This window comes from Ascaphus truei, chromosome 5, assembly GCF_040206685.1.
Source record: "Ascaphus truei isolate aAscTru1 chromosome 5, aAscTru1.hap1, whole genome shotgun sequence".
NCBI lineage: Eukaryota > Metazoa > Chordata > Amphibia > Anura > Ascaphidae > Ascaphus > Ascaphus truei.
Window position 1 is genome coordinate 304,716,958 of NC_134487.1, and position 72,089 is coordinate 304,789,046.

The following is a 72,089-nucleotide window of genomic DNA, read 5'->3' on the forward strand; positions in this document are numbered from 1 at the left end:
CAGGCATTCCGGGGTTCTGCGTACGCTGCGCTGTGAGTGTGACAGGCATTCCGGGGTTCTGCGTACGCTGCGCTGTGAGTGTGACAGGCATTCCGGGGTTCTGCGTACGCTGCACTGAGTGTGACAGGCATTCCGGGGTTCTACGTACGCTGCACTGTGAGTGTGACAGGCATTCCGGGGTTCTGCATACGCAGCGCTGTGCGTGTGACAGGCATTCCGGGGTTCTGCGTACGCTGCACTGAGTGTGACAGGCATTCCGGGGTTCTGCATACGCAGCGCTGTGTGACAGGCATTCCGGTGTTCTGCGTACGCTGCACTGTGAGTGTGACAGGCATTCCGGGGTTCTGCGTACGCTGCACTGTGAGTGTGACAGGCATTCCGGGGTTCTGCGTACACTGCACTGTGAGTGACAGGCATTCCGGGGTTCAGCGTACGCTGCACTGTGCGTGTGACAGGCATTCCGGGGTTCTGCGTACGCTGCACTGTGAGTGTGACAGGCATTCCGGGGTTCTGCGTACGCTGCACTGAGTGTGACAGGCATTCCGGGGTTCTGCGTACGCTGCACTGAGTGTGACAGGCATTCCGGGGTTCTGCGTACGCTGCGCTGTGAGTGTGACAGGCATTCCGGGGTTCTGCGTACGCTGAACTGAGTGTAACAGGCATTCCGGGGTTCTGCGTACGCTGCACTGAGTGTGACAGACATTCCCGGGTTCTGTGTACGCTGCGCTGTGTGACAGGCATTCCCGGGGTTCTGCGTACCTGTGTACGCTGCGCTGAGTGTGACAGGCATTCCGGGGTTCTACGTACGCTGCACTGAGTGTGACAGGCATTCCGGGGTTCTGTGTACGCTTCGCTGTGTGACAGGCATTCCGGGGTTCTGCGTACGCTGCACTGTGAGTGTGACAGGCATTCCGGGGTTCTGCGTACGCTGCACTGTGAGTGTGACAGGCATTCCGGGGTTCTGCGTACGCTGCACTGTGAGTGTGACAGGCATTCTGGGGGTTCTGTGTACGCTGCGCTGTGAGTGTGACAGGCATTCCGGGGTTCTGCGTATGCTGCACTGTGAGTGTGACAGGCATTCCGGGGTTCTACGTACGCTGCACTGAGTGACAGGCATTCCGGGGTTCTGTGTACGCTGCGCTGTGTGACAGGCATTCCGGGGTTCTGCGTATACTGCACTGTGAGTGTGACAGGCATTCCGGGGTTCTGCGTACGCTGCACTGTGAGTGTGACAGGCATTCTGGGGTTCTGTGTACGCTGCGCTGTGAGTGTGACAGGCATTCCGGGGTTCTGCGTATGCTGCACTGTGAGTGTGACAGGCATTCCGGGGTTCTACGTACGCTGCACTGAGTGACAGGCATTCCGGGGTTCTGTGTACGCTGCGCTGTGTGACAGGCATTCCAGGGTTCTGTGTACGCTGCACTGTGAGTGTGACAGGCATTCTGGGGTTCTGTGTAGGCTGCGCTGTGAGTGTGACAGGCATTCCGGGGTTCTACGTACGCTGCACTGTGAGTGTGACAGGCATTCCGGGGTTCTGCGTATGCTGCACTGTGAGTGTGACAGGCATTCCGGGGTTCTACGTACGCTGCACTGAGTGACAGGCATTCCGGGGTTCTGTGTACGCTGCGCTGTGTGACAAGCATTCCAGGGTTCTGCGTACGCTGCACTGTGAGTGTGACAGGCATTCCGGGGTTCTGCATACGCAGCGCTGTGAGTGTGACAGGCATTCCGGGGTTCTGCGTACGCAGCGCTGTGAGTGTGACAGGCATTCCCGGGTTCTGTGTACGCTGCGCTGTGTGACAGGCATTCCGGGGTTCTGCGTACGCTGCGCTGTGAGTGTGACAGGCATTACGGGGTAACTGCGTACGCTGCACTGTGAGTGTGACAGGCATTCCGGGGTTCTGCGTACGCTGCACTGAGTGTGACAGGCATTCTGGAGTTCTGCGTACGCTGCACTGAGTGTGACAGGCATTCCGGGGTTCTGTGTACGCTGCACTGTGTGACAGGCATTCCGGGGTTCTGCGTACGCTGCACTGTGAGTGTGACAGGCATTCCGGGGTTCTGCGTACGCTGCACTGTGAGTGTGACAGGCATTCCGGGGTTCTGCGTACGCTGCACTGTGAGTGTGACAGGTATTCCGGGGTTCTGTGTACGCTGCGCTGTGAGTGTGACAGGCATTCCGGGGTTCTGCGTATGCTGCACTGTGAGTGTGACAGGCATTCCGGGGTTCTACGTACGCTGCACTGAGTGACAGGCATTCCGGGGTTCTGTGTACGCTGCGCTGTGTGACAGGCATTCCGGGGTTCTGCGTACGCTGCACTGTGAGTGTGACAGGCATTCCGGGGTTCTGCATACGCAGCGCTGTGAGTGTGACAGGCATTCCGGGGTTCTGCGTACGCAGCGCTGTGAGTGTGACAGGCATTCCCGGGTTCTGTGTACGCTGCGCTGTGTGACAGGCATTCCGGGGTTCTGCGTATGCTGCGCTGTGTGACAAGCATTCCGGGGTTCTGCGTACGCTGCACTGTGAGTGACAGGCATTCCGGGGTTCTGCGTACGCTGCACTGTGAGTGACAGGCATTCCGGGGTTCTGCGTACGCTGCACTGTGAGTGTGACAGGCATTCCGGGGTTCTGCGTACGCTGCACTGAGTGTGACAGGCATTCCAGGGTTCTGCGTACGCTGCACTGTGAGTGCGACAGGCATTCCGGGGTTCTGCGTACGCTGCACTGAGTGTGACAGGCATTCCGGGGTTCTGCGTACGCTGCACTGAGTTTGACAGGCATTCCGGGGTTCTGCGTACGCTGCGCTGTGAGTGTGACAGGCATTCCGGGGTTCTGCGTACGCTGCGCTGTGAGTGTGACAGGCATTCCGGGGTTCTGCGTACGCTGCACTGAGAGTGTGACAGGCATTCCGGAGTTCTGCGTACGCTGCACTGAGTGTGACAGGCATTCCGGGGTTCTGTGTATGCTGCGCTGTGAGTGTGACAGGCATTCCGGGATTCTGCGTACGCTGCACTGTGAGTGTGACAGGCATTCCGAGGTTCTGCGTACGCTGCACTGAGTGTGACAAGCATTCCCGGGTTCTGTGTACGCTGCGCTGTGTGACAGGCATTCCGGGGTTCTGCGTACGCTGCACTGAGTGTGACAAGCATTCCCGGGTTCTGTGTATGCTGCGCTGTGTGACAGACATTCCGGGATTCTGCGTACGCTGCACTGTGAGTGTGACAGGCATTCCGGGGTTCTGCGTACGCTGCACTGTGAGTGTGACAGGCATTCCGGGGTTCTGCGAACGCTGCACTGAGTGTGACAGGCATTCTGGGGTTCTGCATACGCTGCACTGAGTGTGACAGGCATTCCGGGGTTCTGCGTACGCTGCACTGTGAGTGTGACAGGCATTCCGGGGTTCTGTGTACGCTGCGCTGAGTGTGACAGACATTACAGGGTTTGCATACCTGTGTACGCTGCGCTGTGTGACAGGCATTCCAGGGCTCTGTGTACGCTGCACTGTGAGTGTGACACATTCCCGGGGTTCTGCGTACCTGTGTACGCTGCGCTGAGTGTGACAGGCATTCCGGGGTTCTGCGTACGCTGCGCTGTGAGTGTGACAGGCATTCCGGGGTTCTGCGTACGCTGCGCTGTGAGTGTGACAGGCATTCTGGGGTTCTGCGTACGCTGCACTGAGTGTGACAGGCATTCCGGGGTTCTGCGTACGCTGCACTGTGAGTGTGACAGGCATTCCGGGGTTCTGTGTACGCTGCACTGTGAGTGTGACAGGCATTCCGGGGTTCTGTGTACGCTGCGCTGTGAGTGTGACAGGCATTTCGGGGTTCTGCATACGCTGCACTGTGAGTGTGACAGGCATTCCGGGGTTCTGAATACGCTGCACTGTGAGTGTGACAAGCATTCCGGGGTTCTGCATACGCTGCACTGTGAGTGTGACAGGCATTCCAGGGTTCTATGTACGCTGCGCTGTGAGTGTGACAGGCATTCCGGGGTTCTGCATACGCTGCACTGTGAGTGTGACAGGCATTCCAGGGTTCTATGTACGCTGCGCTGTGAGTGTGACAGGCATTCCGGGGTTCTGCGTACGCTGCGCTGTGAGTGTGACAGGCATTCCGGGGTTCTGCGTACGCTGCGCTGTGAGTGTGACAGGCATTCCGGGGTTCTGCGTACGCTGCACTGAGTGTGACAGGCATTCCGGGGTTCTACGTACGCTGCACTGTGAGTGTGACAGGCATTCCGGGGTTCTGCATACGCAGCGCTGTGCGTGTGACAGGCATTCCCGGGGTTCTGTGTACGCAGCGCTGTGAGTGTGACAGGCATTCCGGGGTTCTGCGTACGCTGCACTGAGTGTGACAGGCATTCCGGGGTTCTGCATACGCAGCGCTGTGTGACAGGCATTCCGGTGTTCTGCGTACGCTGCACTGTGAGTGTGACAGGCATTCCGGGGTTCTGCGTACGCTGCACTGTGAGTGTGACAGGCATTCCGGGGTTCTGCGTACACTGCACTGTGAGTGACAGGCATTCCGGGGTTCAGCGTACGCTGCACTGTGCGTGTGACAGGCATTCCGGGGTTCTGCGTACGCTGCACTGTGAGTGTGACAGGCATTCCGGGGTTCTGCGTACGCTGCACTGAGTGTGACAGGCATTCCGGGGTTCTGCGTACGCTGCACTGAGTGTGACAGGCATTCCGGGGTTCTGCGTACGCTGCGCTGTGAGTGTGACAGGCATTCCGGGGTTCTGCGTACGCTGAACTGAGTGTAACAGGCATTCCGGGGTTCTGCGTACGCTGCACTGAGTGTGACAGACATTCCCGGGTTCTGTGTACGCTGCGCTGTGTGACAGGCATTCCCGGGGTTCTGCGTACCTGTGTACGCTGCGCTGAGTGTGACAGGCATTCCGGGGTTCTACGTACGCTGCACTGAGTGTGACAGGCATTCCGGGGTTCTGTGTACGCTTCGCTGTGTGACAGGCATTCCGGGGTTCTGCGTACGCTGCACTGTGAGTGTGACAGGCATTCCGGGGTTCTGCGTACGCTGCACTGTGAGTGTGACAGGCATTCCGGGGTTCTGCGTACGCTGCACTGTGAGTGTGACAGGCATTCTGGGGGTTCTGTGTACGCTGCGCTGTGAGTGTGACAGGCATTCCGGGGTTCTGCGTATGCTGCACTGTGAGTGTGACAGGCATTCCGGGGTTCTACGTACGCTGCACTGAGTGACAGGCATTCCGGGGTTCTGTGTACGCTGCGCTGTGTGACAGGCATTCCGGGGTTCTGCGTATACTGCACTGTGAGTGTGACAGGCATTCCGGGGTTCTGCGTACGCTGCACTGTGAGTGTGACAGGCATTCTGGGGTTCTGTGTACGCTGCGCTGTGAGTGTGACAGGCATTCCGGGGTTCTGCGTATGCTGCACTGTGAGTGTGACAGGCATTCCGGGGTTCTACGTACGCTGCACTGAGTGACAGGCATTCCGGGGTTCTGTGTACGCTGCGCTGTGTGACAGGCATTCCAGGGTTCTGTGTACGCTGCACTGTGAGTGTGACAGGCATTCTGGGGTTCTGTGTAGGCTGCGCTGTGAGTGTGACAGGCATTCCGGGGTTCTACGTACGCTGCACTGTGAGTGTGACAGGCATTCCGGGGTTCTGCGTATGCTGCACTGTGAGTGTGACAGGCATTCCGGGGTTCTACGTACGCTGCACTGAGTGACAGGCATTCCGGGGTTCTGTGTACGCTGCGCTGTGTGACAGGCATTCCAGGGTTCTGCGTACGCTGCACTGTGAGTGTGACAGGCATTCCGGGGTTCTGCATACGCAGCGCTGTGAGTGTGACAGGCATTCCGGGGTTCTGCGTACGCAGCGCTGTGAGTGTGACAGGCATTCCCGGGTTCTGTGTACGCTGCGCTGTGTGACAGGCATTCCGGGGTTCTGCGTACGCTGCGCTGTGAGTGTGACAGGCATTACGGGGTAACTGCGTACGCTGCACTGTGAGTGTGACAGGCATTCCGGGGTTCTGCGTACGCTGCACTGAGTGTGACAGGCATTCTGGAGTTCTGCGTACGCTGCACTGAGTGTGACAGGCATTCCGGGGTTCTGTGTACGCTGCACTGTGTGACAGGCATTCCGGGGTTCTGCGTACGCTGCACTGTGAGTGTGACAGGCATTCCGGGGTTCTGCGTACGCTGCACTGTGAGTGTGACAGGCATTCCGGGGTTCTGCGTACGCTGCACTGTGAGTGTGACAGGTATTCCGGGGTTCTGTGTACGCTGCGCTGTGAGTGTGACAGGCATTCCGGGGTTCTGCGTATGCTGCACTGTGAGTGTGACAGGCATTCCGGGGTTCTACGTACGCTGCACTGAGTGACAGGCATTCCGGGGTTCTGTGTACGCTGCGCTGTGTGACAGGCATTCCGGGGTTCTGCGTACGCTGCACTGTGAGTGTGACAGGCATTCCGGGGTTCTGCATACGCAGCGCTGTGAGTGTGACAGGCATTCCGGGGTTCTGCGTACGCAGCGCTGTGAGTGTGACAGGCATTCCCGGGTTCTGTGTACGCTGCGCTGTGTGACAGGCATTCCGGGGTTCTGCGTATGCTGCGCTGTGTGACAAGCATTCCGGGGTTCTGCGTACGCTGCACTGTGAGTGACAGGCATTCCGGGGTTCTGCGTACGCTGCACTGTGAGTGACAGGCATTCCGGGGTTCTGCGTACGCTGCACTGTGAGTGTGACAGGCATTCCGGGGTTCTGCGTACGCTGCACTGAGTGTGACAGGCATTCCAGGGTTCTGCGTACGCTGCACTGTGAGTGCGACAGGCATTCCGGGGTTCTGCGTACGCTGCACTGAGTGTGACAGGCATTCCGGGGTTCTGCGTACGCTGCACTGAGTTTGACAGGCATTCCGGGGTTCTGCGTACGCTGCGCTGTGAGTGTGTCAGGCATTCCGGGGTTCTGCGTACGCTGCGCTGTGAGTGTGACAGGCATTCCGGGGTTCTGCGTACGCTGCACTGAGAGTGTGACAGGCATTCCGGAGTTCTGCGTACGCTGCACTGAGTGTGACAGGCATTCCGGGGTTCTGTGTATGCTGCGCTGTGAGTGTGACAGGCATTCCGGGATTCTGCGTACGCTGCACTGTGAGTGTGACAGGCATTCCGAGGTTCTGCGTACGCTGCACTGAGTGTGACAAGCATTCCCGGGTTCTGTGTACGCTGCGCTGTGTGACAGGCATTCCGGGGTTCTGCGTACGCTGCACTGAGTGTGACAAGCATTCCCGGGTTCTGTGTATGCTGCGCTGTGTGACAGACATTCCGGGATTCTGCGTACGCTGCACTGTGAGTGTGACAGGCATTCCGGGGTTCTGCGTACGCTGCACTGTGAGTGTGACAGGCATTCCGGGGTTCTGCGAACGCTGCACTGAGTGTGACAGGCATTCTGGGGTTCTGCATACGCTGCACTGAGTGTGACAGGCATTCCGGGGTTCTGCGTACGCTGCACTGTGAGTGTGACAGGCATTCCGGGGTTCTGTGTACGCTGCGCTGAGTGTGACAGACATTACAGGGTTTGCATACCTGTGTACGCTGCGCTGTGTGACAGGCATTCCAGGGCTCTGTGTACGCTGCACTGTGAGTGTGACACATTCCCGGGGTTCTGCGTACCTGTGTACGCTGCGCTGAGTGTGACAGGCATTCCGGGGTTCTGCGTACGCTGCGCTGTGAGTGTGACAGGCATTCCGGGGTTCTGCGTACGCTGCGCTGTGAGTGTGACAGGCATTCCGGGGTTCTGCGTACGCTGCACTGAGAGTGTGACAGGCATTCCGGAGTTCTGCGTACGCTGCACTGAGTGTGACAGGCATTCCGGGGTTCTGTGTATGCTGCGCTGTGAGTGTGACAGGCATTCCGGGATTCTGCGTACGCTGCACTGTGAGTGTGACAGGCATTCCGAGGTTCTGCGTACGCTGCACTGAGTGTGACAAGCATTCCCGGGTTCTGTGTACGCTGCGCTGTGTGACAGGCATTCCGGGGTTCTGCGTACGCTGCACTGTGAGTGTGACAGGCATTCCGGGGTTCTGCGTACGCTGCACTGTGAGTGTGACAGGCATTCCGGGGTTCTGCGTACGCTGCACTGTGAGTGTGACAGGCATTCCGGGGTTCTGCGAACGCTGCACTGAGTGTGACAGGCATTCTGGGGTTCTGCATACGCTGCACTGAGTGTGACAGGCATTCCGGGGTTCTGTGTACGCTGCACTGTGAGTGTGACAGGCATTCCAGGGTTCTGCGTACGCTGCACTGAGTGTGACAAGCATTCCCGGGTTCTGTGTATGCTGCGCTGTGTGACAGACATTCCGGGATTCTGCGTACGCTGCACTGTGAGTGTGACAGGCATTCCGGGGTTCTGCGTACGCTGCACTGTGAGTGTGACAGGCATTCCGGGGTTCTGCGTACGCTGCACTGTGAGTGTGACAGGCATTCCGGGGTTCTGCGTACGCTGCACTGTGAGTGTGACAGGCATTCCGGGGTTCTGCGTACGCTGCACTGTGAGTGTGACAGGCATTCCGGGGTTCTGCGAACGCTGCACTGAGTGTGACAGGCATTCTGGGGTTCTGCATACGCTGCACTGAGTGTGACAGGCATTCCGGGGTTCTGCGTACGCTGCACTGTGAGTGTGACAGGCATTCCGGGGTTCTGTGTACGCTGCGCTGAGTGTGACAGACATTACAGGGTTTGCATACCTGTGTACGCTGCGCTGTGTGACAGGCATTCCAGGGCTCTGTGTACGCTGCACTGTGAGTGTGACACATTCCCGGGGTTCTGCGTACCTGTGTACGCTGCGCTGAGTGTGACAGGCATTCCGGGGTTCTGCGTACCAGTGTACGCTGCACTGAGTGTCACATTCCCGGGGCTCTGTGTACCTGTGTACGCTGCGCTGTGTATTGTGATTTCAAGTGAATTAAGGCGCAAACTCAAATAATGTGAACAATTATAAGTGCAACTAATTAGTGCAATAAACCATATGTGCCAAATAGAATTCAAGTAAATTATAACCCTGCTCAAACCCTCTAGTGGGACCTGTTTCACGGGTTCCAAAAAGTCTGATTTGATCTCATACAATCCAGGAGGAGCATATAAGGGAAAATAGAAAAGAAGAAAACAGTGCAAATTTAAGTGTAGATGTATTAACAATGGGTGGGATATTGATTGAAGTCTTGGCTCTAATGGTGTTCCTACTTACAAGATGATAGAGATAAAAAAAGCCTTTTGCAGATTGGGCTGCAGCCCCCGTGGTGATATTGGTGTGTGGACCTCCCTCCAGGCTCGTCCCCTCAATAGGGCGGAACAGTATGCAAAGGAATGGGAAAAGCACTATATAGCGCGATCATGTGGGTAAAGTACTTTATATAAAACAAATATAAAATGTGCACTTACAATGTGCTAGATAAAAACAGGCATGTTACACAATCATAGTGTGTTGTGGATTAGTCGCCGCTCTCACCGCCTTCCCCTGGATCATCCAAGTGTCCTCCGTCTGCAGTATTAGATCGCAGCTTCCCTGTCAGCTTTGCGTCCTGGTAGGCGTCTGACGTCACGGCTCTGAGGTGCGGCAAGAACTACGGGTCCTCCACTGGTTCAAGAATCTTCACTCTACGCGTTTCGCCCAGCCCACAAATCGTGACTGCTTCCGGCTTCGAAGCCTTTTCCCATTCCTTTGCATACTGTTCCGCCTTTTTTTATCTCTATCATCTTGTAAGTAGGAACACCATTAGAGCCAAGACTTCAATCAATATCCCACCCATTGTTAATACATCTACACTTAAATTTGAAAAATATGTTGTATAGTGCTCAATAGAAAACAGCAAAAAACATAATGAATCCTGAAACAATGGAATTAACCCAATAATGAAAGTAACCAATGATTCCGAAAGATGTAAACTGGTGAACTATGATCCCACAAAGCACTGTAGTAAGGATTAAATAATCGTTAACACCTGCCGGTGACCAGTACAATAAACATCTCTTTGAATGGAATAAACTTAGTGAACAAAGTCCAATAATGTAGTGGATAAACTGGAATAGACTCACATAGATGATCCACGATTGACAGCAAGTCCTAGTGTAGCCAGTAGTCCACGGGTTAACTGTGCCTCCGTCTGTAGGTAGATACAATGAACAAAAAAAGAAGGAAAAACGGAGCACTATATCCAAAGCTGGCTGAGCCAGAATGAAAAACAAGGATGCGTTCCCATGATAAGGTGAGAAAGGACTTTGGTTAGTCCGAAACGCATTGGTGTGGTTGGTTTTTTGTTCTTTATCCATTAAATAAGCTTTAATTTTTATCATGGGAACGCATCCTTGTTTTTCATTCTGACTCAGCCAGCTTTGGATATAGTGCTCCGTTTTTCCTTTTTTTGTTCATTACACTTAAATTTGCGCCGTTTTCTTCTTTTCTATTTTCCCTTATATACGCTGCGCTGTGTGACAGGCATTCCGGGGTTCTGCGTACCTGTATATGGTGCGCAGTGTGACAGGCATTCCCAGGGTTCTGCGTACCTGTATATGGTGCGCAGTGTGACAGGCATTCCGGGGTTCTGCGTACCTGTATATGGTGCGCAGTGTGACAGGCATTCCCAGGGTTCTGCGTACCTGTATATGCTGCGCTGTGTGACAGGCATTCCCAGGGTTCTGCGTACCGTTGTACACTGCACTGAGTGTGACAGACATTCCCGGGGTTCTGCGTACCTGTGTACACTGCACTGAGTGTGACAGACATTCCCAGGGTTCTGCGTACCTGTGTACGCTGCGCCGTGTGACAGACATTCCCGGGGTTCTGCGTACCTGTGTACGCTGCGCCGTGTGACAGACATTCCCGGGGTTCTGCGTACCTGTGTACACTGCACTGAGTGTGACAGACATTCCCAGGGTTCTGCGTACCTGTGTACGCTGCGCCGTGTGACAGGCATTCCCAGGGTTCTGCGTACCGATGTACACTGCACTGAGTGTGACAGACATTCCCGGGGTTCTGCGTACCTGTGTACACTGCACTGAGTGTGACAGACATTCCCAGGGTTCTGCGTACCTGTGTACACTGCACTGAGTGTGACAGACATTCCCGGGGTTCTGCGTACCTGTGTACACTGCACTGAGTGTGACAGACATTCCCGGGGTTCTGCGTACCTGTGTACGCTGCGCCGTGTGACAGACATTCCCGGGGTTCTGCGTACCTGTGTACGCTGCGCCGTGTGACAGACATTCCCGGGGTTCTGCGTACCTGTGTACACTGCACTGAGTGTGACAGACATTCCCAGGGTTCTGCGTACCTGTGTACGCTGCGCTGTGTGACATGCATTCCCGGGGTTCTGCGTACCTGTGTACGCTGCGCCGTGTGACAGGCATTCCCGGGGTTCTGCGTACCTGTGTACGCTGCGCTGTGTGACAGGCATTCCCGGGGTTCTGCGTACCTGTGTACGCTGCGCCTCTGCGGATGTGGTGCGCCTGATTTGTACGATCGCTGGTTTGTGTAGCGGTTAACACCTTGAGACATTTTTCAGTAAAAGTACACCAGGTTGTATAGAACCGGGAGGAACGGGCCCGATGTTGGGGTTATCCCTGAAACTTTGCCCCCTTTTTGTAAATTGACCCTTGTTTTCCCTTTTCCCCACTGGGGTGCTTGGTTATTCTTTATCATTATACCCCCTTTTATGTACTGCTCCTATACACCAGCTGTACGTTTTTGTTATTCCTATTTCCCTATAGTCAGTACTGTGGAGCTCACAGAGAAGTATCCCGATTCAGGGGTGCGCAAACTGGGGGGGGCACAATGGTTGCAGAGTCCCCTCGCTCTTCCCTAAAGCATTTAAATTAAATGCCGGGGGAGCACAAGGCCTCTGTAACTTCACTTACCCTGTCTCCGGCGACACTGGTCACAACCCCCATGGCATCATTTATTTATTTATTTATAAAATATTTTACCAGGAAGTAATACAGTGATAGTTACCTCTCGTTTTCAAGTATGTCCTGGGCACAGAGTTAAGACAAATAATACATGGTTACAAATACAGTTACATAAAAGCACAGGGTATACATTATATACAAGACATTGCATGCACAGTTAAAGAAAATATATATTATGGGCGTATGAAACAGTTACAGACCAGATTAAAGTGTGTGACAGCCTTAGATTTGAAAGAACTTAAACTGGTGGTGGATGTGAGAGTATCCGGTAGGTTGTTCCAGTTTTGGGGTGCACGGTAAGAGGAGGAGCAGCCGGATACTTTGTTGAGCCTTGGGACCATGAACATGCCAGAGACATGGTAAGGAGGGGGGCAGTGCAGACAGGGGGGTACAGGGAGGAACGTCTGCGCACCCCTGTTCTGATTCATTTCAGCTTTCTGTGTCTCCAAGTGTGAGCACCCATAGCGCAGTATAGAGTTGGCGTCTTATCATGTTTCTCACTTTGTGTTTTGCTTTATATCATGAGCGGATATATTCATTCTTTGCTTTATTCTGCCATAGCTCCTGTGTAGTTATTTCTGAGTGCGGGGGCCCTCTGGGTAACACGCACCTTTTCTCACGTTACTGCGCTACATTGATAGATTGAAGTGTTGATTCTAATTGTGTATATAGGTTGAAAACAAGGGGGGGGGGAAGGAGCACTGGGATAAGAGAACTGGAGGCAAGTATAGAAAAAGAAAGTTTATTGAGGCATATAGCCTAAAATTAAGAGAAACCTCCCATGCATTTCTCTCCAAGGGCGCTTTATCAAAGATAAAGAAACACGTTGGAGGTTTCTTTTTTAATTTGAGGCTATATGCCTTAATAAACTTTTTGTTATTTTTCTATACTTGCGTTCCAATTCTCTTTTACCAACTGTGTTAATCTCTGTGAATCGGTACTGCTGACCTGAGGAAGAGAGAGCTCTGGTAATCGGGTCTTATAATATCTATGGTTAGACCAAATCAAAAAAGGTATCACTTAATACTTAAGAACTCATTTAGTCTGCATTTATACACAAGAAACCCACAGTCTTATAAACTTTCTTTTATGGCCATATCTACAACTTCAAATATAAAGTACCCCAACTGGTGCAAAACAAATGCATACAGCATCACCATATTTATCAAAGAATATGAATCCCACTGAATAGAGTAACAGGGTGCCAGGGAACCCTGCTGTGTTGCCTGGGGAATAACTCTGCGGGCACCTCCTGTGCTGCCCAGAGGCTGTGATCCACCTCTCCTCTCAGGCTGGCACAGAGAGAGGAGCCTTTTCATCTCCTGATATTGCAGGACACACCCTATAAGCAAGGGGGTGGGGGTGGTGGTGGTGGAGGAAGAATGGGGGGGGGTGTGTGTGTGTAACAGGAGGGCAAGTGTGTACGCGGGCAGATGAGGTTTGAAGCGCATGGGTACTCAGATTTTAAAAATCTAGGGGTGCCACTGCTTTAGGGAATAAAGCAAACAGTCTTTAATCGCTGTATAACGCACTTTCATTGCAGAGTTTATAGCACATAGTACAGCAACGGAGTGCATAACATCCCCTGCAAAGGTTTCAGGTTATGGGACATATGATATTTTTATGAAGCATGTTCACTGTAGCACAGGGATGTATTTGGTGAATTATCGCAGGCTATTTGTGAAAGTGTTGTGTAGCCTTCTCCCACATTACTGACTTATTTTCCACACCCAGAAAGTAGCGTTTCAGACATGCATTTACATGGCAGAATGGCGCTGTGCGGGGTCTGAACGCAGGATTGACTAATCTTGGTGAAAGCCATTTATACCCATGGTTACATTCAAAGTAAATTCATATTATTAAAAAGTGTAACATTAAGTCCCTTATTGCTTGTGCTTAGGTACCATTTTACTTCACAATCACCAGTTCTAGCTTTTTTTATTTATTAAGCAGAACCCACTGATACTTCCGATAAACTGAATAACACATGTTATATAAAGCCGGCTAACTTATTTCCCAACCTCTGTGTCTTGACTCAAAATAAAACAAAAAGCAGTGATTTCCTATTCCACATTTTATTTTTACACCAAGGGGTTCTTGAAAGCTGAACCCCGATATTTTTATCTGTCGGAACCCCACTGCTGCAATACTTACTGAAGAATTTACCAGGCTTAAATCTCCCTCCAGGGGACACAAAATGGCCACATCTCCAGCCAACAGAAGGTGCAATGTCACCAGATACGCTGCCTATTTGACGTGTAAATCCTAGTTAAAGACCAGCAATATTACCAGTAACTGCGCAGGGAAGAGTCCCAGGAACGGGCTGTTTCCAGAGCTCAAAATACTGCGGTTCAGCTGTTCCAGTAATTTAAACTAAATGCACATACTAAGGAAATGGGACCCCCAAAAAAAGATACAATTATTAAACGTGGCATTTTCCCCACCAAACATCTAAATCACACAAGCAACTGCTTCAGTGCTGGATAAGGCTCGGGCCATACAGGGGGGGAGCCGTGCTGAACAGCGCTGACGCTGAGGCTCGCCTGCTGAAGCTGTGCGATTCCATGCACATACAGGCGAGCCAGCGGGCGCGATAGGGATGCGGGGGGAGGTGGTGGGAGGCGGGGCAGTGACGTCGCTGGGCCAATCGCCCGCGACGCACTGACGTCAACGTCACGGCACCGTGACGTTGACGCAGCTTCGCGACGATTGGATGTTTTCAGCCGACAGCGCGCTGAAAAACAGCTTGGCGCTCGGCTGAAAACTCCATCTCCTCAGCACGCCTGCGGATGCTCGCGTGAGCCCCCTCTCAAGGCATCCTCATTGAGGATGCAGGGGCTCAGCGCGGAGCGTCCGCACGGCTCAGCGCGGCCTGTCCGTCTATGGACTCGGCCTAAATGTGATTGCAGCTCTACTTCCCTCACAGACCAAGAGCATTTTCACTGGAAAAACTGCTAGCATGCAAGAAATTAAAGCAGGAGTGGGCAACTCCAGTCCAAGGGCTACCAACAGGTCAGGTGTTCTGGATATCCCAGTTTCAGCACAGGTGATGTAGTCAAAGACTGTGCCACCTGTGCTGAAGCAGGGATATCCTTAATACCTGACCTGTTTGTGGCCCTTGAGGCCTGGAGTTGGCTACCCTGCAGTTAGATAGACGAGGTGTCTATCTTGGTGTCCTCCATGTCCCGAGACAGAGCTGGAGAACACAACCCCCTCTTCCTGAAATGCATTATTGACGCTTGAGCAGCATGAAAAGTGACCAAAGGTTGCACCAGTGAGAGACTCCAGCAAAGCAGCTGGAGAGCGAGGACTTGTTGTGTCCGGTACAGTATGCGCTCCAGCAGCCATTACTACAACCCATATAATAATAAATAAAAGCTAGATCTAGAGGGACAACGCGTAAAGAAAAGAAAGAAATGTTTAGTACTTGCCAAAAACATTTGAAGAGCGTCACGCAGAGGCAGGCAGACCAACCAGCATGCTCCGAGGCCAGATTCCAGTTATGGCACAAACCTTGCTCTGTGCTACCAAGTACCAGCAGGGAGCTTTGCGATACCAGACAAGGGCCATTGCAGAGGCCTGACACGATCCACCGGCACTGTAAATGCCTTGGGGAAGAGCACGGGGTCTCTGTAACCGCCATGTGCCCCCTGGAAAATCTTGCCCCCCCAGTTTGCGCATCCCTGTCTTAGAGAACCAATAAAGGAGGGTGTGGGGACGCTGGCTGTACCGTGACATCACACCGTGACATCACACCGAAAGGGGCAGCCAGAGGAAATCAAACCCTCCCAAGTCTAACTTTAACAAATCAATTATAAATACTTACAGACGTCCGATTTTAAACAAAGTGATAATTACACAGATGAGAACCTTACATTGGTCACTGGAATTAGATCACTTTGGTCCCAGGCAGGATGACCACTTTAATGAATTTTGTTTAATGTTATATTAAACCAATCAGCATATTTTAATCTTTTGCCCTCTAGTCCAACATATCCAATCTTGCAGATTTTATGCAGAAATATTCTAAATATGAATTCATCCCAAGGGTGTATATTTTGCCCCAATAAGGAAGACTTTGTACACAAAGATGGCAGCATTAAAAGGTCCTAGGCAGTGAGAACGGGAGAATGGCATCAGTGTTTTTTGTTGCAGCGTTTGTTCTTAGAGATGCAGACCAAGCAATATCCTACTTTTTACAATGAGAAAATACTGGTAGCATAAAAAAAAAAAATTCTGGATGACATTTTTAATATATTATAATGTAACAAGCATTTTTTGTTTCTATAGCAACCATTCACAAAGTCACATCCCCTTCCTCTTCTGAAACTGGCTCTGGCACACCCCTTTTTGAGCCCTGCCCTCTCTCTAGCAGTGCACCATTTGTATCTAGTGACGGCCTGGTCACATGATCTTCCCCACAGAACTTTGCATCTTGGGTCCTCTTCTGCTGCACTGACTGCCATTTAGTGAACCCCCGAGCCGAATCTTTGCTGATCGATCACAGGAGAACAGATCGATCGGCAACTTTGCTAATTACTTATCATTGTGTGGGTTGTATTGATGCACGTATTAAAAGGAAATAAAATTTTAAAACCTGCAGCTTGGACTGCCGCTCTAATACTGCCACCTAAAATCATTTGTTTCACGTTACCAAGAGGCTGAAAACATTCAATCTTATTGGACTTTAAGCAGAAATAAGTACTTTTGTTCATAAGAAGATGTTCTTCCTTTTCAGCAGGGTCTTTATATGTCCTGAAGCCCCCCAGCCATGGAACATGTCACTGGCTCACTGCGGGACCCCATGCGGCTGTAATTTAATAAGGAGACGCGCATGCAACTCGCGCTTTGTCTTCACGGAAACTACTTGTAGTGAAAGTATCACAACTGCGCTTTCACCCCAATAACCATTCTTCGGTGACACTGAACTTTTACCTAACATTAAGCCAAGCCAATGCATTAGCAAATTGGGAATCCTTCCCGATATTAACAAAGGCTGCGATGATGGCGATCTGCACATGCAGCTCACGATACATTTGAGAATTTAAAATGCAAGTTAAACTTCCTAACAGAAGGAGAGAATGGATATTTTACAGTTAAACTTACGGGGTCATTATACATGCGCTAAAACTGCCATTTGCACAAAGACCCCCATTACTTCAATGTTTAGTATCAGCTGAAAACAGCCACTTCAGCGTATATAGAAGAGGGCCCTTAATTGATAACGTAAGCTACTCAATTCCTGTTAAACAAAAAACAAACACCCCTTGGCTTGTCTGAACATGGTGTAATTTAATGGGTAGCGCTGGCATTATAATTTTTTTTTTTTTGAGTTATAGGATTGAAGTACGGGGTTTCTGCAGCTGACCCGTGTTAATTTCAGCTCTGGGGACCCCCTGCTTCCCAAGATACCCGCCTCGGCAGGGGGTGCCAGTAGCAGCTCCGGCTGGGCTATGTGGGGCTATAGAAATGGTGGCATAAATGTCCCACCTTACACAGGCCAATGGGAAGCCGTGATGTCATCCCCTGCGGCTTCATGTTGTCCCGGGTGACAGAGTCATTTAAACCTGCGGAGCTGCTACCGGCACCCCCTGTGTGGTATCTCGGGGAGCAGGGGGTCCCCGGAGCGGAAATTAATGCACCCCCTGCTTCCCACATAGGGTGAGGGGGGGAGAGGCATCTGCTCCTTTGGGGCCCGAGACTGGGGAATAACCTGTTTCTGTAAAGCCAGCCTGTTACATTTACAGACATTTTATTTATACAACTGAAAATATGGACAATGCGGAGAAGCAGCTTATAATGCAACACGGAAAGGAAAAGGGTTGGACATTGACACGGAGAAAGGACCAACATAAATACTTTAGCATATACTCCCACTTTAAAAGGAAAGCATTTCTCCCCCATCTCCAGATCATTAATAAAACAGGCCATTGGGTTTCCCATTCAACGTAAAGGGGGGAGGAAAAACAATACAACCGCAAAGAATAGGTGTAACCAGGTGTTTTTCTTCACACAGTATGCAGGTGGCAGAAGTGCTGGACAAACCCTTCGTACGACTTGCAGCCTCTTGTTTGCGATACAGTTTCCCTGACGAGTAACACTGTGTGCTCCATCTTACACTCCCGATAGATACTGCCCTGTTTGCCTTCTGTAGAGGACCCACTCTGGAAGGCTTCGGTTTCTTGACATTTGTTTTATCCAAGCATCCATGGTTTCCATGACATTAGCACAGGTATCTCAGCGTTCAGGCCTTAATCTCAGGGGTCGTGCTATAGATCGCGTCCGAATTCTCACAAACAAGCTCTTCTGCAAAGAGGAGTAAAAGTGCTTTAAGCATTTCAACATTACTAAATAAAAAGCTAAACTACCGTATGACAACCTATAAATACGAATACTATAGCATACAGAAAGGCTTTAAATAGGAAAACATGGTAGCATTATATAAGCTCCGAAAAGTATTATGTAAAAGCAAATTTGCATAAAACATTAAAGAACAAAAACAAGGAGTGAAACGAAGGGATTGGGAAATGTAGACGTCGTTTATATAGAGAAGGAGCAAAATATTCAAAACTCACAACACTTATAGGATACATCAGCACAGCCGCAGTAAACATCACAACAAAACGCTGTGCCTGGCAGGTAATGGCCCGACCTAGCAAGGAAAGTCCCACAGACGAGCACAGCAGCCGAGTGAGGCACCGGCTCCTAACAGGACAGCCGAATGGAGGCACCAGTGGTGACGTAGTAGAGGAGAGCGAGACAGCCCCTACGGGTTCCGTGTAATACACTTAAAGTGGGTGTGCCGATGTATCCTAAACGTGATGTGAGTTTTTAATATTTTGTGACTATATAAATGACTTTTACATTTACTTGTCCCGTCGTTGTGCTCCTTGTTTTTGGTCACTAAGTATCGCCCTGTTGATCACGGGAGGCTTTGGAGCAGCAGAAGTGACCTTCACCAAGGGGATAGATCCCACCTCATGCCTGGATTCAGCGCGTGTGAAACGGTGTGCCAAATATTAAACAATGTTTTATGCAATAAAGTATTATTCTAGTCTATGTTAATATTTACATACATTATGTAATCGATATAAATCATTTAAAAAAATACATTCTGTGTGTAGTTGGATCCATGACTTAATATAGGTTATTCTCTCAGTCCCCTGAACGAGACTGCACCTTACCTGGAAGTACACACTTCCAAAGACCATACGTCTTTCCCACCGCCGTCTGCCAGAGACGTAAAGTGCCGTCTTCGGACCCACTAGCGTACAACTCCCCATCCGGGCTGAAGCGCACACAGTGAACGGGACCGAAGTGCCCTTTGTAGGATTCTACGAGAAGAAACAGTTCTGGTGAACACACAGGGAATAAACTACACATACGGTCTGATTAAAAAGATGAAGGGATGCAGCCAAGGAAGGAGAGGCGGTTCCTTGCTCTCTCTCTATAGGATGTGAGGATACTTCCCTGTGCTGGAGAAGATTTTATCCAGTCATTTGTATAGCGTATCTACATATTATATCAAACAAGGACCTTTAACTTCACAAATTAAAGGCTTGAAATGTACGGACCAAGGGGAAAGCAACATGAAAAGCCATTAAAACAAATATTAACCGCATGTGCAAATTGGTATATACTGTATACACTTACCTACGAAAGCAAATACCGGAACCTCCAAAAAATGTAAGTTACACTCTTTCCACTTTTGGATTAAGTCAAATGGTGTTTAAACCAAATTGCGGCAGAGGAAACAGAGGGAAGGGGGTATAACAATAAAAACCCCATAAGGGGCGGGAGGAATATATGAAGTTAGTCATGCAGCAGCCAATGCAACTCGCCAGAAACGTACCTAGTTCTTCACCGGTACTATAGTCGTATTTATACAGCTTGAAGTCATCCCCGCCTGCTACAATGCATTCTTTCTCCGGGTGAAGGGATGCAGAGTTGATGGGTGCGGGAGCTTCAAAGGACTTCTCCAGTTCTAGACTAAAGGAAAACAGGGTCATTCCCAAAGATTCCTCTAGTTCTGAATGTGTTACGTGTATAACAGTATTACTTTGCCCATGTGCCCATGGATTTAGCAGTGATATGGGACAAGGATCTACAAGACTTCAAAAAGCATGCGAGTGGTCATCTTCAAGACCTTCTTGCAATTCTATGTCAGAGTCCCACAAAACAATTTGCAAAACAGCCAAGAGGGCTATAACGTTTAAGTATTTAACTCTTTCGGTGCTATTTGTCTTCCCACCACGTGATTGCTTGAGGAAGCACACATTATCGCAGTTAGGCATCTGATATGAACAGAAGGAGGGGAATCCACTTCCTCTCCAGTTGTGCTAACCCCTCCTGAGGCTCTGCCCCTTGAAAATGAGCGTTAAAAGCAGCAGTATCAGGATAGGAGGCAGGGTGTCTCGAGAGGTGGAACACAATATTACCAGAAAAATTAGTGTTTGAGTCCCCTTCTGGGGAAACAAAATGGCAGCCAACCTGTAGCATCTCACGGACCAACAGGAATCCACAACTGGATCCGTTGCAGCTTCCTATAATCGCGTGTGATGCAGGGAATTACTGGCAAGTATCTCAGGAAACATGTAATTTTCAGGATTCAGGCATGCGTGTTTGTGGGTATGCGTGCAAGTACAATTTCAGCTTGGTCAAAAAGCAAAAACCCCATTCATTCAAAGTTAGGTATGTTACTAATTAGTTTTCTTTAAAGTATGTTCTCCTATGAAGAACTAATATTGGTCTAATAACAGATCACAACTTGCAAATAAACAGGACTAAACAAACCTAGTAAATTGAACGTTACACAAATATCGTCCCTTTCTCCTTTTCCTGCTGATTAGGGGGACTCGTATAAACATATGGTCATTTTGTATGTGCAATAGCCAGAATTAACAGAATAGGAGCTACAAGGCCTTCTACAAAACTTCCATGGGGTTTGAGATAACATTTATTAATGCTCAAGGGATTTCATAAGGTTTTTACTGTGATTTCCTGTGTTTCTCAATGACATGTATTGCACTGCTGAAGATTAAAGGAACAATCGTTTCCATGTTAACATAGGTAATGCTAAATAAGCATATATACTTTTTCCTGTAAATGGATAAAAACAGATGTCCTTCCAATTAAGAAAAAGTATGTAAATGTACAACCTTTGTTGTATAACTATTTATATTCAAATCAGACTGGTGATTATTTCTAAACGTTTGTACTTGCAACTAGTGCTTTCTTGCAGGTAACGTTCAACACCGAGACACACTCATCACTTGGTGTCCAAGCTCACAAACTGGGAAATTCACTGTCCCAGAAACTGCATTCACAGGCAAACACTTGGTCATTTCAGTTGGGAACATCATAGATCCAGTTTACTGCCGCAGCCCATGTCCAGGAACGGGTCCACCCTATGCCCCCAGAACACCAGGCACTAATGTATCATATGCAGCCAGCTGTGTTACACAATATAGTGTTTAAAACCGTGAAAATATTATTTCATGGTTTGATCATTTCCAACACCGAGGGGCTGATTATATAATCCTATTCCGATCATTAGCATTTTAGTACAAACCTGTTTTACAGCGCACACAAGCAGGTGCTGAATAACCATCTCCTGCTTGGTTTTTCCACTACATTTTAGCTGAAGCATTTGAATACAAAATAAGAGGATAATCACAGCATACCTTGTTGCATTATATAGAGCAATAGTTCTCCCGTAGGTAATAAGCAATGTATCTCCATCTGGAAGATACTCCATGTCGCTCACTGACATCCCGAAGGTTAGCGTCTTCACTTCCGTCATGCTTGCTCTGTCCCAAAGGCTGTGAACACGCGACATATTGTAAACATTAAGGTGTGAGGGGGGGGGGGGGGGGTACAATGAACATACACAGGTCAAAATGGCTGGGAAAACGAATAATTCAGACTGTTGCGATCAGATATTCAGATCTCCCTATTATCATCATCATCTATAATGTGCCAACAATCTGCAAAGCTTCACAATGGGGTGGCAAGATATTAACCGTAAATGAAAAAATAATATCAGTAAGGAAGGCCCGTCCAAGAAGCTTACAATCTAAAATAAAAGGGAGTGGAAAGCATAAGGAACAGTGCAAGGAGGGTTGGTGTGTTTTTAAGGCCGTTTGCAATGAAGTTCAACTGTGTTAAACACATTTTGCAACCCAGCAGCTAACACCTTTTATTGTTGCTTTTGAGGGTCCGTTACGCAAGATAAAAGTCTCAGTGGTACTGAGTGAGAATAGCTGTGAAGGTGTAAATACCGGCACAGGATGGGAGAGTCGGGTGTGAAGTTCTGTGTCTTTCCATAACCGGTGCTTGTATTTCTGTATTCTATCATTCCTTTGTATTTTAAACTATTAACTCACACTGCATTGTATACAAATACAGATCATTTTAAAGTAGTTATTGTCAAAGAATAATTAACACCAGATAAGCTAGTTCTTAAAGAACTTGACAGATGCGAGGAAAACTGTCTATTTTTGGTTAAGCTGCATTTCAGCAACTTCAGTTTCAATGTATGACACTTTAACTGTGTTTATTAAACCCGTGTGGGCAATATTTACTCCACCAAGTGCAACAGTAATGTCCAGCACATAGATGAACAATGAGAGGGCCTTGTATAGAGCAACGTTTGAGGGTATTCTGCAATTAGGTGTAAACGCTGGGAACGTTACACAACGTGTCGGACGTAGGGTTGGGCAAACACTTCTCACCATAAAGATATAAAACGTTGCGTTGTGCGGAAGGTATGGAGGTATTGAGTTTGAACATTGATCACAAATCTAAATGCGTTAAGTAAACCCATTTAAAAAATAAACATACCCTTACTTCTACCTAGACACCAGAGCTGGGGGTAAGGGAGGGAATTAGGGGAATGGGGTAAGATAAGCAAAGTGGTCCTCCAGATAAGGGAGGCGTGCTGCTAACCTCCGGAAGAGGCCATGATAATCATTCACACTGGTAACGGCGTCTTCTTTAAAGCTGCAAGTTACTAGCAGTTTGTAAAAGGTAAATATCTATTGATGCAATACTAGAACAAGAGAAAAATGCAACATTGACATATTGTAATTTCAGGTTATTGCAATATTATTATCATATCGGTATGTTGCCAAACTTGTCCGAAGCATCAAAATGACCATATTACCATCTGTGCAGCAATGTGTGTGAGTTTCATGGGTTTCTATCAGGAAATAGCAGGCTCAGTAAGGTAAACACTCCACATACACTGATCTTCTGGGGGACATATGAAAAGCTTGAGGAGAATAAATGCAATTTCCTTCGTAGAGTAGTGGTCACAACATAAATGTAGGTTTTACCTTAGCAACTATGTAAAAAAACCTATGTACAGGGGCGAGAAAGCTTGTGAACCACAATGATAATTATGAAAAGTTCATTGTTTTTCCATGATAACCTTCTTGAATCAAAACCAGTCTTTTCTGTAGTATCCAATAAGGTTTATATTAATCAATTCCATGTCTTTTGAAACAAAATGATGTATGAATTAGACAAAATGAGTAATTAAGAATCAGGGTATGTGGGGGGGTTGTGTGTCAGCCAGATCACCATAGGCTATTACTACAGTATTTGAGTTGTATATACTGCCTGCAGCTCTACAGCACTGGACTCGGGGGGAAAGGGCGGGGGTTAACCCTTTTCACATTGCCACTGTCAGACAGTCTACAAACGGAGAAAGTTCAAGACCACAGTCACTCTACCCAGGAGCAATCGTCCCACCAAAATCTTTCCAAGAACAAACCGGCAAATCATCCAGGAAGTCACAAAGAACCCCAGAGTAACATCCAAGGATCTGCCGGCCACTCTCGCCTCGGCTAATGTGAGTGTCCATGACTCAACTATCAGAAAAAGACTGAACTAGAATGGTGTTCATGGAATGATAGCCAGGAGGAAACCACTGCTCTCTAAAAAGAACATTGCTGCACATCTGAAGTTCGCCAAAGAGCAAATAGATGATCCACAACCGAACAATGTTCTCTGGACAGACGCGTTAAAGGTAGAAATTTTTGGCTTCAATGAGAAACGTCATGTTTGGCGAAAACCAAACCTGCGTTTGAACAGAAGAACCTCATCCCAACTGTCAAGGATGGTGGTGGGAGTGTAATGATTGGGGGCTGCTTGGCTGCAGAGGGATCTGGACGGCTTTTCATGACAACCATGAAATCTGGATTGTATCAGAAGATTCTAGAGGAGAATGTCAGGCCATCTATTGGTGAGCTGAAGCAAAAGTGGGTCAAGCAGCAAGACAATGTTCCTAAGGCTGCGGTCCCAGTCACTGCCACAGCGCACGGCTCGGCGTGCGCTATCAAGCCCCTCCCCCCCCAGTCCGGCCGGTCCCAGTCCCTACCTTGTCGCGCACCTTTCCCCAGCGGTGCGCGACAGGTTTTCAGGGAGGAACGAGAATTTGAACTCAATATCTGCAATGGAGGCGTGGCCACGCCCCCGCCGGCGGTTCAGCCAATAAGGGCGAACCAGCCGCGGGACGTCATGGCCACGCCCCCGCAAACCCACAGCCACGCCCTCTCCCATCGCAAACCTTCCCTCTCCCCCCAGACCGCAGTGTAGCGCTGTGCACGCGCCGCCCCCCCGCCGGACGCACGTGTCACAGTGAAGACTGGGGACTCAGCCTAAGAATACCAGCAGATCTACAAAAGATTGGCTGCAGAAGAAGAAATTCGGCATTTCAGAACGGCTTAGTCAAAGTCCGGACCTAAACCCCATCAAAATGTTCTGGCAGACAGAGAGGGGAAAGCAAATACCTTCTTCAAACAATATCCCAAGAAATTAAACAGCGGGTGCAGAAAACGTCCAGCACACCACTTGGTTCGCTTCACGGATGCTCAGAAGAGATCCACCAGTTAGAATATAATAAAGATCTCAGGGAAACAGGAACACACATATCCTGCACAACATACACCTATGCAGGAAATCCCTAAACACCTACAGCACCAGAAAGGCAGGAGCAGTAATAGAGTTTATGCAAAGGCAATATACACAAACAGGGGCAAAAAGATCCACACTAGTAACCATGACCCAGAGAGTGGGGAACCATACAGGAAAAGGGGGCAATAGCAAACAGACAGACTAGGTACTGGGGGGGACGGAGGAGATGAGAAAGTCGCCGGTGGCGTGGCGGTGATAACGCGGTCGCAGGAGTTGCTGTTAATTACTAACTATTCAGTGAATTTACCTTTTATTCGTTGTACAAGTTCTAGGAAGGGAATTGCATTGCACATAAAGATATGTTACATTGAAACAATGCTTTGACCAAAGTTTAATAGTTTAGCTTTATATATACTAAAAAGATGAAAGTCCTACAAACCTGTAAGTGGAAAATAACCTGTTATGACGAAAGAAATATTGACAAATATATGTATGCAAGGCTTGCAATAAAAATACTATACAAATATATATACATATATATACACGTATGTTGTGGCAGGACCTGAAGCGAACCGTCCATGCAAGGAAGACCTCAAATGTCACTGAGCTGAAGCAATTCTGTAAGGAGGAATGGGCCAAAATACAGTGAGAGACTGACCAGCAGTTACAGGAAACGTGCAGTTGAAGTTATTGCTGCTCAAGGAGGCGGTCTAGGACGTCTCGCTGTGGTCGTTTGACCTCGACAAAATACTGCCGGTTCGCCGCAGGGACATTTCGCCATGAGACCCTTAGATGCTTCTGTGCCTAAACGCCGTACGCCATACCAGACAAGCCACGTCTGCCACACCCAGGACATTTAAAGATGGCGCGTCGGAGCGGCCTGTCTAGGCAGTCCCGCGCGGGACATTTAAACATGCACTTGTTGGAACGGCAGATCTGGCGGGTCGGGTGCACGGCGGACAGGATATAGCGGAACGCCGGTGACATTTTTGGTCACGGCCAGAACAACACGCGCATAATGTCGCACGCGCCTCTCCGGCACAAAGATACCAAGCCTGCGGTGAATCCGGGTGTTAAACACTTTTTTATAACTTCATAGATTATAGCTTATTATTATTATTATACTTTACCCGACTAGTGCGATTAGATGGGCCAGTTCCGTGTGTTGGGGGGGGGGGGGGGGGGGGACAAACCCAATAGCATCCTTTCCTATAGAATACTCGGTGCTTACGCGCTACCACAAGTGAATATTGGGGAGCCAATAAGAAACATTGAACAGTAAAAGCCCAAACCCAGAGCGCAGTACGATCAATTTGTCAGTTCAGTATTATTTACATGGATGTCAAAAAGTAGCATCCAATCCACACTAAGGGGGGTATTGAGAGCTCGCTGCAGGGAAGACCCTGCAATTACCATTGTACTTCGGGGGGAACCATTGTTTAAACAATTGTTGGTACAAGATCTTGTGCGATACTGTACAAATAACAGGTAATGAGCATGTATTATATGCAGCGGATTCTGATATATAAGCTCAGTATTACTGCAGGAAACAATTCCTTACCGGACGGTTTTATCGTCGGCTGCGGAAAGGATCTGCTTTTCGTCATTGTACCATAAAGCCTTCTTGATACCGGAGGTGTGACCCCCGATTTGTAGAGGATCTGCAAAAGTAATAAATACAGTAGCATAATTGAATAAATAAAGTACACCCTGCATCCACCAGGTCAGCCTTCAGCCTACTCCCCGCGGCTCCGGCCACACTGAATATCTGTGCTTGGAAGGATAGTTACAATAGAACAAATACAATTACCTTTGTTTGTATTTTACTATGCAAATAAAGACAGCCCAGAGACACACGTGGCCCTTTGGTTGAGGGCCTAAGAAAAGAATAAACAGCGGCATGAACTGCCGGCACTGCCAGGGACACGTCGCAGGGTACGTGGGCGCTCTCCCCTGGCCACGGGCACTGCCAGGGACACGTCGCAGGGTACGTGGGCACTCTCCCCTGGCCACGGGCACTGCCAGGGACACGTCGCAGGGTACATAGGCGCTCTCCCCTGGCCACGGGCACTGCCAGGGACGTGTCGCAGGGTACGTAGGCGCTCTCCCCTGGCCACGGGCACTGCCAGGGACGTGTCGCAGGGTACATAGGCGCTCTCCCCTGGCCACGGGCACTGCCAGGGACGTGTCGCAGGGTACATAGGCGCTCTCCCCTGGCCACGGGCACTGCCAGGGACGTGTCGCAGGGTACATAGGCGCTCTCCCCCGGCCACGGGCGCTGCCAGGGACGTGTCGCAGGGTACATAGGCGCTCTCCCCTGGCCACGGGCGCTGCCAGGGACGTGTCGCAGGGTACATAGGCGCTCTCCCCCGGCCACGGGCACTGCCAGGGACGTGTCGCAGGGTACATAGGCGCTCTCCCCTGGCCACGGGCACTGCCAGGGACATGTCGCAGGGTACGTAGGGGCTCTCCCCTGGCCACGGGCACTGCCAGGGACATGTCGCAGGGCACGTGGGCGCTCTCCCCTGGCCACGGGCACTGCCAGGGACATGTCGCAGGGTACGTGGGCGCTCTCCCCCGGCCACGGGCGCTGCCAGGGACATGTCACAGGGTACGTAGGGGCTCTCCCCTGGCCACGGGCACTGCCAGGGACATGTCGCAGGGTACGTGGGCGCTCTCCCCTGGCCACGGGCACTGCCAGGGACATGTCGCAGGGTACGTGGGCGCTCTCCCCCGGCCACGGGCGCTGCCAGGGACATGTCGCAGGGCACGTGGGCGCTCTCCCCTGGCCACGGGCACTGCCAGGGACATGTCGCAGGGTACGTGGGCGCTCTCCCCTGGCCACGGGCACTGCCAGGGACATGTCGCAGGGTACGTAGGGGCTCTCCCCTGGCCACGGGCACTGCCAGGGACATGTCGCAGGGTACGTAGGGGCTCTCCCCCGGCCACGGGCACTGCCAGGGACATGTCGCAGGGTACATAGGCGCTCTCCCCTGGCCACGGGCACTGCCAGGGACATGTCGCAGGGTACGTAGGGGCTCTCCCCTGGCCACGGGCGCTGCCAGGGACATGTCGCAGGGTACATAGGCGCTCTCCCCTGGCCACGGGCACTTGGACTGGGCAGCAACTCAAAAAATGTCCACAAGAAGAATATTAAGAAACTTCTTGTAATAAATATCTGTTCAATAGGAAATAGGACATTAACCCGGTGTTTGTCATAATGAATGTTCAAAATATGTCGTTTGAGGTATGTCGTTTTAACACAAACGCAAAAGTACATTTTACTACTAAGAGAAAACACCCTTACGCCCCCCTAACCCTAAAGGGGGGCCCCTAACCCTAAAGGGGGGCCCCTAACCCTAAACAGAGACGGAAAAGCAAAAAAGTCAGTAGCGGTCCCTAAACCTTCAATGGCTGATTGGTGGGAATAGTGATAATTATACATTTTAATATCAACTTCGTGCTATTGCAATAATAAAAAAAATGATATCAGTAACTTGCTCAACTCTAGCAGCCACGCAGAAATGGGCCACGCAGAAATGGGCCACGCAGAAACGGGCCACGCAGAAACGGGCCACGCAGAAACATGGACGTGATCGCTAACCTATGCCTTTAAACAATGAGTGTAACGAAGAGCAAAGATTAGATTAACGTGGGCACTGCCCAGAAACCATTCAGTACCAGATTGACCCACAAGACCATGTTCTGAAGGAGTACACTGGTCCGACTTCACGAGAAAATGTTGGAAAGAATACACCACTCACCGGCTTCTGGCTTATTCATGTCATAAATGCGCAACAGTTTATCTTGGCCAGCAGTCAACAGGTTAACACTGTCCTGTATAATGAAGATAGATAATAGACATTTCACTGGAGAGATCTTTCTTTGTGTAATAAGTATAAGCGCGGCTATTAATATTACACTAATTTATGCACTATATAGATGTGTTATAACATGACTCGGTAACACGGGGACAGGGAACTTCTTAGAGTTACACATAAGACAAGTTTTCATTTGTCTTCCCAATAGGCTTTTAAAATACACAACAGGGCATCGTCACTACATCTCAGGGACTGTCAGTCCGGGGGGGCCCAAGACGTAGTGTCTAAGTCATGCTCAAAAGGCTGTTTTTTTACAGGGGTTCGATGGCATCGCACAACACCCCCGGCTGTGCACGGAAAATGTCCGTTTAAAGGTCCAGCGGGCGAATAGGAAGCTGCGGCTTCATCCCGTGTGGCTTCTTATTGGCTCGTGTGCCGTGGAACCTTTAAACAGATTTGAGATACCGGTATCACCTTCAGATGTGACTATCTCAGGGAGAAGGGGGTCCCTGGAGCTGAAATGCACGCGGTGCAGCCCCAGAAACCCTGTGCTTCCCACCTAGGAAGGGAAGAAGTTACTTTACAAAGGGAAAGCTCCTTTCATTTGAACATTTACAACAAATGAATCACTAAAGAAATTAGCAGTCCTAAACTCTCAGAACCAGTAAATCCCCCCCAGCAACAGACATTCTTATCCTAGAACAGAAATCAAACTCTATTCAAATGTGATGTCTGTGTGTTTAAAGTAATGCAAGTATAAGGAAGGACCAAACAGGCCCTTTCTTCCCTAGTATTGTAACCAGGAGAGACGGGGGTCACCCCCAAAGCAGAACCCCACTATTGTCAGCACCGGGTTCCCATCATTTTCAGAGATACTCACCTGTGAAGTCATCGGCATTACGCCTTGTTTTTTTATGATTTCCTAGTAGCCATTTTTTATTTAATTAAACACGGTAACTTCACTGTTAAGTTTCGCAGGAACGGGAGATTCCTCGGAGCTGGAAATAATGCACTTCCGCTCCTGGGGTCACCCCAGGTCACATAGTGCTAAACAAAAACCAGGTAAGGGGGGGTTGTAGCTTTAAGGTGCACATTGACTTACCTCCGTGAAATCCACACTTTTCACAATGTGCTTGTGAGCCAGGGTCAGCATCTCATCTCCGGTGACGGCATCCCACACTTTGCTGAAAGACAAGGCCCAATGTTCAGCATTCGCCTATCACGCCCGCTACTATACGCCAGCCAGTGCGCCGGTGCTCCCGTAATGCAAGTTCAATAGCAAACACCCATCTTTGTACGTATTGTTACAGAATAGGAAGGGATGGAAAAGAAGTGGAAGGAGAGAACGGAAAAGGGAAAACATGCAGTTTATTTGTATTATCTAAGGGGTAGCTAACTCCAGTTCTCAAGACCCCCCCACAGGTCAGGTTTTCAGGATATCCATGCTTCAGCGCAGGTGACTCAGTCTTCGACCTCACCACCAGTGCTGAAGCATGGATATCCAGAAAACCTGACTTGTTGGGATCCTGCGCCTAGCATAGCGGTCAACGGAGTATCGTGAATAGGGACACGGCACTGAGGGTACGAATACCAAAGGTGACCAAGTGTGGAAACAGTAAGGGCTGAGACCCTTAATGTGACAGCCAGAGCGAACGCTTATCCCCTGCAGAGCAGCCGATTATCCCCTGCAGAGCGAACGCTTATCCCCTGCAGAGCGAACGCTTATCCCCTGCAGAGCGAACGCTTATCCCCTGCAGAGCGAACGCTTATCCCCTGCAGAGAGAACGCTTATCCCCTGCAGAGAGAACGCTTATCCCCCGCAGAGAGAACGCTTATCCCCCGCAGAGAGAACGCTTATCCCCCGCAGAGAGAACGCTTATCCCCCGCAGAGAGAACGCTTATCCCCCGCAGAGAGAACGCTTATCCCCCGCAGAGAACGCTTATCCCCCGCAGAGAACGCTTATCCCCTGCAGAGCGAACGCTTATCCCCTGCAGAGCGAACGCTTATCCCCCGCAGAGCGAACGCTTATCCCCCGCAGAGAGAACGCTTATCCCCCGCAGAGAGAACGCTTATCCCCTGCAGAGAGAACGCTTATCCCCTGCAGAGAGAACGCTTATCCCCTGCAGAGAGAACGCTTATCCCCTGCAGAGCGAACGCTTATCCCCTGCAGAGAGAACGCTTATCCCCTGCAGAGAGAACGCTTATCCCCTGCAGAGCGAACGTTATCCCCTGCAGAGCGAACGTTATCCCCTGCAGAGCGAACGTTATCCCCTGCAGAGCGAACGTTATCCCCTGCAGAGAGAACGCTTATCCCCTGCAGAGAGAACGCTTATCCCCTGCAGAGAGAACGCTTATCCCCTGCAGAGAGAACGCTTATCCCCTGCAGAGAGAACGCTTATCCCCTGCAGAGAGAACGCTTATCCCCTGCAGAGAGAACGCTTATCCCCTGCAGAGCGAACGTTATCCCCTGCAGAGCAGCCGGTTTTCTGTCCTTCTATGTTTCCAAAAAAGGTTTTAAAAGTACAAATAAATATTGGACAGAACAGCGACACACTGCAAACAAATGGTAATGTGGAGAACATTTTCATAAGTGGCAAATATCCAGCGGTATTACATATCGTAGCTTCATAACTCTGCGGGTTTCTTTTCTGTAAGAAGATGGACATTATTCCTTTACTTACGCTGTAAAATCTGCAGCTGCTGTAGCTGCTTTAGTGGCGTCCTTGTTAAGCGTGGCACCCCAGACAGCACCTTTGTGTCCCAGAAAGGTGCCAACCCAGTCTCCAGTGTCACCCTGGCGAAGCATCGGTTTCCCATCTGCCAAAGACCGGGAGATTGCAAAGATTTGTATATATATTTCAGTTGGGAATTTTAACTCAACATGGTGAAAACGAAAAATATATTGTGACTCGTGAAAAGAACATTAACTTAGATTAAACACCGAGAATACATTAGTAGGTTTAAACAATGGTTTTATCCCAGTATGTAATGAAGTGTCCATTAATGGACTATTCATTATGATTAGGGCTTTAAGATAATACCACAGCAAAAAATACATCCAGACATAAGGGCAGAATTCATATTAACTGTTCCTAGCCAACAGAGTTCACCTGTCGTCTGCAGTGTAACTGCCACAATAAGGCAGTGAGCGTTACAAAGCACAGTGGATTATGGCTTCAAATAAAAAAATTATATACTGAAATATCAGAATCCAAAAAAGCAATCTCAGAGAATTCAAAAGCTTACAGTCGGGACTCACTAGTTCCACGCAAAGTGGGAGAAACCATACGAATACCTGTACAAGAAATATGTACGCCTTCCAATTATGGAGAGTCGTTACTGTATTAGGAGTAGAAATATATAGGAGACAAAAACCTGCCATTGTAACAAACTGCCATGCATTGCAGGGCCTGAAAGAAATGACACACTATACTGGATTACTTTCCACAGCAGCAGTGATAGAAATATATTTGGCATTCCCCAGTCAAAGTTACCCGTGTTTCACACCAACAATGTAAATATGTCTATAATGTATGTGATTTTCTATTATAGAGTAAATAAAAATATCACTTGGGTAGGGTGATATATCGCGATAACAGAATCTCCCCGGTGTGCCAATATGGGCGATTTACCTGTTTTTGCATATTTCCCTCCCTGCTTCTGAATGCCGCTGAGGGAGGAGCTTCGGACAGCATAAGGAGAAAGCGTGTGAGCGCAGAGGCAGTGGCGAAAAGCAGGGACTCGTGCTTTCCTTTAGTTAACACCTACACTCCCCCCCCCCCCCCCCCCCCGGTGCACAACCTCTTCCTCCCCCCTCTCCTTAAACCCCTTACCCTCTGGAACCCCAAGGACAACCCTTTACTCTCTCGCGATAAATATCGTAATATCGTTATCGGGGGGAGAATTTGGATATCGCCCAACCCTACTTGTGAGCACAATCACATCTCAGGCAGGTCTGCAACCCTGCCTTTCCCCATTATCTGTTGGCATGCAATGCTTACACTGCAGCCAGGGATTCTGGGTAATGACATGCAAATAAGCCCAGTGCGTAACTTGTTCCTTCAACATGAGCCCCTTATATATAAAATAGTACATGCTCTTATGTTTGTAGGCGACACACCAATGGAATTAAACACTGTAGACTTCTCAAACGTGATATTGGGTTAATATTAAGATAATGTATATGAAGTAGCATGTCTATCATTTCTATCTAAAGATGATCATAGTACTATACAACTAGCTTTTTTAACGTTTGTTTCCGTAGAGGAATGTTGCAGTATTACTTGAATTCTCCCAAAGGTAGCTTATAGACCTGTCCTCCTCCTGCCTTACCCCCTTTCAGTGTCAGAAATCATCAATACTTTGCCACGAAAACATTACAGATGCAAACCCAGTTACACAGGAACAATGACAGCTCTTCAGTTTGGTAGTACAAATCAACCCTGCTTTCAGATATGTTATGCAAATAGAAATATAATTTGGCAGCAGATAAGAACCATTTGGCTTACTTAGGCTACGCTTATAGTGCCCGCTACGTCAGGCTGCAGTCGCTGGAAAAGTCAAATTGAGATGACTTCCAGCGATCGCGACCAAGTCGTCGCTCCGTCGCGTCACGCTTACTATAAGCGCACACGCCGGCAGCAATGCATTTGTTTTGACGCGATGTTGCGTCGTTGTCGCCGGCACTATAAGCGCAGCCTTACTCTGACCATTTCTTTTGACTGCTGTAAAACCTCAGACCCTGCCTAAGGCCTCGGTCCCGCTGCGCTCGTTGGCGCGGGCGGCAATGTAGCGAGTTCCCCACCAGCAGGGGAATCCTCGCGAGCCGGTCCCGGTCCCCACTGGCTGCACAGCTGACTACACGCTGTGGCGCGTCAGCCGCTGGAGACACCAGAGAATGGTGTTTCCTAGCGTTGACGCGTGACGTGTGTGGCTGTGAGCCAATGGGGAGGGGAGGCTTCGGGAGGAGGAGAGGCTTCGGGGAGCGGGGAGGAGTGTGGAGTGAAAGCAGGTGAGTGCCTGTCTGTGTGTGTGTCTGAGTGCGTGTCTGTCTGTGTGTGTATGTGTGTGTGTGCCCGAGTGCGTGAGTGCCTGCCTCTGTCTGTGTGTGTGTGTGTGTATGAGTGCGTGAGTGCCTGCCTGTGTGTGCGCGCGTGTGTGTGTATGAGTGCGTGAGTGCCTGCTTGTGTGTGTGTGTGCGCGTGTGTATGAATGAGTGCCTGCGTGTGTGTGTTTAAACTTACTTTCCAGCTCCAGCCCGAGTCCGTGGAGGGAGGGGGGGGGGAGAGTAGCGGGTCCCTCCGCTCAAGCCACGCCCCCCCTCCCTGTCAAACCGCCCACCACCCGCCCACCTCCCGCTCCGGCTCCCGCTCCCTACAGACCGCATATCGCGGTCTGTGTATCTCAGCGCACCGCCTGTCAGCAGTGCGGGTGCGCTGACTCTGGGAGCGGGGCCTTAGCCTAAGCCTTGGCTTTTTTTTAATATTTAGCCTTATGCATATTAATGTATTAGCCCCTACCACCTCTGTCGGGAGGTTATTGCATGTATCCACCACCCATCCTCACGTTTCAGAGCACAACCTCTCATTCTAGCTCTTCTGTCTCCTGTACTTTGTTGAAATCCTTTATGTATTTGAAAGTTTCTATTCTCTCTCCTCCAGCCGACGAGCTGTATATATTGAGGTTCTCCAGTAGTTTGATAAGTAGTTTTTTTTAACCGTAGAACATGCAGTATTATTCAGCAGCCCTTCTTTACACCATCTCTAATCTCGCAGACACAGTCTCCGGAACGGCAAACAGGTGAGATCTCACCAATGATCTACAAAGTGACATCACAACCGCTCCTTACCTGCTGCCAATACCTCTCCCCCCACACAACCCAACGTCCAGCTGGCTTTCCCCACTGCTCACCTACTGATTCCCAGTTCCCTCTCCTCTATAGTGAGACAGTACTACAATCCTGCATTTTGTTTTAGATGTCTGTTAGCCTCACGCCAAACTGGCAGAAAAAAAAAAAAGGATGAGCAATAATTACTAAGATCGTAGCGCAGTACAATGGGGAGTTGTGTATATTAAATACCACATAAGGACAAATAAGCGCAAGCAGATACTGAGGGGGGCACACACACCCACAAGTATACACACACACAAGAGTATACACACACACACACTAGAGTATACACACACACACACACAAGAGTATACACACACACACAAGAGTATATATATATATATATACACACACACACACACAAGAGTATATGCACACACACACACACACAAGAGTATATACACACACACACACACAAACAAGAGTATACACACACACACAAGAGTATATATATATATACACACACACACACACAAGAGTATATGCACACACACACACACACACACACACACACACACACAAGAGTATATACACACACACAAGAGTATATACACACACACACAAGAGTATATACACACACACACACACACACAAGAGTATATACACACACACACAAGAGTATATACACACACACACAAGAGTATATACACACACACACAAGAGTATATACACACACACACAAGAGTATATACACACACACACAAGAGTATATACACACACACACAAGAGTATATACACACACACACAAGAGTATATACACACACACACAAGAGTATATACACACACACACAAGAGTATATACACACACACACGTATATACACACACACACGTATATACACACACACACGTATATACACACACACACACACACACACGTATATACACACACACACACACACACACAAGTATATACACACACACACACACACAAGTATACACACACACAAGTATATACACACACACAAGTATATACACACACACAAGTATATACACACACACAAGTATATACACACACACGCACAATTATATACACACACACCCTCCCCTCACCTTTACACGCGCTGATTAGGAAGTAGCCATAGGGGGTGATGCGGCTGAACGCGAGATCCACCACCGGCCGGGTGTGTCCGGAGCAGGTCAGGGGGGTCTGTCGCATCGCCATGTCCGCGGGTGGGACCGGGGGCTAATACCCGGGGGTGACACGAAGTTACCGGGGGGGACAGCGGAGACACCGGGGAGCTGTGCCCAGGCGGTGTAGGGGGGGAGGCGGGCAGGGACTGCGGGGTACAGGCCTGATATCCGGGAGCAGTGCCCAGGCGGTGTAAGGGGGGAGGCGGGCAGGGACTGCGGGGTACAGGCCGGAGACCGGGGAGCAGTGTCCAGGCGGTGTAAGGGGGAGGCGGGCAGGGACTGCGGGGTACAGGCCGGAGACCGGGGAGCAGTGCTCAGGCGGTGTAAGGGGGAGGCGGGCAGGGACTGCAGGGTACAGGCCGGAGACCGGGGAGCAGTGCCCAGGCGGTGTAAGGGGGAGGCGGGCAGGGACTGCAGGGTACAGGCCGGAGACCGGGGAGCAGTGCCCAGGCGGTGTAAGGGGGGAGGCGGGCAGGGACTGCGGAGTACAGGCCGGAGACCGGGGAGCAGTGCCCAGGCGGTGTAAGGGGGGAGGCGGGCAGGGACTGCGGGGTACAGGCCGGAGATCAGTGCCCAGGCGGTGTAAGGGGGAGGCGGGCAGGGACTGCGGGGTACAGGCCGGATATCCGGGAGCAGTGACCAGGCGGTGTAAGGGGGGAGGCGGGCGCTGGCACAGGCCTGTGTGTGCCGGGGGAAGAGAAAGCCGGGGGACCCAACCACCGCATGAGACGGCTCAGCGCCCTCCCCGCAGCGGCAACGTCAGCACGCTACCGGAAGCCAGAGCGTGAGACACGCAACCACGCGAGCGAGGCTGGCACGTGACCTTCCCTGGCAGCCATCTTTGGTGAGGGCATCTGTCCCCTTTCCTCCCGTGCTGCCCCTAAACGTGATGGGAAGTGAAGTAGAGCCCTCTTGCGGCAATCCTCGTGTCTGCAGCATGTCCTGAGAGAGGCACAGAGAGAGCGGCAGAGAAAGATAGACAGAGAGAGAGAGAGGCAGAGAAACAGAGAGACACGGAGAGAGGCAGAGAAAGAGAGAGACACGGAGAGAGGCAGAGAAAGAGAGACACAGAGAGAGGCAGAGAAAGAGAGAGACAGAGAGAGGCAGAGAAACAGAGAGAAACAGAGAGAGAGGCAGAGAAAGAGAGAGACAGAGAGAGGCAGAGACACAGAGAGAGAGAGGCAGAGAAACAGAGAGACACGGAGAGAGGCAGAGAAAGAGAGAGACACGGAGAGAGGCAGAGAAAGAGAGAGACACAGAGAGAGGCAGAGAAAGAGAGAGACAGAGAGAGGCAGAGAAACAGAGAGAGAGGCAGAGAAAGAGAGAGACAGAGAGAGGCAGAGAAAGAGAGAGAGGCAGAGAAAGAGAGAGAGAGAGAGAGGCAGAGAAAGAGAGAGGCAGAGAAAGAGAAAGACACAGAGAGAGGCAGAGAAAGAGAGAGACACAGAGAGAGAACGAGAGAGAGGCAGAGAGAGAACGAGAGAGAGGCAGAGAAAGAGAGAGAGAGGCAGAGACAGAGAGAGGCAGAGAGGCAGAGAAAGAGAGAGAGGCAGAGAAAGAGAGAGACACAGAGAGAGGCAGAGAAAGAGAGAGACACAGAGAGAAAGAGAGAGAGGCAGAGAAACAGAGAGGCAGAGAAACAGAGAGACAAAGAGAGAGACACAGACAGGCAGAGAAAGAGATAGAGAGGCAGAGAAACAGAGAGAGAAAGAGAGAGAGGCAGAGACACAGAAAGAGAGAGAGGCACAGAGAGAGACACAGACAGAGGCAGACATACACACAGTTCTGGAACCTAAGGCTACGCTTATAGTGACGGCAACACGATGGTCGCTGGAAAATCAAATAGAGATGACTTCCAGTGATCGCGACCAATCGGTCGCGCCGTCCTTACTATAAGCGCACACAACGGCGGTAATGCATTTGCTTTGCCGCTACGTCGCAATGCTGTCAACGGCACTATAAACGCAGCATTAGACTGCGGCCATGGTGATTGACGGCGCGCGCAGCGCAATCACATAGATGTGCCTCTATGAGGCTGTCTATAGAGTGCGCAAACGCGCACGGGAGCAGAGGCGCCGACGCTCGTGATGCAGGAGGGAGCAGAAAAATCTATTTTCACGCACGGCAGCCGGGTCACGTGAGCGATTCGCCCTCAGCTCCTTGATGTCACAGCCGTGCCCCCGACACGCCTCCCCGTCTTCTCTGCATGCAGGACACTGATCTCTCCTGCTGCAGGCGGCGGGGAGAAGCCGAGTGAAAGCTTGCGCCCTCTCCAGCATTCACCATGGGCGCAACCTTAGGCTGCAGCCAGGGTGAGGCTGAGCGGGCGCACGCGCACCGCGATAAAACACATTGCTGCAATGTGTGTGGCCAACGTGAGCAAATTTGTTTATGCCGCTCGCTGGTGCATCACGTCAGCGGTACGTCCAATGTGGGCGAACCAGCTCCGTGACATGGTCGCGCCCGCCGATACACGCGCAACTAGCTGGCCAGGAAAAACACGACCAAGCAGAGCACATAATGTCACAGCACTTGAACGCCAACTCACTCCCTGCCTGGTCGCAGCCTTAGGCTGCTGACGCGACAAGAGCTATCAAATTAGCATGGCCACTCTGACGCTGCTCGTGCACGTGCCCGTACTCTTAGCACATCTAGGCGCTTGGGGAGAAAGGGAAAATAGATTTTCAAGTGCGCTGAAGGGTCACATGACCCTTCAGCAACCAATCAGCACCAGTCAATGAACACAGCCACACACAGACATTGCCCCCATACAGCCAATGATACGCCCCCTCCCTTATGCGGCCACGCCCCACCGCTCACGCTTGCAAAATTCAGGACAGCCAAGCGCTCATGCTTGGAGAGCTGGTGACGTCACCGCTCTCAAGCATGAGCGCGCTCAGCGGCAGCGTGTTCACAGCCTTAGAGATCCAATATACCAGCACTGCGTGAGCGATTATCACATAAAAGTGGTTTATTGGGTCCAAATTGCACAGATATGCCCGACGTTTCGGTCCCCAGGGAGATCTTCTGCATGGGTACCATGTGGAAATATGTGTTTCCTTTTAAATAAAGTATATAATATTTTTACCCCGCCGCAGGCATGGTGAGGCGTCTCCCGGCATTCCCCTGCTTTCCCCTGCAACTTGAGAGAGTCTACCCTGCAGCTCCTGTCAAATGACGCCGTGTTGCCATGAGAACGGGACGCGTCGTGACATCACGTAGCGTCCCGTTGTCATTACGCCGCGCAGCCATTTTGACAGGAGCTGCAGAGGAGGCACTCGTCAGGGGAGAAGCAGGACAATGGCGGGAGACGCCGCACCCCGCCGCAGGTAAGACTCGTGAGGGGGGGAGTTTTTTTGGGGGGGCCAGTTGACTTTGTTTTGGGCAAGTGTTTTTTTTTTAGAATTTGTCGAGCCCTGTATATACAGTTAGGTCCGGAAATAATTGGACACTGATACAAGTTTTGTTATTTCGGCTGTGTACCCAAATAAATTGAAGTTACAGTTAAGTAATGAATATGGGCTTAAAGTGCAGTATATCAGCTTTAATTTGAGGGTATTCACATCCAAATTGGAGGAAGGGTTTAGGAATGACATCTCTTTAATATGTTGCCCCCTCTTTTTCAAGGGACCAAAAGTAATTGGACAATTGACTCAAAAGCTGTTTCATGGACAGGTGTGGGCTATTCCTTCGTTATTTCATCATCAATTAAGCAGGTAAAAGGTCTGGAGTTTAGTCCAGGTGTGGTATTCGCATTTGGAAGCTGTTGCTGTGAACCCACAACATGCAGTCAAAGGAGCTCTCAATGCAAGTGAAACAGGGCATCCCTGGGCTGCAAAAAAAAAAGAAAATCCATCAGAGAGATAGCAGGAACATTAGGAGCGGCCAAATCAACTGTTTGGTACATTCTGAGGGGGAAAAAGAACGCCCTGGTGGGCTCTGCAACACAAAAAGGCCTGGACGTCCACGAAAGACAATAGTGGTGGATGATCGTAGGATCCTTTCCATGGTAAAGAAAAACTCCTTCACAACATCCAGCCAAGTGAAGAACACTCTCCAGGAGGTAGGCATATCATTATCCAAATCTACCATAAAGAGAAGACTTCACAAGAGCAAATACAGAGGGTTCACCACAAGGTGCAAACCATTCATAAGCCTCAAGAATAGAAAGGCCAGATTAGACTTTGCCAAACAATATCTAAAAAGCCAGCCCAGTTCTGGAACAGCATTCTTTGGACAGGTGAAACTAAGATCAACTTGTACCAGAATGATGGGAAGAAAAAAGTATGGAGAAGGCTTGGAACGGCTCATGATCCGAAGCATACCACATCAACTATAAAACACGGTGGAGGCAGTGTAATGACATGGGCATGCATGGCTTACAATGGCACTGGGTCACTAGTGTTTATTGATGATGTGACAGAAGACAGAAGCAGCCAGATTAATTCTGAAGTGTATAGGGATATATTGTCTGCTCAGATTCAGCCAAATTCAGCGAAGTTTATTGGACGGCGCTTCACTTTACAGATGGACAATGACCCAAAACATACTGCGAAAGCAACCCAGGAGTTTTTTAAGGCAAAGAAGTGGAATATTCTGCAATGGCCGAGTCAATCACCTGATCTCAACCCGCTCAAGCATGCATTTCACTTGCTGAAGACAAAACTTAAGGCAGAAAGACCCACGAACAAACAACAACTGAAGACAACTGCAGTAAAGGCCTGGCAAAGCATCACAAAGGAGGAACCCCAGTGTTTGGTGATGTCCATGCGTTCCAGACTTCAAGCAGTCATTGCCTTCAAAGGATTCTCGACAAAGTATTACAAATGAACATTTTATTTATGATTGTGTTAATTTGTCCAATTACATTTGAGCCCCTGAAATAAGGGGACTGTGTATGGAAATTGTTGCAATTCCAAAACGTTTCATACGATATTTTTGTTCAACCCCTTGAATTAAAGCTGAAAGTCTGCACTTCTATTGCATCTCGGTTGTTTCATTTCAAATCCATTGTGGTGGCGTACAGAGGCAAAATTATGAAAATTGTGTCAGTGTCCAATTATTTCCGGACCTAACTATCTATATATCACCCGGACCAATGGCTGGAAGTAGAGGACTTCGCACATCGTGGTCAGTGTCCAAAAATGCTAAATTATAAAACATAACAATCCAATGTGAAGTGATGAAGGTTCCCTACTAGAGAATCGAAACGTTGGATTGTGGTGTGCGTAATAATATTACCATTTTTGGACATTGTGCTATGTCCTCCTCGAACCATTGGTTTAGGTTAAGTATATATTTTATATTGACTATGATACTTGTACTCGCTAGTATTTGCTTTAGTAAGTGTGTGAGGTGTGCCTACTGTTTTAGATAAACTATATAACTGTCCGCGGAGGCCTTCCAGAAATTAGTTATTCTTTAACATATGTCACACCCATGTTGTATGTTTACTTCTGTGTATACAGTATGTATCCATCCATATTCATCAATGTACTCAGCACTTTACAAAAAGTTTCAATAGAGTACAGCTGGTTATTATAATACAATAAGTGCTTGGAATATAAAAGCTTGTTAAAGCTGGTGATATTGCAATCCTGGCGAGAATAGGCCTTTTTTGTCCTGTGTAGCATCAGACTTTAGTAATCTCACACTATGAAGTCAGTATTGTTGTGTTTAAATGGAAAGTTTCAGACATGTTTGAGAAACAGACCTGCCAACATATGACAAATAGGTTTGCGCATGCCACAAGCATGTAATCAACCTCCCGTCTGTTCTAATTAGCTGAAAGTCTTAAACTTCAATCATTGTTTGCAAGAGAACAGGAGCAGGGCTCTCTCTGCTCTCACAGATATGTGCATGCATGGTCCTTCCTAGCACAGATCATGGAAACCAGTTACAATGAATACATGGTAAATAAGTGACCATAAGCATTATTAGTGTCGCTCCAACCATACTTATTCCATGACACTCCACTTGAGGCGCTCAACTTAGATTGTAACATGATAGGGCAGTGATTGGTGTGGAATTAAACAAATATATCAAGTTTAATAAAACCCAGTGTTGTACCGAGATGTTATGTGGAAGCTGTGGTTTGAACCTAGGTTTTTATGTGGTACTGAGGTTGGTTACGTCCATTTTTAAAATGCTTTAATCCCACATGGTAATTTGTTAACACGTCCAAAGCTCTTTATTTTGTTTATTCATAATTAATAAAGCCCCCTGATTTCACCCAGACTGTGTTCCAATTTAAAATAAAAGTCTGTAACTATATTTGCAGGTGCAGTATTTCTGTTGTTTGTAGAAAAACATCATGGAATCAGATTTCAAAGATAGAACATATTGAATTACAAGAGCAATAGGTTTTGTGGTAAGAACATAAGGTACACGTATACAAATCATTTACTTATCGAGTAAGGAAGAGCATCTCGCTGCTATTTTCTGTCCGAAATACGTAGCTCTGTTGTGACTGTGATAAAGATTGGACAGCAGTCACTAAAAGTAAAATCCTCAGCATTGTAAATATGTATTATCTTCCTGAGGTTTCAGTGCTAATTCTTTGCATCTCTCTAAATCTTCTTTAAACTTTTTAATCATTTGCGTATAATCTTCTAGCCACTGAAATGTGCCTCCCTTCTTGCAATTCACTAATTTATTGTGCAATTCTCTGCCAATAACTGGTGACTCTACACCAGGGTTTCTCAAGGCCCCGCCACAGGTCAGGTTTTCAGGATATCCCTGCTTCAGTATAGGTGCCTCAGTCGCTGCTTCAGCACAGGTGTCTCAATCCGGAGCCACGGATTGAGCCACCTGTGTTGATGCAGGGCTATCCTTAAAACCTGACCTGTTGGTGGCGTTTTGCAGTTGAGAACCCCTGCTTTACACACTGTTGCACACGGCTCTCTGAATCAGACAGCCAAAGTATAAAAACATGTCATTTTATAATAAACTCTATATTGTGTTATATTTTTTCCGTCACCACCCTTCTTTTCAGCCCTTTAGTTCGCTGGATTTTACGTTGAATGACAGTGGAGGCTTCCGGTAACGTCTTGCAGTGTCTGCACCACTTTGTGTATGCTGCTTGGAAGCCTGGAAGCATCCCATCACGTTCCATGTTTCTAACAGCGGAACAACAGAACACGCTCCTTCGTCAGGTTCTCTTCCGAACGTCTCTTTCTTCCCATCAGCTTCATGACTTTCTTTTTTTTTTTTTTAAGTCTTGTTTTATTTCATTTCAACCACTTTACATCACAAATTATACGGTTAAGATCAGAACAACTCAAACCTGAAATACACATAGCATGCACCTTTTTCATTTCACCCCATACTTTTCCATCCCAGAGAATTGGTTGAGTGGGGTTTTTTTTGTCCTTATAAATGTTTTTCTTGCACTATAAATTTCCATTACCCACCAGAGTGGTGGTTGTGCTTCACCAGAATGTCATGATACCAGGTCTACAATTTACTGGTCTAGACTTATTGAAAATCGACTTTTGTCATCTCCACGACTCTTCTAGATATCCACTGAATGGAACAACCATTGATGTTTGTAAAATGAACAATACCAACCGGCGCCTAAAGAGTCCAAAGGTAATGATTATAGTCCGATGGTGATACAGTCTCAAGAGGTGGATATCAAGTCGTTACTCCATGCATGTATTGCAGAGAAAGAAGAGACAAAAAGAAAATATCATAGTGCAACAATGCAAATGAAAAACATGCAGGACAGGACAGGCATTAACAGGACAGGACAAACCCTCAACAAAACAAGCAAGGCTGATTAATAGTAGGAGTTAATTTAATACACACAATAAAAGACTATGGCAGATATGGGATCCGGTAGGTTAAAACCGGAGTCCTACTTACAGAACTGCCACAGGTCATGCGCAGAGATAATAGATGAATGGTGGCCGGCTGCATGTTTGTAAAACAAAATCTGTAAGAAAGTTGTCTTTGTGCAAATAAATGCTTTTTTGTTACTATGTCCAACACTGTTTTCGATCTGGATTTGTTTCTTGCCACACAATTAGAACTACACACCATTGCATAGGGTTTTTGTTTACCAATTCAACAGTGAATTTCTGAATTTTATAAACATAAATGAATCACTTCTGCACTTTTTTTGTAAGTGAAACCCCTGGGCAAAAAAAATGAGACGTAGATATATATTTTTTAATTCGGGAGAAAACTAAAAAATTTCAGCATGCCTGCTCGGCACTCGGGCAAAATAGCCACGTATCTGAGAAGCTCCTCCGATCCCGGGCATAATAAAGCCTTAATAACCAAGCTCTAGACTTTGCATGGGTAGACAGTTAAAGATGGCGGCGCCACGCGGCCCCCCTCGGAAGCGGTGGCAGATGACCGCTCACTACACACAACCAAAGGTGATTTGGACAATTTATTAAAGAATGTGGTACAGAAAATACAGATAGAAATGAATAACGCAAGTGGCTGAGCTAAAACAGGACATGCATGGTCTGGGAGAAGGAACTAACTGTCTACAGGGAGTGGTGGATGAACTCATCTCAGCCCAGAGTGAGACTGACCAGGAAATAGTAGTCTTAAAAGCACAAGTGAGCACCCTAACAGAAGCGCTAGTTTTGTGGGGGAGGGGGGGGAGAGCTGGTAATGAGGAGGGTGATTTAAATGCTGACTATTTTAATGTGGACCGCAACTAATTTAAGTAATTAAATGAAAGCTGTAATGAATTTGTACTACACCAGGTCTGTGACTGAGCTTACTTGTTTATTTCTAAGTGCCAAGCGACAACAAGTTTCAGTGGGGCTAAAGTATTATTGATAGCTTAAAGTAAGGTTTCTGTAATAGATATTTGCTTTTTTGACGTGATGGAGTTCATAGTTGGATTTTATAGGGTTTGTGTGTGTGTCCGTTATCAATAAAGCTTGTGGGGGGTGGGGGGGAATTAAAAAAAATGTACAAATAAATAAATAATTTTTTGGGAGATGTTCTAAATCGGGAGCCACGCTCAGCCCACGTTATAAGTGGGTCCGCGTTGTAGCGGATCGCGCTATAACGGGGTTGAGCTGTATATATATCTATATATCTATATATATATGAAAAACAAAAAGAAAAAGCACCCACTACTAGTGTGAAACCAATGGGGAGGTTTATTTTCCTGAACAAGTAACAAAGGCACACTCGCAAACATCCGATTAAATCAGGCAGTGTATGAGTAAACTCATGCTCCAAGGACGTGGCTCCACCGGATCAGCTGTTATGTGTATCTCCTGGGGAACTCCGCTGACTCTGCCTCCCTCCAAATCGAGTCCTCTGGCAATCCAAGAGCTTGAAGATTAGTTCCACCTCCAGGCTTCTCGTCCGGATCAGCTGGCAACCTCCTTGTCCAAAGTTGTGAGTGGTTGTGATGATGTAGGCTAAAAGCAGCAACCCTACGCATTTGTTCAGCTAAACGCTGATTTCATCAGGATGACGCTACCCAATCCTGATTATACTTAAATAGTCCCATTGACCAATGGAAATGAATGTAGCACAAGATTGGTAATTGATGCTAAATACCAATCAAATATATCCTTGACTTTGGGGGATGATTTTAAGTAGAGTGAAATAACATATTGAAGGGTGCAGATACCATTACAATAAAAATTGTTTTAACATAAACAATATACAATACATTAGTTTAATTTATACAAACATGTTAAAAATTAAAAAATGGATACATTAATCCACATTTGGCTAGAATATGCTAAGTTTTCTGAACATTTTTCTTTTACTATGTATTGAATGTGTTTTGTATTGAAGTTTATTGACATAGCAGTAGATTTATTTCATTTTATGCCCTGTTTTAATAATTATAGCTACCCATAGTTCTGTTTCCAGCTTGGTATACCTCTCACAGGGTTAATAGATCTTCTATTTAGTTACCATCTATAATTAATACTGTAGATTTAATAATACAATATTGATATGAGATTGACATGACCTAGGCGCACTCCTAGTTTTTTTCTGTTATTGGTGTGTGTACACAGTGTGCTCATTTGCATGTCATTTCCCAGAATCCCTTGCTGCAGTGGAAGTGCTGTGTGCTGGGTGATAATGGTGAAACGCGGGGTTGCAGACCTGTCTAAGACATGCAAATGAGCATACAGTTATATTTCCATTTGCTATATGCTTTGCTGTGGAGGGTTGGAATCTATATGACCTTATAAATGTACATGTATGAAAAAATTATATAGATGCGTATAGAAAGCGCCCGATCCTAGTGCAATATGTATAATATTGTCATTTAATATAACAAAAAAAGAGTCCAACAATTTAAAACTCACAAACCATGTTGGAAAAAATCAATATAAATAAAAAACATAGGTGGATGAATGAAAAAATATACTCAAATCCAAAATAGCACTCTTTGCAGGATACTGGCAGCCTTCTAAGTACCACATGAATAAAAGAGCGAGTTATGAGTAATACTCATGCACCAAACACAGGAACTCTGCTGCTCTGCTCACACGCCTCTCCACTGCACACGATCTGAACATGATCAGAACCCCTCTGAGCCACCATCCAGCAGGAACTCAGGTACCGTGTCACTTCTCTTAGTGTCTTCCGGAAACTATCTGCACATGTAACGGGTGCCAGACCGGGTAAACCAAAGCAGGAGCCGTGGGGAGTAAGCTGTCAGTATCGGCGTCTTTGAGTCCCAAATGCAGAGGTATGGTGTTTGCTTGCTCTCACTTAGCAATTCACCCTACGCGTTTCTTCACACAAGTGATTTCATCAGGGGATGGATAGTAATTGTTCATTATTAGTATATATACCCATGTGATCGAATCAGATAAGTCATGGTGCAGTATCTTCCGTTGCCCCGCGTCTGGTGCTCAGGACCCCAGCAGGGCGCTCAAACTGACTACGGTAGCCGATAGTGGTCAGATGATGCAAACTCCAGGGACCCACTTGAACTACGCGTTTTGCAACGTATTGCTTCGTCAGGTTCGTGACACGGGAGCTTGCTGCGTGTACCGGAGCGGTCTTATATGTGAGTGTACTGCTGCTCACTTTTTACTAATAAATTACACCTTTATACAACGTTGTGTGGTGTCACCCTTACATCCGTATTAACCATCGTGTGAGCTGGGGAAGATTCGTGGTAGGACACAGACGAGGGTTTGGCATCAGACCGCTGAGCTCCAGAAAGGAAAGTTCTTGGACGATAGACGGCAGCCGTGAAAGATACCATTACCTCTGTCTGGTAGCACACTTGGCCGTGTGAGTACACTGTGATATATTTATATTTATTCCCTCCACCACCCATTGTGGGCTGTCTGTTGTGTGATAGGGATATCTTCAGATTCCCTGTAACAAGTATTGCGCCCCCCTATTCTCTTTCTTCCACATATCTACACCACGAGGATCGCGGGAACACCCTCGTTCAGGGTTGAGCAGCAAGCAAGACCATTGTGGTTGGGCTAGGATGGTCAACTGGTATTTTGTATCACTTTAGTTTTTGGAGGGAGCGCCCCAGGTTATCTCTTCTTTTGTTCCTGTACTGCACAGACCGAGAGAATAAACCGTTCATGTTGTTACACTCCCACCTAGTGTGTAATCATAGTGGGGTGAGAGGTGATAGTTCTACTGCAGGAGATCATCTTCACCTATCTGGAGCCGACAGCAAATGGAGGCTCTGCACTGCTAGAGAACCATGTGGGTAATGTACCCCAGAAACCTGATCCTGTGTCCCCACTACCACCGGCGGGCAGCTCAGCCCTCCTGTTACCAGCAGGTATTATGCTCCACACGTTTAGTAATGGCCCAGAGGGTGGGGGAAGCACTGTTACAATAACATATGTAACGGGTATTCCCCCCCCACCCAATCGCATATAGTGTGTGTGTGCGGGGAACCTAATGTTACCTGGTGTGGTGCGTTATACCTGTCAGGCTCACAGGAGGCCTGAGCCTCCGCTAGTGAGAGCCTGGGGTGAATCTCTGGAACGTTCTCGTCGGTCAGCGCCTCCACCTATGTAGGATTCTATAGGAATGTAGAATAGGCCTAGCATAGGAACCCACCCAGAAACCACATACACCAGGGTTATGGCTAAAAGGTTTGCTGAACGAGCAAATAACACAATCACATCACAGCACACCACATTGTATAGCAACACAACACAGATTATCATACTTTCACAGTGCAACATCATCAGTATGCACAACGATATATATGCCACCCTCTGCCACTAGCTGGTAGCTATAACCTTGCCCCTAACTGGGCTATAACCTCCTTACACAGTATCCCCAAAGTCCTTGTACCCAAAGTCCCAAGAGTCCCACAACCCCACCCACGTGTGGAACAGCGCTGCCCACTAAGATGAAGTGTATAGGTGGTGCACTTGCTGACTTGGATAATACCTGCCCGGTGCTCCTGCTACCGGGTGCACAGATGACCTTTGCTTGTAATCCGTTGCTCCAGGAGATGATCCAAGATGCCTCCACCTCAACGGTGGGTGGCTCCTGCATGGAGTGATCCACCTTTATAATGTCTCTTATCCTTGCTAACGCAGAGGATGTATTACCTTCACAGCAATTGCCAGGATAGTCACGGTTCCTGGCTGGACCCTCACTTGTCTAGGTTCTACAGGACCCTGTCCCTAGTCTAAGGGGAGTCTCTGTAGTAACCACAAGCTGAGGTGAGTATGACCTAGCTGGGGGCTAAGGGGAGACTTCTGGCCTAGTGCAGGAGGCTACTTTCCTCCCTGCACAAACACACCCTCCCCTCTCTGTGTCCCAGCTCCTAACTGACAATCCCTGTCTTCACACAACATTGTTGCAACTTTGCAGCATGAGAATCTGTCAGCCTTATTGGCTGTCTGGCTGTCTGTGACCAGGGTGAAAGTGAGGTCCCCAGAGGCTGCTGGGAACTGTAGTCCTTGGTGGCTCTCTTTAACATTGGGGCCTCGTGCGCGCTGTGTAATGGCCGCCGCCGCTGCTAACTGCGCATGTGCGAACTGAGGGATGTCCCTGACTATGGAGCGCCTCTTCTCACTCCCTGTAATGGCTGCCGTATCGCAATTGGGGCTATACTGCGCGTGCGCGAACTTTCGCGTATGTGCAAACGCACACAAGATGGCGGCGCCCTGTAGCTGATGTCGCCGGGAGCCCCCGGTGACGCGATCACCCCTGCAACTGCCCTCACGCTGTCGCAGGTAAGAGAGAGAGAACTGAATGTCTAGGGAGCCAGAGGGGACCTGGCTACACATACTATAAGTCAAGGTGAGGAATGTGGCTGGACTCAGGGCTGTGTGGTAGATGCAGAAACTCTCACGTAGGCAGACGTGTAAATTCAGCAGCTCTTCAAAGCAGCCTTTATTGCAGCTCAAATATATGCACAGAAATCATAAACAGTACAAATAAAGTCTGGGACTCGTGCTTCCCTTGCACGTCCCAACCGAGTGTCAGAGCCCGTACACTAAGCATGAGCCCTCACTAGATCAGTGCAGCATTGTGTCCTCCTGCAGTCTCTCTCCAGGTTACACGGGCTGTCCTGTCTGGCTTTTCATGCCCGGGTAACTAACCTGCACTCACTGCTGTCCTGCTGCGCTTCCAAGAGCCACACCCGCTAACCCGCTCATTGCCGCACCCGCTAAACCGCTCATTGCCGCACCCGCTAACCCGCTCATTGCCGCACCGCTAACCCGCTCATTGCCGCACCCGCTAACCCGCTCATTGTCGCACCCGCTAACCCGCTCATTGCCGCATCCGCTAACCCGCTCATTGCTGCACCCGCTAACCCGCTCATTGCCGCACCCGCTAACCTGCTCATTGCCGCACCCGCTAACCTGCTCATTGCCACACCCGCTAACCTGCTCATTGCCGCACCCGCTAACCCGCTCATTGCCGCACCCGCTAACCCGCTCATTGCCGCACCCGCTAACCCGCTCATTGCCGCACCCGCTAACCCGCTCATTGCCGCACCCGCTAACCTGCTCATTGCCGCACCCGCTAACCTGCTCATTGCCGCACCCGCTAACCTGCTCATTGCCGCACCTTCTAATCCGCTCATTGCTGCACCCGCTAACCTGCTCATTGCCGCACCCTCTAATCCGCTCATTGCCGCACCCGCTAACCCGCTCATTGCCGCACCCTCTAACCTGCTCATTGCCGCACCCGCTAACCCGCTCATTGCCACACCTGCTAACCCGCTCATTTCCGCCCCGCTAACCTGCTCATTGCCGCACCCGCTAACCTCCTCATTGCCGCACCCACTAACCCGCTCATTGCCGCACCCGCTAACCTGCTCATTGCCGCACCCGCTAACCTGCTCATTGCCGCACCCGCTAACCTGCTCATTGCCGCACCCACTAACCCGCTCATTGCCGCACCCGCTAACCTGCTCATTGCCCCACCCGCTAACCCGCTCATTGCCGCACCCGCTAACCCGCTCATTGCCGCAACCGCTAACCCGCTCATTGCCGCACCCGCTAACCCGCTCATTGCCGCAACCGCTAACCCGCTCATTGCCGCACCCGCTAACCCGCTCATTGCCGCACCCGCTAACCCGCTCATTGCCGCAACCGCTAACCCGCTCATTGCCGCACCCGCTAACCCGCTCATTGCCGCAACCGCTAACCTGCTCATTGCCGCACCCGCTAACCCGCTCATTGCCGCACCCGCTAACCTGCTCATTGCCCCAAGATATTATAAACCAGGGGTGCGCAAACTTCTTGAGCTGCGCCCCGCTGCCTGGCAGCCGCAGCGTTTGCGCCGCCCCTCTCCAAGGACTCGTCGTCAAATGAGGTTGCGTCAAGTCACGTGACTCCGCCGTGTCATTTGACACGTGTTGCCATGGTAACGCGTCTCCGAAAACCAAGCAGAGAGCAGGTAAGGGAGTTACAGAGGCCTCATACCTCTCCCGGCATTCAACTTAAATGCCGTTGGGAAGAGCGAGGGGCCTCTGCAACCTCCGCGCCCCCTTAGAAATTCTTGCGCCTCCCAGTTTGCGCACCCTTGTTATAAACGGAATGAATTAGGGTCCCGAGGTGAGTAAGGTGCATATTTCACCAATATTAATGTAGCGCACTTTCCCCCACCCTATTGGAGATATGGCGGCTACGGTGTGTGTGTGGTGCGTTACCTGTGTCTCACAGGAGGCCTGAACCTCCGCTGCTGGGTGGCTGGGGTGAACCCGGGGACATCGCCTCCACCTGCAAGGGATCGAAACTTGGTGGGATAAGCCCCTTACAGGAACAATACCAATAATACACTCAGGTATATAACAAAAACCTTTACTGAAAACACTATAACAGTACCCTGTACCCCACAGTATAATAGGCCCAACCCTGTACCACCAATGAGTGTCCCCAAAGTACATAGGGTGCTTGGCACCAATACCCTGATGCCCTTCTCCCACAATGTCATGGCCCACCCAAATGTGTAGGAGATAGTGCTACCCCGTGGAGTGTTGGTGCACTTAGTTGGGTACCTGCCCGGGGCTCCAGCACCCGGGTAATGCAGATTAATAAGGAGATCCGTCTGATCCAACGTTGTCGTCCGCGATGGCGTTCACCTCCGCGTGGGGTGAATTCCGGCGTGGATTATATCACCATACAGAGTCTCTTACAACCGAGGTGGTCTGGTCCCAGACCGCAGGCCGCAATCACCGTGCGGCGTCTTCACTGTGTCCCTGACACTAGACAGTAAGTGGGGAAGCGTATCTATCTAAGGGGACCATCCCTGGAGCAACCACAAGCTACCGTGAGTCGGGGCCTAAGGGGGATATACTAGGCCTAGTCTCAGAGCCACTGGCTCTGAAACACTACCTGCTTGATCCAGCTCCCTCTTCCGACTGGTGTGGCTCGCAGTGCGCCAAACGTATCTATTCCCTGAGCAGGGAAATCCTCGAGCCCACGCGGCACGTGATTCTCAACCCCAATGCCTTCTGGGGATTGTAGTTCCCCTACGGAGCGTTCCTGCAATGACCGCCGCTACTCTGAACATCCTCTGCGCATGCGCAAACTGTTACTGTGCATGCGCGGTATTTTGAAAATGTTGACGCCCTTACCGGCATCCCGCCACAGCACTCCAGCGACCGGGTTGCCCCTACAACTCACCGCAACCCCCGACACTGACAGGGGGCACCCGTGCACCTTTCCAGCCCCAGCAAAGGTAAGAAAGGGGCTCACGGGAACCAAACAGAGGACCTGGCTACGTCAAGTATATGGAAGTGGCCGGATTTGATGAGGGACTGAATGTGAGGAAAGAATAAGAGCGTGGAGTCAAAGATAACTCCATGGCATTGTGCGCGAGTTAGGCCGAGCTCATACACTCCGCGCGCTTGCGATAGTGCGAGCCCCGTCCGTGCCGCGCTGCTGTAGCACAGGAGATCTGTGCTCACGGTGTTGAAGGCGTTTGGGGGCGAGGCAGAGGCCCTCATAGGCTGAACCAGCTCACGTGACGTCAGCCTGAGAAGACAAAATGTATTGTCTTCTCAAAACGCTGCCGCGTCAACGCGCAACCTCGCCGGCAGGCGCGCAGGCGCTTGGCTAACTACTATAGCCAAGTACTGCATTGTGCCTGACGTGCACGCGCACGCAAGCTCGCGCACGTAGCGACGCCGGCAGCATAATCTCGGCCTTACTGGGAGAATTGTGGAGTCTTTATTAGTGAGGGTATCTCAACAGCTTGCCGGTGGGAAAATGATAAGTTCGGGCATTTTGAAAGTACTTTAGATTCTCTTTTCTAAAGTATTTCTAAGGATAACATTAGTTCATTGTGTAGTCCCAAATGTATTTGAATATGTTTCCTGCAGAATGCTTTGCATAATGGCTGTGAGCACATGATTTCTTTTCTCTAAATAACCTCGGCTACACTTTGCTGCCCTCTCCTAATGCTCAGGTTTCCATATTCACCATGTTGTTCCAAGACATTTGCATTTGTTTCAGTCTTGTAGGCGTTTTCCTTGCCCAACTGTTGCTGTAATAACCCTGGAGTGTTCGCAAAGAGCTAACTGGGTTTCCATATTGCTAAAAAGACATGGCAGTGATCAGCAACTTAAATGGTGTTTCTAAAATTAATAATCATATCAAGAAGTGATAATCACATTACTCCCTGATCGCAATGGGCAGGTTCGCCATCATTGGAACCCATGTCTCTCCTATATTGGTCTTTAACCCCCTATTTAGACAATAGGCGAGTCAACACTTTTTAACACTGACATTCTTGGTGTATTTCATTATTTTGGTGATACTTGTTCTTTTGTTAATTATGCAAATGTAACCCACTTTCCTAATGACATAGAAAGACTACTAATGCTGTGTATACCTGTTGGCTCAGCAAGATCTGGGCCTCCGCTAGCTGGGAGCCTGGGGCAACAATATATACTTTGGCAGCGCCTCCACTTGCCCAGGATCCCCAATTAGTAAGATTCCCCTGGACAAGAATAACAATAATATTCCACAACGTTGTAATAGTTTTACTATAAGTGAATGCAACACATGAACATACACACGTATGTATATATAGCCACCGGCATGCATATATGGCAATTCAATAATATGACACCTGTGGCTTTGCCACCTCCACCCTGGAGTAAGGTCCCTCTCCCACCAACGCGTGTACCCCACACCGTGTCCAATGTACTGGACCAGTCCCTTGGTCACTCAGCCCTCAGTGTCCCAATAGAAGAACCCTCCCCCCACGGCGGGATCAGCGCCTGCAGGTACCGGTGTTGGTGCACTTATTATGATACCTTCCGACCGCTCCAGCAGCCGGTAACTGTACTTCGCAAAGGATCCGCCGATCCAGCGTAGTCTCTCATGAGTCTTTACTTGAGTCCAGCAGCTTGCTCCCAAACCACCAATCGCTCAGCAGCGCAAGAAGACACTGTGTCCCTGTCTGCTAATCTCAGTAAAGGGTATTCTGTCCCTATCTGTGGCCGTTCCCTGCAGTACCACAAGCTAGTGGTGACTCAGGGTCTGCAGTGGGGCCTAAGGGGAATCTCTGGCCTATGCAGTGGGTCACTGACCCCCTGCAACACACACCTCCTCTCCCCTTGCTTCCCCGGGGCGCACTGGCTAGCGTGGTCTCTCTGCCAGCTTCCCTTTCCCGCCTCCCCGCAATCCTCACATTCTATTGGCTCCTGAGCCCCCTCTGACCTTACTGAGGCTCATGGGAGTTGTAGCCCCAACTCAGAGCCTCCTACCTATTGGCCAGCCGTTCGCGCGCTTACCCTGCGCATGCGCAACCTTCCAGGAGCTCCCCACAGCACATCTATACTGCGCATGCGCAACAATCTGACATGGCGGCGCCCTGTGCTTGTCGGTCCGCCGTGGAGCCTCTGAATTACCCGAACGCTGCCTGCTCGACCCCCACCTTCCTGGAGTGCCAGCGGTCCTGCCGCTTGTCCCTGACAGCACCCACAGCGAAGGTACAAAAGAGGGGGCCAGGGGAACACCACTACACAAATCTTTTGGAGTTACAAGTATCTGTGGGGTCTCTGTTCAATACAGAATAATTTTTAGGGGACTATTAAAATGGCTATACCCCTGGGGGGGGTATTTATTTACTAGATGCGGAGCAGGGGATCTCTGGAGGTGAACCACATTTATTTCAGCTCCCGGTACCCTCTGCTTCCTGGGATACTTACAGTGGGAGAAGGGGCTGTTAGTAGCATGTCTGTTTAATGTTCATCCTTTGCAGCTTCCTATTGGCCTGCGTGCTGCGGGACCTTTAAACAGGACTGAAATACCAGCATAATCTTCGGAGGTGTGTCACGTACGGCCCATCTCTGAGCACATGACCTGTATATGGGAGGAGGGTTAATACACACTGCTATCCAGCGGATTCAATCTTCTCTTCACAAGATCCCTCCAATGAATATCTCTCCTCAATCCATCCCAATATACCATCTGTCACGCACAGCACACTCGTGAGCACATGAATTATATATGTGTAACGGGTGTTCCCTCTGGCCTGACCCACCCAATCTCATATTGGCCCGTGTAGTCTAACCAGTCCCCCATTACAAGGCGTGTGTGGTGGTGCACCTGCAAGTAACAGGACTCTTGAGTCTCCCGCTTGGTGTTATTAGGGGATGTCATCAGGACAGGTAGCTGAGGTAGTGGGTGCGAGTCCAACTTACTTCATGTGCAGCGCCTCCACCTCATCAGGATCTGTGCTTCCGCAGGGAGATGGTCCTGGTGAGGAACTCCTTCTTGGTGGTGCCATCCACTGCTGAGTAACTTCACACTCACCCAGTGGAGGTATCTTTAACAAGGGCATCTTTATTTGCATGGTGGTATGGGCCAGCTGCCCCTCACAGATAACAGCTCAGCCACTCATCTCTTTGCCGCACTCTCTTAGGAAGGTCCCTTGTCCCTAATAGAGCTGCTTTCCACCTTTACTCTCAGAGAGAGATTCCCCAGCTTCTCTGGCTGCTGTAATCTCCTCTCCTGAGCTGCTTTGTCTCTCTCTTGAGCTGCTCTGTCTGTCAGCTCCTCTAACTCTGCTCACTCTTCTACTACTGCTGCGTATGCTTACTGACTCACGCAGCAGGAGACACTGCAACACTGTTGCAACCTTCACGTGCCTCTCAGTGAACAGGCAGCACAACAACAGGAACTGACTTCTAACTTTAGGCAGTGCTGTGTCTTATATCACCCCCCAGAGAACAAACCTGCTCTGTACCACTAAGTGGGGGCACAATGCATGTTGTCACTTCCTTTGGGGACATATGACACCTCACCAGGGTGTGAGGGCAAACCTCCATGATAACTACTGGCATTCCTGCATACTTACCAGGTTTACTGCCAGCATGAGAAAGAGAGATGTACACCAATCTTACACATGGCTACATTCTCCCCCTGGTGGAACCCCAACGTCCCGGCTGGGATCTAAATTTGCGGAACCTTCCTTCAGGTAGCACTGCAAAACATAACAACACATTACAATACATATCTTTTCATCATACAATAACAGATACATCCTAACTTTAGATGTATAACAACTAGGATTACCCCATCCTGGAGTATCCATTACTGGGACTACTCTACCCTCTTAAGGTGGCTTGCGCACAGCATGGTCCACTGGGCTTAGAGCAGTAATGCTGTAACACTCTAGGGGACATACTAGACACCCACAATCAGCCCACAACTCTGGCTTGGATGCTAGTGGACTGAGAGGATCATGCCCATACACCTCCCTAAGGCCTCTCTGGGAGATGTAGACTACCCCCTCTTGACTACACCACGTCTCATCTAACCCGCCAGGATCCCAATTTTCTGAATCAAGGGAACCCATTCCAAACATAAGTTCGTTCTCCCAGGGACGATGAAAATTACGTACCAACTTTTGGCGATCCCTAATAACTCTTTCTGACAGTGAGGGCACATAGGGGGCTCCCCGGGCAATAGGCACCATATGAGCAACATTACCCAAATCCCCAGATGAAACTCCCAATGTCCCTGGGGACCCAAAGTTTGACCCAAGGCTCTTAGGATCACATCCCACCATAACAGTACGATTGTCATCATTAGTGCAGTATAACATTCGTTGCATAGACATTTCTCTCCCCGATCCCTCATCGGAGGCAAAACAGTCACCCCAGTCCAGATTTTCCCCAGTCCATTCTTCAAAAGTGGCTCGGGACTCCCCAGACAATCCTTGGCTAGACTGGGACCCATAGGAAAAAGTGACAGGGGCAGGGGTTTTAACTATGGCCTGGGGTTGGGCATAGGGAAACACCGCCGGCATACGCGGGACTACGACCCGCAACTTCTCGCTACCTTGCCCAGTACCATCGGACTGGCACTCCGGTTCACTCGCCTCCTTACTCCCAGGCTTCCGCAGGGCCTGCTGGCTCTTCTCGGACCCAGGCAACCGGGTACAGCTGCTTGGCCGAGAGGACACGGCCATCTCGCTGGACTCGCCGCCATCTTGCGTTGGGTTCCCAACCAGAACCTCTTCCTCCAGAACGACATCCGCCGCTGGAAGTGATGGTTCTGTTCTCCGCTCTGCTCGGGCCTGGGCTAGGCCTTTCTCCGGCGTTGCCACCACCGGCGCCTGTGGGGGGTTAGGAGGTTCCTCACCACTCCGCTGGCTTGCGATGGGTTCCTCTGTGGTAGGCCGGACTGGCTGTCGTAGGGCACACGGGCCTACATCAGGGTCCGCAACCGATGGGATAAATGTCTCTTTATCTTCAGCTTCACTTGTGTGGTCCGCCGGCTGGCGCATCACCACAGCTGGTTGACTACTGTCTTCAGTAGTACAGGATGGGGATAGGGACATCTCCGCAGGGGTACAGCGTCGGGGCGCTTCGCAGTCGCTGGTGGCCATCGGCCTGAAGCGGTCCTGCTCCGGCGGTACCAGTGGTAGCGATCCCCCTTCTCCCTGGGCAGTCACCTTACCCTTCGTTGATTCCGTCAGGAATGGTTCCATCATCTGGGGCTCCGGTATTGGAACCGGATCTGGACCCGTCTCTGTCATCGGAGCTTGGAACTCCTCACGCTTAGGCAGATAACAGCTAGACACAAGCAGGATTGCTCCTTTTGCAAAGAAAGTAGCTCCCCAAACAAGTTCTTTTCCCAGAGATACACAATCAGAGTCCTCACACCTCAAGCTGGTGATTCCGTCATTGAATACTTCCCGGAATCCTTTAGGCAATGAATAACTGGCAAAGATCCTATCACCCCTCTTCCTTTTATGTATACACGGGCACAAAAGAAAGGGGTAAGTCACTCTTTTGGCCCGCCATGCCCCTTGTAGCTGAGGTTATGCTTTGCTGCATTCTGTTTCGTTCTTAGGGGGAACAGAAGTTGCTACTGGCAGTTCAATGTGCTCACTCCCCCTGGTGGACTCTAGAGGAGGGTCTCGCAGATTTGTAGGCTGACCCAGCACAGGTGCGGAGTGAGTCATAGTCCATGAGGGCGCGGCTCCAGCTTTCGCGCCAAACTCCCCATCGGGGTGGAGTTTCCGCGTTGGCGCCAATCCTGGCCAACATTTAGCAGACTGCAAAGTTGCAAGACTTTCTGCAGCTGGCCCATGCGGTGTCCCGGGAACGCGGGAACCGCCATTTTGGTTAGTACTGTCTTTCTGCATCACATTTGAGGTAGCGGTTGGCTGTTTGTATATTGAATGATAACAAAGTCCATTTCGTTCCTCCCATCTAGCAACACTGTCGTCCTCACTAGCCTCGAGGTTACTTTCCCGAGAGCATAGACAGGACAAACCCGGCGCAGCCACGGCTGTCACGCCAGTCTCCAACAGGCTCACAGAAGTCTCTTCTGTAGCTTGTTCTTCTTCCACGCACAGGTCATATGCATGTTCCTCGTTTGCCCGCCATCCTGGACCTTCTGCGCTCTGCAGATCCTCCATTCTGACGGTTCTCTCTGCCCCCTGCCATCCTGGACCTTCTACTCTGTGCAGATCCTCCATTCTGGCGGGGCTCTCTCGAGAAGGGACACTTTCTACCAAGGAGTGGTTCTGACTCTGTGCTGAACTACTCACAGTGCAGGGGCGGATTTCAGGTTTTGGCACCCACACCCAACCCGGACAATACTCTGCAACAATTTCTTGCACAGTCCTGGTGCTCTCCCGACTTGGCGGGAGCCGCCATCTTTGGTGTGACTCACTGCTTGAGAGAGCCTCCATTCTTGCGGTCGCCATTCTTTTCTCTGTTATAATTTCTGTTATCGCACATGGAGCTCCTCTCTGCGGGGCAGCTGCCACACCGATGAAATAAAATGCCTTGTGCACCACCTTGTGTACCTAATGTAGATCTGACTCGTGTTTGCACTACCTCAGGCTAGGCTCACTCTTTCTGTGTCTACTGTAACGCTTTCCTCCAGTCTGTGCTCCTTGGTAAGTGATCTGGAATGGAGACTAGAGTACTCTGGCTCTTCCATGCAGTACTTTGGGCGTCGACCTACTTTTGGCTAGCCTAGTGCGGACCCGTCCAGAATTCCTGCTCTCAGTTACCAGTTTACCCCTTAGGCGTCCCCCGCTAGCGCTACCTCAAGGCGACTAGAACAGCAATAGCCCCCGGCTCCAGACTCACTAACCCCTTACGGATCCCAAGGCGTCTTTGCGGCATGCAGCTCCAGCATCTCCCTGACTACCCCTGGCTCCGTCCCACGCAGCACAAAGTGGCAGCAGACACTTCTCTCTTTCCTTATGTGTGCCTAGCAAAAGCCTGTCCTGTTAACAGGTCTCTCAGCAGCGCCTCCAATTGTAACGGGTGTTCCCTCTGGCCTGACCCACCCAATCTCATATTGGCCCGTGTAGTCTAACCAGTCCCCCATTACAAGGCGTGTGTGGTGGTGCACCTGCAAGTAACAGGACTCTTGAGTCTCCCGCTTGGTGTTATTAGGGGATGTCATCAGGACAGGTAGCTGAGGTAGTGGGTGCGAGTCCAACTTACTTCATGTGCAGCGCCTCCACCTCATCAGGATCTGTGCTTCCGCAGGGAGATGGTCCTGGTGAGGAACTCCTTCTTGGTGGTGCCATCCACTGCTGAGTAACTTCACACTCACCCAGTGGAGGTATCTTTAACAAGGGCATCTTTATTTGCATGGTGGTATGGGCCAGCTGCCCCTCACAGATAACAGCTCAGCCACTCATCTCTTTGCAGCACTCTCTTAGGAAGGTCCCTTGTCCCTAATAGAGCTGCTTTCCACCTTTACTCTCAGAGAGAGATTCCCCAGCTTCTCTGGCTGCTGTAATCTCCTCTCCTGAGCTGCTTTGTCTCTCTCTTGAGCTGCTCTGTCTGTCAGCTCCTCTAACTCTGCTCACTCTTCTACTACTGCTGCGTATGCTTACTGACTCACGCAGCAGGAGACACTGCAACACTGTTGCAACCTTCACGTGCCTCTCAGTGAACAGGCAGCACAACAACAGGAACTGACTTCTAACTTTAGGCAGTGCTGTGTCTTATATCACCCCCCAGAGAACAAACCTGCTCTGTACCACTAAGTGGGGGCACAATGCATGTTGTCACTTCCTTTGGGGACATATGACACCTCACCAGGGTGTGAGGGCAAACCTCCATGATAACTACTGGCATTCCTGCATACTTACCAGGTTTACTGCCAGCATGAGAAAGAGAGATGTACACCAATCTTACACATGGCTACATATGCAACCAGGGTTAATACACACAGCTCACTCGCTGCCTCTCCTTACTCCGGCGCAAGGTACTTCAAATGAGTTCATATTTACCTCTTTTACTATATATATATATATTTATTTATCCGCTGTGGCCACCCCCAAAGGTATTATTAAAGACTTACAGAGCCTCTGGTCTCTGTTTATTAAGAAAAAATATGCACTTAACACACAAAAATCTGTTGTAGCAAAATGTGTCTGAAAATGTACATTACTCTTCAAAGAATTTAACAGCTCAGTCAGAGCCCAAAGTATTACAGCTAAACCCCGTTATAACGCGGGTCTCGGGGTCCACCCCGAGACCACCGCGTTACTAACGGGGTCGCGAGAAAAAAAAATGGCCGCCGCGCTTTAGCGCATATTCATCCCGCGGGACAGGAGATGGGAGCGGGCATGTCCCTCCGCTCCCCGCTTCCCCCTGTCACCGCGGGACAGGCCGCGGGGCAGGAGATGGGAGCGGGGATGTCTCTCCTGTCCCCGCTTCCCCCTGTCACCTCGGGACAGGCCGCGGGGCAGGAGATGGGAGCGGGGATGTCTCTCCTGTCCCCGCTTCCCCCTGTCACCTCGGGACAGGCCGCGGGGCAGGAGATGGGAGCGGGGATGTCTCTCCTGTCCCCGCTTCCCCCTGTCACCTCGGGACAGGCCGCGGGGCAGGAGATGGGAGCGGGGATGTCCCTCCTGTCCCCGCTTCCCCCTGTCACCTCGGGACAGGCCGCGGGGCAGGAGATGGGAGCGGGGATGTCTCTCCTGTCCCCGCTTCCCCCTGTCACCTCGGGACAGGCCGCGGGGCAGGAGATGGGAGCGGGGATGTCCCTCCTGTCCCCGCTTCCCCCTGTCACCTCGGGACAGGCCGCGGGGCAGGAGATGGGAGCGGGGATGTCTCTCCTGTCCCCGCTTCCCCCTGTCACCTCGGGACAGGCCGCGGGGCAGGAGATGGGAGTGGGGATGTCCCCTCAGGTCGCCGCTTACCTCAGAACCATGCTGCCTGCATGGAGGTTGTAGCGGGGGGTTTCTTCTCCCCACCGCTGTCCCCGGTGCTCCCGCTGCCTGCGCGGGAGGAGGGGGGGGAGCGGGTGGTGGTGCTGGTCGCGGCCCGTCTGTGTAGAGTGAGAGAGTGTGTGTGTATGTATATATGGGAGAGAAAGTGTGTGTGTGTATATGGGTGTGTGAGTGTGGGTAAGTGTCTGAGTGTGTGTGTAAGTGTGTGTGTAAGTGTGTGTGAGTGTCTGTGAGTGTGTAAGTGTGTGTGAGTGTCTGTGAGTGTCTGTGAGTGTCTGTGAGTGTCTGTGAGTGTCTGTGAGTGTCTAAGTGTGTGTGAGTGTGTGTGAGTGTCTGTGAGTGTGTAAGTGTGTGTGAGTGTGTGTGAGTGTGTGTCTGTGAGTGTCTAAGTGTGTGTAAGTGTGTGTAAGTGTGTGTGAGTGTGTGTGAGTGTCTAAGTGTGTGTAAGTGTGTGTGTGTGTGTGTGTGTGTGAGTGTGTGTGAGTGTCTGTAAGTGTGCGTAAGTGTGCGTGAGTGTGCGTAAGTGTGTGTGAGTGTGCGTGAGTGTGGTCAGTGTGTGTGCAGTGTGTCAGTGTGAGCAATGAGCAGTGTGTGTGCAGTGTGCAGTGTGTGTGCAGTGTGGCAGTGAGCAATGAGCAGTGTGTGTGTGCAGTGTGTCAGTGTGAGCAATGAGCAGTGTGTGTGCAGTGTGCAGTGTGTGTGCAGTGTGGCAGTGTGAGCAATGAGCAGTGTGTGTGCAGTGAGTGTGTGCAGTGTGCAGTGTGTGTGCAGTGTGGCAGTGAGCAATGAGCAGTGTGTGTGCAGTGAGTGTGTGCAGTGTGTCAGTGTGAGCAATGAGCAGTGTGTGTGCAGTGTGCAGTGTGTGTGCAGTGTGGCAGTGTGAGCAATGAGCAGTGTGTGTGCAGTGAGTGTGTGCAGTGTGCAAAAAAAAAAATGTAAAAAAATTTTTTTTAAAAAAATTTTTTTTTTTTTTTTTTTTTTTTTTAAAAAAAACGGGAGCCACGGGAAAACCGCGTTATAACCGAATCGCGGTATAACGAGGCGCGTTATAACGGGGTTTAGCTGTACTTATAAAGTTTAGCTTTAATATACAAAAATACAGTGCTTAGATTACAGAAAAGATTGTTACAAGAACTTACAGTTATAATAAATGCAGACAGTTTCATCAAATAAAAAGGATAAACAAAGGATCTAACTTACGTTATCGTCTAACATTGATTGGATCTTTTCCCAAAGGGTCTTGAGTGGAGATTGAGATTTGACATGTTCCAGCATGGACACGGCCCTGGGTGAAATCTGACTTATAATTAAAAAGTAGGGCTTTATATTTTAAATTCCCTTAATTGAGAACAACATAAGCCCACACTTTTTATCAATCACTAATGACAATTTTACGACTTGAAAGAAAGGGACCTTCATTTTGACTCTTTAAAGTTTGCCTCAATATATAAAAGACTTCATAACTCTGTTTCTAGAATTCTTAGACAAACGCCATCTTCACTGTTGTGTCTGTGTGCTTAATATTCGCGCCTGCATATGAAATATGACCATATGACTAGGGTGACCCGACGTTCTGGTTTAGCCAGGATTCCATTTTGTTGGTATCCCTCTCATCTGTTTTTTTTTTTTTTTACATTTTCCGTTTTTTGGACGACTGCGCATGCGCACAAACGGCTAGAAGGAATCCAACATGTATGTGTGGCCGGCAAGCACCGATCACGCAAGTGCGATCAGAGCTTGCCGGCTATGTGTGCGCGATGGGCACTTGCCAGACGCTCGTGAGCATGCATAACGGGCGCTTGCCATTCGCACATTCATTTGTCCTGATTTCACCCTACATATAACTTCTATTTTTGCGTGAGAAACAGATATCTGTCTTTGGCTCCTCGTAATCATATTTGGCAAAATTTGAATAGTTAATCGCAACGGTTACAAATATCTATTTGTTATTCTTGAGAATAGGTGTCAGCCCTGTCATTTTATTTATTTATAAAAATGTGTTACCAGGAAGTAATACAGTGAGAGTTACCTCTCGTTCTCAAGTATGTCCTGAGCACCGAGTTATAACAATACATGGTTACATTAAAAGAACAGAGATTATACAGTCACTTCACAGACATTTCATGGACAGATAGAGTTGAAAAATTGAGTACAGGGGATAAAGGGCTTGTGAGTTTCAGATTGAAATAGAGCAGCTTTAACATCACCAAACATCAGCGAACTGTAGCAAATGGCTCACACCCTTCAGCTGTACCAAAGGCTGTCCGCTTTTGGGGCAACGCAGATGTACACTGGGGTGGTTGAGATTCAATGCAGCTGTGAACAAAAGTTCTTTGTGTCCTCTTGGCTCATTAACATTCCAGTGGGTGGGGTTGACGTTCCACAAAGTACAAGCAAATGTTAACCCTTAGCACGCTGGTAATATCTTCATATTTAATAAATGTACTCTTTTTGGAATACCTTCTTAGCCACGCCCCCTGATACTCTGCAGAACCCCCCAAAGAATGCCTTTCAAAGGGACATTTAAAAAGATCCTGTTTAGTCTAGTGTCGGGAGCCATATTTCAATCCCACGACTGGCAAATGCCCTTCTCTCTAGTTGCCATCAGTCCTATAAACCGCCGGCGTGAGGTGGTTTGACATGCCATGAAAACAATTCTGGTATTTTTAAGGCAATTTAAGACGTGTGCCAGATTGATTCAAATACTTAATAATTTCTGCCATATTCATTACAGTAAGTATCTCAGGAAGTAGGGGGTTCTTGAAGCTCAAATTTTTAGGCCTAGGTCCTTTAACATGAATTGATTCAGTTTTAATGACATCCCATTAATTACAGTACAACATGCTTGAGAATTCAGACGGTGTGTCTTCTTCATCAGAAGCGCTGTTAGATAAAGCGAGCTGACTTAGAGATGCCATAATTGGACGTCATGTCATTTTTCTGTAATTGTAAGAAGATCCATACTTGTTTGGGATTGTACACCCTTGGGGGGGAAGGCGCCACTCATATTGGGGGAAGTTTACTAAGCCCTGATGTGGGGTATCAGACCACAATCCTGTGTTAACTACCATTCAAATCAATAGGAGTTAACACAGAATTATAGTGAATTCCTTGCGATTCATTCCATAGGTCTTTACATTAGTTAATGGTTGATACTAAAGTATTTCATGTAGTAAAGGACAATGTCTGCTCACTCTAAGGAGGAAGGATAATAATTAATAGAAAGTATTAGTGCATTCTGGTTTTAGGGAGCTACTCACTTGAATGGCCATTAATGATTGCTAATGGCTAGTGTTAGGTTATTTATAGAATAGTGATGGTGCCGATGGGGACGGTATCGCATGGGAACCCACTCCCATTGCAGTAAATACGAGCTTCTGTGCAATAGTAACGCACATACCAGAATGCCCTCCTACTGTCTCTGTACTTTCTTCCTACCTACCAATTAGATTGTAAGCTCTTCGGAGCTGGGACTCCTTTTCCGAAATATTACTTTTATGTCTGAAGCCCTTCTTCCCATGATCTGTTATTTGTATTTTTTGTTATTTATATTATTTTTACGTGTCTTACTGCTGTGAAGCGCTATGTACATTAATGGTGCTATATAAATAAAGACATACATACATACAATAGTGCCACTTTCAGCACTATCACAGTTTAATGAAAAACCCCTATCGTATTTTATAATCACACCGAGACTAAAATACATTCAAACATATATCTATAGTTAGTATGTAATGTGAATAGCTGTCATAAACCAAATTGTGCAGTAGATACTTGGACTAAATCCTTGTTTTTTACTGAGTTAATTGGTGACAGGTTTGTCCTGCCCGAACAGTTAAAGAATGATTAACTTCTGTACCCAAGCACAGTAAATGTGTTCGCACAACCTACAGGTACCTGAAATGTGCTGGCCATTGAAGAATGTTTAGTATTAGTGGAAAGTACAATATAATTTTCAGCTATTTTTATATCTGGACTTTATCACGGCATTCAACAATCTAAAGCGGTCTTCAGTGCAGCACCTGAATGTCACATAGTTACATAGTAGATGAGATCGAAAAAAAACATGCTAAATTTAGACAACAGATACTTTATTCTATATCTATACTTACAGTATATTTATCCAGAGGAAGGCAAACAAAAAACCCCAGTGTCATATCATCAAATGATATCTCATGAGGGCAAAAATAAATTCCTTCCCGACTCCAAGAATTGGCAATCAGATTACTCCCAGGATCAACATCCTTCCCATGTTTACTTATTTGGTATATCCCTGTATACCTTTCCTTTCTAAAAAGATGTCCAACCTTTTTTTGAACAAATCTATTGTATCTGCCATCACAATCTCCGCGGGTAAAGAAACCCGCATTTTAACTGCCCTTACTGTAAAGAAGCCTTTCCTTTATTGCTGGTGAAATCTCCTTTCCTCCAAACTTAAGGGATGCACCCGAGTCCTTTGTATTGTCCTTGGGATAAATAGTTCTTTTGATAGCTCCTTGTACTTTCCCCGACTATATTTGTATATAGTTATCATATCCTCTCTTAGATACCTGTTTTCTAATGTCAATAAATCTTATTTAGCTAGCCTCTCCTCATAAATTAGATTGTCCATCCTTTTATTAATTTGGTGGCTCTTCTCTGCCCTTTCTCTAGTTCCATAATGTATTTTCTAAGGCGTGGTGCCCAAAATTGTACTCCATATTCAAGGTGTCTTCTTACTAATGCTATATAAAGGGGCATAATTATGTTTACTTCCCTTCCATCCATTGCCCATTTTATGCAAGATAAGGTCTTGTTTGCCTTTGCAGCTACTGCATAACTTTGGGCACTATTGCTAAGCCTGCTGTCTACAAGCACTCCTAAATCCTTCTCCATCAAGGATTCCCCTAATTTAGCCCTGTTTAATTTGTAAGTCGCCTGTTTATTCTTGTTTCCCAAATGCATAACCTTACATTTATCTGTATTAAACCTCATCTGCCATTTACCTGTCCAAGTTTCCAGTCTCTGCAAGTCCTTCTGGAGAGAAATGACATCCTGCTCTGATTCTACCACCTTACACAATTTAGTATCATCAGCAAAGATAGAGACTTTGCTCTCGATGTCAACCTCAAGGTAATTAATAAACAAGTTAAAAAGCAGGGGTTCCAGTACCGATCCCTGAGGTACTCCACTCACGACTTTAGCCCAACCTGAAAAAGTTCCATTTATGACAACCCTCTGTTGTCTGTCCTTCACCCAGTTTTCAATCCAGGTGCATATATTTTTACTGAGTACAATTTGCTTTAATTTGTAAACTAACCTCTTGTGTGGAATCGTATCAAAAGCCTTTGCAAAATCTAAGTAGACCACATCAACTGCATTACCCTGGTCTAAATTCCTACTTACCTCCTCAAAGAAACTAATACGGTTAGTCTGGCATGATCTATCCTTCATAAATCCATGCTGACTATTACTAATAATTTTGTTTTCCATTAGGTATTCCTGAATATTATCCTGTATTAAACCTTCACGTAGCTTCCCCACTATTGAAGTCAGACTTATAGGTCTGTAATTTCCAGGTTGTGATCTACCTCCCTTTTTAAATATAGGCACCACATCTGCTTTACGCCAATCTTGTGGTACTGAGCCTGAGGAAATGGAGTCCTTGAATATTAAATGTAATGGTTTGGCTGTTACTGAGCTAAACTCCTTGAGAACTCTTGGATGTATGCCATCGGGGCCAGGTGCCTTACTTACTTTAATATTTCCAAGCCGCCTATGAACTTCTTCCTCAGTTAACCAATTGTTCATTAATATAGAGGTTGTGACTTCCTCCTGCAGCACTACAATTTAAATTGATTCTTCCCTGGTAAACACAGAGGCAAAGAATTTGTTTAATACCTCTGCTTTGTCCTTATTTCCAATAATCTGCCTGCCCATCTAACACTGAAAAGATCCTATATTTGCTTTTCTGATTTTTTTGTTATTAAGGTCCTTAAAGAAATGTGTAGGGTTAATCTTACTTTCTATTGCAATCCTTTTATCATTATCAATTTCTGCTAATTTAATTGACCTTTTGCAATTTTTGCTACATTCCTTATAATTAGCTGCATTGAAAATCAACCACCCCAGTGTACATCTGCGTTGCCCCAAAGGCGGACAGCCTGATGGGGCTCCCCAAGAGCAGCTCCCCTCTGCACAGGACCAGCAGGCTAAGGGTTAACATTTGCTTGTACTTTGTGGAACGTCAACCCCACTCACTGGAATGTTAATGAGCCAAGAGGACACAAAGAACTTTTTGTTCACAGCTGCATTGAAAATAAACCACCCCAGTATACATCTGCGTTGCCCCAAAGGCAGACAGCCTTTGGTGCAGCCAAAGGGTGTGAGCCATTTGCTGCTGTTCGCTGCTGTTTGGTGATGTTAAAGTGATGTTAATGCTGCTCTATTTCAATCGAGATATCACAAGCCACTGTACCCAATTTTCCAACTCTATCTGTCCATGAAATGTCTGTGAAGTGACTGCATAACCCTGTTCTTTTAATGTGACCATGTATTGTTATAACTCGGTGCCCAGGACATACTTGAAAACGAGAGGTAACTCTCAATGTATTACTTCCTGGTAAAACATTTTTATAAATAAATAAAAATAAATACAATTGTGATACGATGCCTCTGTCCCTTCTGACTTCAAGTATCTAAACGCCTGCCTCTTCTTTTCCATTTCCTCCCCTACCTGTTTATTTAGCCACATTTGTTTAGACTTGTTTCTTTTATACTTATTACCCAAAGGGTATACACTGATACGTGTGCTTTTCTAACAATGTTCATGTTAGCCGAACCAACTGCAAAGTACACAAAGTCTAGGGGTGCACAAAACTTGCTGATCACCATATTTAAGGGGTGTTGATTAAAGAGTATGTATTCCTACATGTAATAGGAGATGAATCCAATACCAGTGCTCGAAAAAACCTACTGTATATTGAGAGTAGCTATATATAAATATATCGAGGTCCCAGTGTTCATAATATATTCACAGGACAAAATTCCTCCACAGGGTGAAAAATAATGTCCAATGTGTGAGTGTTTGCAGTAAGTAGTGGTGTGGGATATGCTCATACACTATGTTGAATCTGTACATTAGCTGGTTCGTACATGACAGGGTTAACCGCTCATAAGAGATCAACTGTGCCACATACATGAACCCCACAAGTACAGACCTAGAGATCTCCCAACAAAGCGTAATAGCAAAGTCCATAAATAATCCAAAGTGCAATTGGAGTTGGATATAGGTTACTCACGGACACCCTGTAATTGAAAGTGTGCTCCTGCCGCATGGGTGCAAAGTAAAAAGACCAGCAGAAAAGTAAATGCACAGCGATAGAAGAATGAGAGCTGGAGAGCAAAAATTAACTAGAAAAATAAGTTAATGGCAAAAGTCCATATCCAAAAGAAGGGGGGGAACTCTGACGCATTTCGCGCCTCCCTCGACTTTTTATCAAATAGTAAAACCATTACAACTACGACAGTATGAAATAGATATTCCACTCCGGAAGTCTCGCCCGTCGGAGTCAGGGTTGAAATAATGGATGATCAGTGTCATATCACATGTGTGATCTGCATCATGTCTCTGGATGATAATCAGTGTCTTTCTTTACCTGCCGGCACTGCTGCAACACACCACTAGGTCACCATGACACAAGCAGCAGCCCCGGGACACCACGCCGAGCACCAGGCAACCCCCACCGGCGGCACCACTACAAATATCCTCCACTAGGAAACACTCAGGTCCGGCGGCACCACCACAAATATCCTCCGCCAGGAAACACTCAGGTCCGGCGGCACCACCACAAATATCCTCCGCCAGGAAACACTCAGGTCTAGCCACACACCAGAGCTCCAGCCCAGGCAAACGGAACACCGAAACCAACTCCCAATGAGTGCCAGCACAGAAAGGCCTCCAGAGCAAGTCGCAGAGCGCGAATCCCTCGCCTCTGCGCAGAAACGATGCACGAGCATGGGAGTCAAAAAGCAATGTTCCGCTCTTTGGTGATTTACGCTTTTCAGCGGGGGTCTTGAGCCTAAAACGCCATATGTGTGGCGCCCTACTGTATATGTAGCTACAGTTATGTGGGGGATGACACAAATAACATGGTTAAAATATTTTTTATATTAAAAAAGGTTAAAAACTCCCTTCAGGGGCAACAGACATCATAGCATACTCCAAAAACCATAATATACCCATGATGATTTTAGCCCTCATGCTGAAAAAGCGGTCATGAGATTTCCCTCGCGTCGGGTGCTCGTCTTATTGTAGGCAGACTGTATGGCAGTATTTGCAGAGCGTTTAAAAACAGCCCTTTGAGTTTTCTGCTCTTTAAGCTGTCTCTCTGCCCTTTTTCCACTCAATGGGGTTGCTAGTTCAGCCTCTTTGGGATTAAGTTGTAATTCCACCTCCACTTCCAGAGAATGTCCCATCTTTTCAGCTTCATCAGCTAAGGATTCCTCTGGTTTTGATTCAGCACGTGTACCTTCTTTTATTGCCTGTTGGGTGGATGAAGGTTTTGCTAGTGCTTGTTTAGGTGGTTCAAATTTTGCAACCTTGTCTTTCAGACAAGCGGTATTCCCAGCTCTCACTGTACCATTGTCTTCATGGGTTTTTGTGGCTGTGGGATACTGACGCTTAGTCAGGGTCAATACTTGTCCTTGTAGAACTTTCATCTCATCCGCGAGAGATCCCTGTTTTTTGAGTGCGTCTTGCAAGTCTCTTCTCACGGAATTTATCTGCATGCTTTGCTTTCTCTGAGCTTGCTTCCACATTTTTATTGCATTGTGAAGCACTATGAACTTCTTTGCTTGGGCCAAAGTTACTTGTTTCAGTTTCTGGACCTTCTTGTGCTCCCTTTTGTGCTGCGTCACCTGGGTTCTAAGCTTGGCCTTTAGCGTTGCTTTGGTGACGCTCAGGGTAGCCTTCAGTTTCTCACGCTGCTTTGCGGGGACATACTGGGTAATCAGTCGTTCCTGCAGCACTTGAATTTCTTTAACAGCCTGCAGTTTGTCTTCCTGCAGAGTTCGCTGCTTCTCCTCGGCCTTCTCGAGGTGCATACGCAGACCTTGCAGTTGGTCCTGCAGTCGGTGCTCTGCTTCAAACTTCTCACCTTCCAAAAGTCTATTTATTTCTTTAAGCACGTGCAGCTTTTCATTTTTTTCCTTGACGTCGTTTGTCAAATTAAAATTTTCTTCTTTGAGTTTTAAGTTTTGTCTTTGTAATCTTAAATTTTCTCCTTTTTCAGTCTCTGTACTATTCAGGGCCTCCTTGCAGTCCTCCTTCCATTTACGCAAATCTGCTTTGAGAATGACAGTCTCCTGGCGTGAGACATCCTTCTCTAGGTTGAGGGTCTGAAGCTCCTTCTGTGAGACTTGGAGATCTGTATTAAGATTGACAATCGTTTCTTTAGAAATGCAGCAGCTGTTGGTCTCATGATGTGAGGCATCCAGTGCTCTGCGGAGTGTCTGAACCTCTTTCTGAGATACGTCCACCTCTGTCTGGACACTGTTGACCTACTGTTGTGAGGCATTCAGCTCTATATGAAGAGTGTGAACCTCTTGCTGGAAGACTGTCATCTGCTTCAGTGCCTCCTCATACTTCCGCTTTAGCGTAGCCATCATTTTATCAGATTGGCTCTGCTTTTCATCCATGGCGGAAATAGTAGCATTTGCAGTATCTAGCTCAGTCTTGAGATCGTCCAATTCTGTCCTGGCTGCAGAGTACATTGCGAGCACCGTCTTCTGTAACTCAGCATTATCTTTCAGTAGCTCCGCGTAATCATCTTTCTTTTGTTTCAATTGTTCACGGAGTATATCACAGTCACGCCTGGCATTTTTCAGGGCATCCTCAGGGCTGGTCAAGGGATCGACACTCACTGGTTCCGGCTCTGCTTCCCTGGGATGGTTGGTTGAGGGTTCCTTACTGTTGGCACCGGACAGACACTCCTTTGGGGTACACGACTTCTGCCTTGGGCCCTCTGGATATTCGGTTATACGCGGGACGAGTTCTCCATTTTCTCTAGGCTGCAGGGCATCTCGGTCCCCCTTTTTCTCCACAGGATCTGCGGACGTGTCTGTTCCTTCCACGGTAAGTGAAGAACCGCTTTTCTTTTTCCACCTTTTTGTTTTGGATGACTCCGTCCCATCAGGAATACTGGGGTCTCCTTCTTTATTTAATACTTCAACAGCTTCATTATATACGCCAGGCTTTTCTTGCAGTTGCTTTAGCTGACAGAAATATTGGGTGATCTGCTGCTCCCGCTTTTTCTCTTGTCGACCATATTCGTCATCATAGAGAGCGGTCTTTTCTGTTCGTGCTGAGTTCAGGCACCCCCACCATTCTTGGGGTGTTTTGTGGGTGTGACTCGGTACGGGTTCCCCGTAAGAGATGTCTTCCTCCTTATTTGACTGGAAGGGTCACTCTTCCGTGGTGTAGGGTTCATTACAGGAACGCTGCATCTTGTCCTCCATTTTGGGGCTCTCAGGTGTAGTTTTCTTCCTGACCTCAGGAGGCGCTATTGCAGCTGTTGCCACTGTATTTGCTAGAACCCCCAACTGTGGTAGTCCTACAGGTGGGCATATTTTGCTTGAAGAGGTCGTAGCTCTCACAGGCATCTTTGTAGACTTTTTCTTTCTTGGATAAGTTTTACAATATCAGCAGTTCTGTGCATGCATTTTCTCTCATCAGGTATACAAGATGTGCAGTTGCTAGGTAAAACGTCTATTTGCTTTACACCATTTACTTGCTAGGTATAATCTCATTAGGTATGCTGGTTGTGTCGTTGCTAGGTAAAAAATTATGTTTGCTTTATACCATTTACTTGCTAGGTGCAATCTCTCTGCTTCAGCCAAATAATGTGATTTTCTGCTTGAGTTCAGTCTCAACTTTGGGTATTATGACATTCACTCTTCACACTTTGGGATACCTTTTACACAGTTCAGCGATTCCTTTTTTTTCTAGTAGGCAATTTTACCCTCAGCACTTGTTTACTGAAAATTCCCCTGTTTCAGCACAGTTTTGCATACATTTTCACATTTTTCTGCATATAGTCCATTCACAACTGGTAGTCCTATGCGGTGCGGCAGCCTTTACTTGCAGAATCAATACCGTTCATGGGTCACCATCTGTATTCACTGCTTCAGCTAAACATTTGAAAACAACAAACGCCTATCCCTTTCAAGGGCTAACTCACTTCTTGAACCCTGACTATGGCTGGAAGGAAAAAACCCCTATTTCAAT

General features: G+C 48.6%; 1 protein-coding gene across 1 annotated transcript; it reads right to left on the reverse strand.

Annotated features, from left to right (window-relative positions):
* Window positions 1-17,205: 17,205 nt before the first annotated feature.
* STRAP (serine/threonine kinase receptor associated protein) lies at window positions 17,206-36,454 on the reverse strand. The gene is made up of 9 exons (XM_075603009.1): window positions 35,615-36,454; window positions 31,355-31,490; window positions 29,775-29,856; window positions 28,616-28,688; window positions 26,413-26,512; window positions 21,617-21,754; window positions 19,786-19,922; window positions 19,118-19,267; window positions 17,206-18,239 (listed from the first exon to the last, which is right to left on the reverse strand). The coding sequence occupies exons 1-9, from the start codon at window positions 35,724-35,726 to the stop codon at window positions 18,178-18,180; spliced, it is 990 nt and encodes a 329-aa protein (XP_075459124.1). The 5' UTR covers window positions 35,727-36,454; the 3' UTR covers window positions 17,206-18,177.
* Between the last annotated feature and the right edge of the window lie 35,635 nt (window positions 36,455-72,089).

What these genes read in the sequence shown, in the direction of transcription:
- STRAP (XM_075603009.1), bottom strand. Translation starts at nt 35,726, where the DNA reads ATGGCGATGCGACAGACCCCCCTGACCTGCTCCGGACACACCCGGCCG. An exon ending in AAAGTGTGGATTTCACGGAG is followed by an intron (nt 28,689 to 29,774) that starts GTAAGTCAATGT and finishes TTCATTATACAG; the next exon opens with GACAGTGTTAACCTGTTGAC. An exon ending in CATGAATAAGCCAGAAGCCG is followed by an intron (nt 26,513 to 28,615) that starts GTGAGTGGTGTA and finishes TTACTTTTGCAG; the next exon opens with ATCCTCTACAAATCGGGGGT.